This window comes from Cupressus sempervirens, chromosome 3 (genome assembly GCF_028749045.1).
Source record: "Cupressus sempervirens isolate cs-2001-9-10 chromosome 3, ASM2874904v1, whole genome shotgun sequence".
Classification (NCBI taxonomy): Eukaryota; Viridiplantae; Streptophyta; class Pinopsida; order Cupressales; family Cupressaceae; genus Cupressus; species Cupressus sempervirens.
Genome location: NC_143120.1, coordinates 157,116,242 through 157,188,330, shown reverse-complemented (window position 1 = coordinate 157,188,330; position 72,089 = coordinate 157,116,242).

Below are 72,089 nucleotides of genomic sequence, written 5' to 3'. Positions count from 1 at the left end.
AAAAAAGTGTGGGGAATTTTTTTACAATCGATTAAAATTTGAATCTGATAGATATAAAAAAAGTTAATATTATGTGGGTGGTACATAACATATACCATATATAAATAAATCTCCAATTAGTGACTTTAATATAACATTTTACTACTAAGGTTTTTTCTTAATTTTGTTTATTGTATATATATATATATAAGGTCATAGACCAACATTGATTGTAGGGGGTGATCTAACCCATACAAAAAAGTAGGATGCACCTCCAACCACTTCTTCTCATCAAGTAAACCTCATTCTAATTGTACACATTAGATACAAGAAAAATATTATATTATTATGATCTTTTATTTATGGTTTTGGATTAATTATGATAAAGTTACTAATATTCTTGTCATAGGTGGATGAACCTCATTGTAATTTTTATATAATTATGTTCTTTTATTTATGGTTCTGGATTATTATGTTTTTCCTTTATGATTTTGGATTAATTTTGATAATATTACTAATATTCTTGTCATCAATGGATGATTAAGTAAAGAGACTTGCATAACCTGAGAGCCTAAACTTAGTTTTGGACACAATTTTATGTAATGATGGAATTGCATGTTCCTCTAACCCCATTGAAATGATAGACCAACATTAATTTCAAGGGGATGATTTAACCCATACAAAAATGTAGGATGCACCTCCAACCACTTCTTCCCATCAGGTAAACCTCATTCTAATTTTAATTCAATTAGATAGAAAACATATATTATATTATCAAAATCTTTTATATATGGTTTTGGATTAATTATTATAAAGTTACTAATATTCTTGTCATAGGTGGATGAACCTCAAGAAAAATATTCCCATTAGGTAAACCTCATTGTAATTGTTATATTATTATTTTCTTTTATATATGGTTTTGGATTATTATGTTATTTTCTTTATGATTTTGGATTTTTTTTTATGACATTACTAATATTGTTATAATTGGTGGTTGATCAAGGAAAGAGACCTACAGTACCGTAGAGCCTAAAGTTAGCTCTGGACACAATATTATGTGCTGGTGGAATTACATGTTCCTCTAACCACATTTAAATGATAAGGGAAATGATTAAAAGAGTAAATCAAGAAATCATTTCATTGTTATTCATGGAGCCTCAAACTATTGAGATACGAGAGAAAGTGATGCAATTGAGAGATCATAGAACTTGGAAGTTGTCATGAAATATTTAATTATAACATAAGTTCATTCAAGGTTTATACTTTTTTCTATTTTATGTCATTGACTAAAATATGTATGTATTTTTATTACAAAAAAAACTCATCCTCATGATACTATTGGCCATGATCAAAGTGCTCTAGATGATTCACTTGTTGGTCATGTTTTGTTAATCTATTATTGGAAATTTCTCATATATTTAATATATTGCATATGCAATGTATTGTTTAAGGTGCTTTAGGTGATGTCCATGATGTTCCAATGCATACAAAATATCATAAGTCAACCCCATCATTTGCACCTATTTTTTCAAGTCAACTTTCAACAACATGGAACAAATAGGTACCAACTACTATACAGGAAATGTGATTGGGGATGAAGACACCTTTAGAGGTGATGCTTTAGCAAGATTTCCTAGAGCTTCTCATATTAATAGTATAGTAATTTTTCCAATCACATTTGTGGTTATGAATGATTTTATTCCCATCAAGATGGATAAGGTTCTAGGTACTTTAAAATTATTATTATATATAGTGCAATTTTTAATTTACTTATCTATGTATAGAAACCTAAGAATTTCTCATTCTTCTAGGATCCTACTAATCCTATCAACAAATCAACATGTAACAACACATTAGAGGAAGAATAAGATGAAATAACTTAGAATTTGAATGGAGAACATGTCATAATACCACTAATGTAAGTCAAACTTCCAGCATATGTGGGATGCACATGAATGTAGAAGGGAATGATAATGCTAAGTTAATGGAGGCTTATGAGGGATCACATTTGAATGGGTAGCCACGAGATGGTGGGTTTTCCATTGAACTAGGTGGGAAAGAGGTGGAAGCCCTATGCAACAATGTTGAGTAGATCAATATTGTGGAGAAGATGATTTCCATAAAAAGTGGTCCCCACTATTTGGAATTAAAACCTATGTGAAATCTTCCTTCCTTTAGTGACTTGTGATATAGTACAAGGCAAGAGAATCCCCAAAGGAGATGTCCTAGCCCCCAAAAAATAACCATGCAATGGAAGAAAAGTAATAACACAAAGATTTAGATCCAAAACAATGTCAATTCTCATAATATAATCATAAGATTTATATCCAACATACCCGATTGTAAGGCCTTCTGGGTTACAGCCAAATACATAAGAAAATACAACAATCGCTCTACAAGATCTCTTAAGATTCACACCCTTGCTAGCCTAGAACCATAATTTTGTAGAAAACCCCAAGAATAATGTAAATTTGTGCTTGCAAGCTACCAAGAAACCTTCTTATTCTTCCAAGCCATAGCTGCTAGCTCTACTAACAAACTTTTCTCTTCTAGACTACTACTCTCTAGATTACTTCCTCCATGCTAGATCCCATGCCAAATGAATAATGAATCTAGACTCTACAAGACCCTTTACTTATACTAAACCAAGCCACAAGTAAGCTTGGCAACAAAAATTAAATACATGAAATAAGGAACTTTCCACTAACTTCTAAAATGCCACCTTGGTAAATGAAATGCCTTTTTCCCTTTTTTTCTCCATTATTATTTTTCTTATTTTTTTCCTCTAATTTCCATTACTTTCTCTCTGCTCCACATATTTATTTATTTATTTTAAATTTAAATTATGACCCATTGTATTTTGTGATGCAAGATGCTCCTACATCAAACTCCCTAAGTGTTTATAGAAAAGTATGTTCCATACTTTGTGTTGGAAGTATTATGACAAGCTAATTTACTGAGAGGGGATGGGTGAATCAATGAATTCTAAATTTTTTATCCCAAATAGCAATTAATCTTTTATATGAATTTTGATCTAACTTGATGTATGAGAAACTAAAAAATATGAAAGCATACACAATACTTTAACACAAGATTTGGTGATCTAGAAACCTTCCTAATAGAAAGTAAAACTAGGGTGGGGATGATACCCACAAGCTTTAGTACTACAGTATAAATTTGGCCTATTAAGGTTTACAATGATCACTTTTGATGATCTTCCCTTTTAGGAGCAATAAGGACTGCTAGGTCCACCTTGCAAAAGGATTTACAAACATACAATGAAGTATGCACTCGATAAAGAGATTTACATAAGACTGTTAGGTCTACCTTGTTAAAGGATTTGACGGATCCACCTGTTAAGATGAAATCATAGCTAATCTCTAATCTACAACTTGGTTTGTTGAATAAGGTTCCTTTGAGTGCACAAATCACCTTGCTATGATAGATGAATCTTTGTTACTCCTTATATTGTTGTAGCCTTTCCAATTCACTCTTCTACTCTTCTCTGATGACTACATTACTTCCTTGTTTGATTAAATACATTTTTTGGATGTGATACAATACATTACATATATATCAATCCAATTACACAATTACAAAGTCGGCCACAATACAAGTTTACACAAATATTACAAAGTTGTCCAAAGTGTAGAAAACTAGGGATGAAGACTGACATAGTGAGGTTCTAAAACTCGACATCCACTATCAATGCTCGATATCATCATGCACTTGGTAGATATAGAAGCTCAGTCCATACTGATCACTTTCAAGTAGTCTTGAACTCAGTTTGCACTAGTGACTCGGTGAATACTGTGAAACTTGGCATATAAACTAAATCACTTGATTTACACTACATAGCTTAGTAAACACTATCACCTCAAGCTTGGTATAAACTGATTCTCTTGGTTAACACTAAGTAGCTCGATCAACACTAGACTCACATCACATCAACTAAAAACTCAGTAAACACTGCACAACTTGGTTTACACTAGTAAACTTGGCATGCATTGTAGTGCTCAATTTACACTGCTAATCTTTAACTCTATAGTAACTACTCTATTCAAATTGAAATTTGTTTGTAGGACTTGGTAGCAACTGAAGTGCTTGGTTAACACTATTAACTATACAATATGCTCGGAATGAACTCACAATCTAAATAAGTGTATGTCACTAATAACGAACATGACTAGAATGTCAACAATTTCCCCCTTTGGCATTAGTGACAAAAACATTTTATCAGTAAAAACTAAATTATCCATCACCTTATATTTCCAACTTGATAGATTATATTATTTTTTGAGATTTTTCAAAATTTGTTTTGTAAAGGATATATTTCTGTACATGGTAATTCTTCCTTCATAGATAATATACAGTATACTATACATAAAATATACATTTGCTTTATACTTTTCTTACAATCTTCTCCCCCTATCTTTTTACATCTTTCTCCTTATGACTTCTATAGTTTTTCCCATTTATATCATCTTATATTTTATATCTTCTCCCCCTTTTTTGACATTAATGTGAAAGATTTATACTATATGTATTTACATAGAAATGCCAAAATGAGATAAGAAATTTGAATGTATTATTAGTATTAGTGCTAAGGTCTTATCCTAGTTCTCTTGCATGACCTTGCATGTGTGCAAAACCACCTACACTTCTGCTGAAAATTTAATCATATGGTTTGCAATAGAGAAATTATTATCATGGATGAGGGTTTTTGAATATGCAATATGCTTTTGCAATGCATCCATGTTTGGGAGTATCATATTTTGAATATCTACCAATGTAGATCTGATTTTGGCCTTTTCTCCAAGTAATTCTACCTGTATATCTATCAAAAATATGATTCTCTTAAAATAGGAAGAGCTTGAACTTGGGTCAAGCTATAACTACTGAGCACTCGCCTTTATGGTCTTCATGAATCTTAGACAATTTCTCTTTTATTTCTTTTGTAAAACTTGAAATATTACATAATTTACCAAAAAGTAAAGTTACATTAGTACAAGGAGTTTCAAGAGAAATCAAAATAGTAGATAACTCTACTTGGTAAATGGCAATCTTTTGATCAATAAGTTCTAAGACCTTATTCTCAAACTTTTTCTCTATTTTGTGTAGTAACTTATCTTGTCCATCTAGATCTTCACTATACTTGTGGACACTTCTACTAGCTAATACAAAACTAGCTGAGAAGAATCAACCTTTATACATTTAACCTCTACCAAAATATTCTTGGCATGCTTAATGATTTTTAGTTCTTTATCTCTTTCCTCTCTTAGCCTCTGCTACTTGGCTTTCTTATGAAGTAATTCTCCAAAGGTCTACATTTGATCAGGATTGAGTTTTGAAATATCCCAATTAGGAATCAAAATTTCCTCATCAAGATCTACATCCTCCTCCTTTTATTTTGCTTTACCCAAAAATTTTGTGCTTGGTTGAGGCTTGGTCTCAAATTTCCTTGTACTTATTGCTTGTGAACTTGGAATGGAAACGATAGTTCAAATAGTGGGGCTTGCTGCAAAAATTGATACTACACTTATTGTAGAAATACTAGTAAAAGTACTTGTTAAAGCCAAAATTGATGTATCCAAAACTAATATATTCAAAACTATTGAAGAGGGAGGAGTCTGCAGCTTAGTAGATGAAGTACTTGGTACTTTAGTCATTATCAAAATGTGTTACTTCTTCATCATTTTTCTCTTCATCCTTTTCTTGATCATCATCATCATCCTTATCACTTATACTAATTGGAAAATCACTTAATTTGTGAAGAAGATAGATATTTTTCCATGTATTTCTTGCATTCTTCACAACATGTTCTATTTCTTTTAACAAAATTAGACAAGTATTGAATCTTAAAGTCAATTTTTCTTCATTTTTCTTTAAAGATTCGTTCACTTCCTTGTCAGTCAAGTTTGGCATAAGTTGCCTTAGGGTTTGCTCATGAATGTCCTTTGCAGTTTGCATTGCATGTTCCCATCTTGGCTTGATTTTATTTCATTAAAGCATCTAGAATTTGCTAAGTGAGCTACTTAGGAGAGTATTTCCATTTTCTCATTTTAGATATTAGAATATCTTCAATCTAATTTTGCTCATTAGTTGTTCTAGTCTCATATTTTAATGCTTTGAAAATTTTTATTCTAGAACCTAATTCCAATTTCTTCATCCTCTCTTCAAATGTGGGTGGAGACCTTTGAAAATTATGTCTCCCCCTTCTTTGTCTGCCTTCTTCCTAGAGGATCTTCTTGTGAATACTATAGTGGATGTCTTGGCAGGCTTAGTAATGATTACCTTGCCCTTTTTCTTTAGTGGTTCCTCTTCCTCTACTTCTTCTCTTCACCTTTTTCCTTGGTTAATAGGAGATTAGAACTTATTTTCAATTTGGAAATCCTTTTCTTGCCTTTGCTAACTGCCTGAGGAAGCTTGATCTTCAGTTCTATCCAGGCCTTGGCCTCATCACATGTACCAAAATATGCAGCCTTGGGCTCTCTTTTATTTCACCAATGTTTACCTCATATCCTAGAGGTTTCACCCATACAATTCTAGGCTTAATTTCCTAAATGTATACCTTATCACTATCCACCATAAAACATACATCATCCTTATAATTCTCAACTAGTTTCTTGGGGATTCGGTATCTATTATTTATTTTCTCTTTGAATGCATCAAAATAGTTATCCATAATACTAGCATAATTTTCTCCCATCTCAGCAATGTATTCATTTTTATGATATAGTACTGGCACATCTTTCCTCCACACTATAGTACCTTTTGATGGAAAGAATTTCTAAACATAAAAGAATAAACATGTCAAAAGTGAACCAAATATACATGGATTGTTCTTTGATGTCCTGATGATCTCCATGTTCTTTTTGAATTGATTCAACAATAGCTTGGAAAGGTCAAGAGATAGGTTATTCTTGACAACTTTGTATGCCAGGTCAACTACTTTACATGACACACTATTCAACCTGCTTGAACTATAGATCTTGTGTGCAATGACATGAATATTGAACTTCAACTCTATGTCAGTAACATTGCTAATTTTCATTCCCCTACCATCCCACTTGGCTAGGGTTTTCTTCTCTAGTTTGACCTGACCAAGGGTTTTTGTCATTTTAGCTTTAGCTAGTATAGGGAGACTAGTGATCCTATGAATCATCTTCTTTGTAATCAAAATTGGTTGCACCAACCACAACTGCCCATTGTGCACATGGCTAAGAATATACCTAATCCATTTCACTTGAAAATCATGGAGCATGTGAGGAATATAGATTAATCCTTTGGCTTCAAGATGTTGGTGCTCAAGTTTCAAAACACCATCAACACATAATTCCTTTAAACATTCATCCGTTTCAAGTGTACCAATATCTTGAATCACACATTTAAAATGAGAATGAATGTCATTGATTAACAATACCCTAGAAGAGATTTGTGACTATGCTCCACTCAGATCTAAGGTTTCAGCGACTGTAGGAGTGAGCTTAAAATCTTGTGCCCTACATTCTGTTGGCGTTAAAAATTGTATGGTCAATTTTGAGCCCTGTTGAGAAAAATTAGCCCTATAAATGCTTTTAAATGAGATTGTACCCGGCTGTCCTTTTGAGACCCCTAAGGTGTTTAATGCTTCTAGCAGCTTTCATTCAGCATGCCTAAGTGTTTCATGAAGTTAAATTGAGTTTCTGAGTCATTTGGCGAAGTCCTGTTCCAAGCTTTTGTCAAATTTGCAATTCTGCCCTAGTGTCAAACAACGACAGGAGGCTGTGTTTGAACCCGAATATCTTTTGTCCAGAATTGTATCATAACTTGCCACTTTGAGAGTACCTAATATCATATCTAAAAACCTATGTTTCAGATTTTGAGTCATTTTGAGTCCGTTTGACTAGGTTTTGAATCCCTCAAGGTTGGTCAGTTACTGTTTTCATGCTGATGCACTTTACACACATTTTTGGGAAGCCTTGTTTGACAAGCTATAATTTTGACCCAATTGACTAAAATGCTGAAATTCCTTTTGCGTTGCATTATGGATGTTGGAGACTTGTTATGTTTCAATTCTTAAGTCTTGATGAATCCATTTGATCAGTTTTCAAACGTGATTCCAAACGCAATTTATGACTTTTTACTGGTGTCAACACTTGCAAATTTATCAGTACCCCTGTTCGTGGCGTTGTAACTCCTAACCCGTGATTGGTCAAGTCAAATGGTTTGTTCCCCTGTATTGTCCACTGAAAATGTTACAAGTGTGCCAGTTTTTAGAACTTGACGAATCCATTTGCACACTTTTCCAAGGTCATTCCATGTGTAAAAATTGCTTTCTGTCATTGTTCCTAGTTTGCAAAATCCAGGTAGCCTACTTTGACTGTCCGCCATTTGCGCCCAGTTATTCATAATGAGCCCAAATCATAGATCCATAATGTCCTCATGACAGAGAATGACTGTCCCAGTTTTCATTTCCCCTTGTGCTCATTTGCTTAGTCTTCCAGGCCATTTCCAAACGCACTTTCTAGTTTTCTAACATGTTTATCTGCAGGTGAATTTAAGTTGGCAACTTTGGAGGTCAATATCTTTTGACCCTGATGTTGTCATGCAACAAGATCTGGCCGGCCTGTTGAACATGTTAGAGAGAACAGAGATCCTGAGTTTCAGAGCTTGGTTAGTTGTTCGTGTCAGTTTTTAAAGGTAGTCAACAGGCCTCCTGGCATGAAATTGACAAGTTGCAAATTAATGAAATGTCCCTGGGTCCTGAAGGTGCCATGAGTTCTAAAGTGATATTGATTTGTGAAAATGTAACACTGACAAGGAAAGTGGGGATTGGCTACATGAAACTTGTTTTTAATATTTCCTTATTGGAAGTTTTGAATTTCTATGTGGCAAGACAGGGGTAAATTTAAGGAAACTACAGATGCCAAGGTTACGTATAGATATTGTGGGCCTCCTAAAAATGAAGATGTTGAAAAGTATAACATATTGCAGAGGATTTTTCCTACAACGATTGAAAGGAAAAAGTGGTCAAAAAAAAAGAAAAAAGAGAGGGATAACCTTGGAAAAGTTGTGAAATAATAGATGCAGAAGAACCTTATACGACAATCAACAAGACTCTTGAGTTTCGAGTAAAACTTTGAGGATGCCAACCACTTAGATGAGAAGTGTTTAGCTATTTCAAAAATAGAAGTTTCTCTAGAAAATATTAAATCTTTCCTGCCTTATGTTCGTTGGAAATGCTTGGCATCCACATATGTTGCAGGACACATTGGTGCAGATTGTGAAGCAAGTTGAAGACAAAAAGCTTTTGATGATTGTTCAAAACAATCGACTTCCTTACTGGATACATATTTCAAACATGTTGGGCATTAATCGAACACTTTCACAGTGCTTGTCAAGATATCAATGCAGTCTCAATGTTCATATCATGCGGAAAGAATTGGACAGATAAAGAAGGTGACCAACTTCAAGAAGTTGTTGAAATTTTTGGGAGAATGATTGGCAGATTATTGCTGTCAATATGAAAGGATGGACATATTCTCAACGCTTAAACAGATGGTGCAAGTCTATTTTGCCAGATTAGAAAAAAGTGGGAAGATTGAACAAGTGCTCAGCAGAGACCACGCAGTGAAAGGAGGAATCCCCACACATAATGCAAAGCAGGATGTACACATAGTAAAGAAAAACCACGCTTTCAAGGTAGAGCTCACGCATAAAAAAAAAAAACAACGCATCCACATCTTGGAGAAATGAGATCCCAAGCAGCCGCAGGCACACCTAGAACGGTAGGCACTGCAATCTGCAGTCAAGGAATCTGCATGTCGATGAAGAAGAGAAGCTGCTGCCAGTAAGAAGAAATCCGCAAACTAGTAAAGAAAAAAGCAAAACATCACGTGAATGGAGAATAAGCTGCCTGTTAACGAGAAAAGCACATGGAAAAGCATTTAGAGGTCATTATCCCACATCATCCATGGGAGACCTTCTTCATTTGTTTAAATGCAACTTTACATCTATAGTGTGATGTCTAAAAGAAAACGGCCCTTTTGAAGGTAGTGCTTAGGCTTGTGGGGCCCATGGTCGGATTAATGATGTCAAATGTGAAGCCTTAGCCAAATTTTGAACAGATATACAAAGTTGTTGATATGGCGATGAGCACCGGATTTTTGACACGTGTCTTGATCTTGTGGTAGGTGCTATCTCACCATGCGAAGATGCACACCGGTTACCATAGCGAGATAGCAACCTCGCAACGCGTGGCAGTAGGCCTGGGTCGGGTGGTGACATGGTGACTCTGTCAGTGTGCTGAGGTGGCAGTACAAGCCAATCAAATCTGGACACATGGCAGAGAACAGAAGGTCATGCGGTGAGCAGGTCTCATGGTCACGCCAGATCACACCACGTGGCACAGATCTAACGCTAGGCGCTATGTCGCTATCGAAAGTTGCTCACTAGTTACCATAGCGACATAGCATGACTGAATCAAAGGGTGCCACATGGCAGAAGCTGGTTGACCCGGATGGAAGGAGAGGGAAATATGAAGGCAAATAAAAATAATAATTTTTATTTTTTCCCATTTTTTTGAAGTCACGTTCAGGCTTTTGAAACCAAATAAAGGATATATTCTAAAGTTTGGACTTTAGAGTATTTTAATGAGTTGCAGACCTAAGCTTTCTTTCAGTCAGAGGAGTCATTTTCAAAATGATTTTTTTGGGGGTTTCCTAGAGGCAAAATAGGAGATGTTATATATCACTGGAATTGGGAGAAGACAAACTTTCCAAATCTGGAGTCAGTTTTTGCACAGGTATTAGTTAGTTTGAGCTACACGAGGTTTTCTATCAGGTACCTAAAGTGCAACCATATTCATACCAGGAAGTTCAGATTTGTTTTTTGTCAAGATAATGACCTAGATATCAGTAGAAGGCAATGGAAATGCAGTTAGGGTCGAATTTGTTCTGATTTACTCAGTAAAAACTCATTTTCACTGGATTTTTCATGGGGCAATCATATTTTTTGGCAAGTAAAGGGTTTTCATCATTAGGCAAGGATATTTTGCAAGTTTGTTACAGATTAATGATGAAACAAAATCATATCAGAAGGGATGAAAGAAGAAAGAGGCTTTTCAGTTACAGAGGATTGGATTTCAAGTGGACACTTGGCAATTGCATATCAAATCTGGGAATTCATTTCTTGCTATATCTTTCTTTCTTTTTTCATTTGTAAGGGTTCCAGTTTTTGCACCGAGAAACCATTCTTCAGCATTTTCTCTTGTATTGAACAACATTTTAAGTTTTATGCAGATAGTTCTTTTCTATTAGGTGATCTATGAGTTATTTTCTGTACAGTTCATGTATTTGATTTCAAGGAAAACAAATAAAGTGCAGCAAAAGTTTGAAGTTCAGTTTGAATCTTGTCTCCTGATTATGGCTCTGTTATTTCTTCTAATTTGTGATCAAAGAGCATGAATTAGGTTGCATTACATTTTGAAATGTATGTGGTTAAAATGTCTTACTTATGGAACAAAGAACCATGTAATTGCTTGATATTTGTCACAGGGTTTGCAGATTTCATGATAGCATTTTCTGAGTATGAGATTCATTCTGTAGCAGATGTCTATTCACAAGGTGAAAGATAGATCAGGGATCTTAATGTAGAGATACGTTTGAGGTTTCCAGGAGATGTATGGTTATGATTCATTTAATTGCCCAATAGATAAGGCACTGGTCAGAGATAGGATCTTTAAGTTCTATTGCTCATACTTGGGTTTTGCTGATATCAATCTATTAAATCATTTTCATTTTATTGTTGAAAGGTATTCAAAGTATAACCCACACTTAGCTTTCCAGTCTCATGAGTCATGTCCTTAGCTATTTCATGCTTGTGATCTCCTGGTTAAGCATAGAAGGATTAGGGGTTTCATCTGCTTTTATAGATCCTGAATATGGTTATTGCACTGGTCACATAGTCAAATCTAAAGAGGTTCACCCGCCTAGGTTTTGCAGAGCCTGAAGTGCAGAAGGAGTATAGCCTTATAGTTGGACTAGTGTCTAAATGGATGTGTTGATATCGGGAGTTAGCTGCCCCTAGATGCATCTTGTTCTCATCAGGGTAATTGGAAATGGGTAACATTTTCAAACACCAACACATTCTACTCCATGAACTAACATGTCTAACCCTCACTTTTCTTTGCTATTGGTTGCTTCGATCTTCACTCAGTAGGGTTTGAGAGAATTTGAATATTTTGACAGCAATTCACTCAAATCACTTGAATTCTCTTGAAGATTTCTTTACTCAATTTGCTCTCAAAAATTCATGGTAAAAATGACTTAGATTTCATTCCTTTAATCAAATTTTTCCATAAATTCTTGGTATGAAAGTTAGATGAATTTTATAGAATATCATCAAATTTTCTTGCATTGATTACTTGGTAGAGTCTTCCATCATTCGGTAGCCATATAATATTTATTTACTCCTGACCTTGCTCAGTAGAGTCTGTGACCCATCCTCACTCGGTAAGGAAGGTAACTCGGTAGTAACTGGTACCATTTTTTTTACTTGGTGATCCCTTTCACATCTTGAATGCTAATATGGATCTTTTGTCCTAACAACTGAAAATTATTTACATGTCTTCTTTGGTAGCCTAGTTCCAATTCTCCTCTGAGAAATTAAGTGGAAATAGTGGAGTCACCCAATTCTTCAGTGACTTGATCATCATTTATAGGGCTTCCATTCTTGATAGACTTTGGAACCCATTATTGTCTCATCTATTTTATGATGTTGTTAACTTTTGCCTTCTTTTCATCTTCTATTCTTCTAGTATTAATACAGTTCTTGGCAAGGTGACCAAGTTCTATACAGATGAAACATCTTTTAGTAGAATCTCTTTTCCTTGTGACGTTTTACACAATTCATACCAATGTGTCCAAATTCTCCATAGTAATGACATCTGCACTAGGTGTTATAGTCCCAACCAAATATAACTTTCATAATTTGTTCTACTGGATTCAATATCTTGGTTTTTTATTTTAATGACTTATGCCCATGCTTCTTACATTTGTGACATTTGCCTTCAAATTTTGGTTTCTCTTTGCATTCATTTTCTCTATGACCATGTTGATTACAATTGTAGCATTTTCCATTGAATTTTTCTTTCCCTTGCTCCAACATTTGTTTTAAGTATGACCTATCTTACCATAATGACTACAAGAAGGTTTTTGGTTCCTTTGAGCTCCTTGCTTGGATGATTCTCCTTCTATATATCCAATTTTTGCTTTACCTTTTTATTTGAAATGAATTTTCTCATTCAATTGACTCATGTCTTCTTGGGATTTTAACATTCTTTCATTGGTTTTCCTTTCAATGTTTAGATCATTCTACAATCTTTCATTCTCTGATCTCAAGTTCATGATTTCTTCATTTGCATTGGTGAGTCGATCAATGAAGTCTGCTTGCTAAAGGGATAGGTGCTAAATTTCATTGTTCTTTCCTTCTATTTGTTCTCTTATCTTTTTTTTTTGTTCCATGACTTCACATAATCTTACTGATTGAATTTCTTGCTCTCTTCTTATTTTCTTACTTCTTCTTGAAGAGTATTTTTCTTTTCCAATAGTTCTTTGGTTGCTTCATTAGATTCATCTAAATTTCTTGAAATGATGTCTTCAATTCTTTCTTCAATGTAGAGTGAATCATCCATTTGGATTTCAATATCTTTTCTTCTTTTTAGGGATTGAGAGAGTTTCTCTTTTGCTTTCTTGAGTTGTCCAATGGCCAATTCCAAATCTAGCTTCTCATTGTCAATAGCCTTGTCAAGTCTGAATACCTCCATCTGTTAAACTTTTCATTGAGAACCACTAAGCTCTAATACCAATTGTTGGAAGTATTATGACAAGATAAGTCACTGAGAGGGGAGGGTTGAATTAGTAACTTCTAAAAATCTTATCCCAAATAGTAATTAATCTTTTATATGAATCTTGAAATAACTTGATGCATGAGAAACTGAAAAACATGACAGCATACACAACACTTTAATACAAGATCTAGTGACCCAAAAATCTTCCAAATAGAAAGTAAAACTAAGGTGGGGATGATACCCACAAGCTTTAGTACTTTAGTATAAAGTTGGCCTATTAAGGCTTACAGTGATCACTTCTGATGATCTGCCCTGTTAAGAGCAATACAGACTACTAGGTCCACCTTGCAAAAAGATTTACAAACATATAATGAAGTATGCACTCGATAAAGAGATTTACATAAGACTATTAGGTCTACCTCGTTAAAGAATTTTATTGATCCACCTGTTAAGATGAAACAATAGCTAATCTCTGATCTACAACTTGGTTTGCTAAATGAGATTCCTTTGAGTGTACAAATCACTTTGTTGTGATAGATGAATCTTTGTTGCTCCTTATATTGTTGTAACCTTTGCAATTTTCTCTTCTGTTCTTCTTTGATGATTACATTACTCCCTTATTCAATTCCATACATTCTTTGGATGTTTGATACAATACATTACATATATCAATCCAATTACACAAATACAAAGTCGGCCACAATAAAGGCTTATACAAATATTACAAAGTTGGCCAAAGTGTAGAAAACTCGAGCTTTGAAGACTAACTCGGTGAGGTTCATGTTAGAGTAAATAATTAATTATTAATTATTTATTTTATTTACTTAAGCTTACTTAGGTAAATTCATTTTATTAATTAATTGTAGTCTAGGAGTTTGTTATAAGTTGTTGACAATATGAGAGTTTGTTCTCTCCTAAGTCATACTTATCCTCTCACCTTGCTCGAGGACTTTCCACCTAATGTGGATGTATGCTTAGTTGTCACACTTATCTTCTAGCATCTTCTAGCTTATTCTAGGAGATTCCTTGAGCTCTTTATATTCGGGCTCTCTCTTTGTATTTTCATATCAACACATTCTCATTGTAAATACAATCTCATTGTTTTTGCATACTTCTTGTCTCTCATGTCCATTTAGGGTTTTTCCCTTACTCCACGGTCTTCTCTCCTTGGCTTCCCTTTGAAAAGTTTTTGCATGCAGGTGATCTTGGGCATCTTTGGAGTTGGATTTCATCAACTCCAACATGGTATCAGAGCCTCCCTGCTGCTTCATTGAAGGTTTTTTGAAGTAGTGATTTGAAGTCACTAACCCTAGTTTGTCTGTGCATTTTTTTCAAATCAGGGGAACAAAATGTATTTTTTTTTCAAAATCTGCTCTCAAAAAATGTTGATTGAAGGCTCAAAGAATTTTGTCAAACAATTCACATGCAGGGGACGTATGACTGATATAGTTTTTCAGTTGGCTTTAAATGACTTTTTTTTCAATTTGCATCAATGAGATTCTTATGCTAGAAGACTCCAAATGGACTACACAATGGCCTAACATGAGTGTGCTACTAATTTTGACAATATTCAGTGCATATATATGATCTAAGCATGAGAAATGAACACCTACAACCAACTAGCATTTTTACAAATAATTGGTATGCAAACTAACTAGCTGATAAATAATGATATTGTATTGCTTAAATGACACCAGCAACTAATATCTTATTAATTTGCAATGAAATTTCTAATACAATTCTCATGAAATATGGCCAAGACTTTTGGCATTTACATGGGTTTCAAAATGATAATGCTGGTGTAATGCACACTTATAGCTGAAACTTATAACACCCTAAAAAACAATATTAACAAAGGAACCTGGTTGTAGATGGCTGTAATAATTTCCTTCAATGCTACCCCTTCTGCTTTGCTTTTCCGATTTTCTTTTTTGACTACTTTTTTTGGATCTGCTTTTTGAACTACTTTTACGAATTGCTTTTTTCGCCTGCTTTTTCGGTTCTGCTTTTTTGGGCTACTTTTTCATATCTACTTTTTTCAGATTGCTACCATGTTGAATCTCAAGACCATATCTTTCAATGGCATCAAGATTTTTAGCTTGAAGGGATTTCGTCCTCCAAACTATTGAGACATAATCTCCAGAAAATTTCCCAATTTCTTTGATATTTTCAAGCATACTGAAAAGAAGCTCTTCCCTTTCTTTTATAGTGTTCTTACAAGAGTTCATTCCTTCATTTTCTCAATGTGGGATAAAACATCACTCCCTTTATGTAACTTATGTCTCTAATGTGTTATAAAATAAAGGAGACTCTTTTAATTTAAATATTTCCCACAAACTATAGTCTATGCATTAATAAAGTTAAATATTTAAATTTAACTTTATAAAATATCTTTATCGATGCATAACAAATCTTATCAATGATAAACAAGTCTTCTTGTTGAATTTAAACAATTACTATCAACATACCGCTGCCACTGGATGTCTGACCATATCCAAGATGACTTACTATAAATAGTAAGTATGCCCAAAGTTGCCTCAAAACCCCTCATAAAGACCTGCAACTGAAACTATCTAGGCTAAATGGCCTCTAAGTCCCTTTAATGTCCTAGTTAGCCTATGGGACCATGGAAAAATAGGCTAACAACAACATCATGCTATGAATGCTAATAAAAGGAACATTACAGTCTGCCCTTCCCAAAATTGCTTGTCCCCAAGCAATGGTTGAACAACAACTCAATCAATCCACCTGGATCCCAAATGTAGTCATGAACTATACTGCTATCAGTCAGCATAGGCTCTTACAACAACCTCTAAAAATTAACCAAGAGGAATCCATAATCAAATTGGTGAATACAACTCACCCAAACTCCAAAGTCAGGAACTCATGAGAAACAAGCTCTTGAAATATTAGAACCCAAGTAGAGTAGATAACCCAAACTACCAACATAGTAAATACCATCAATACATCCCACTAGCCTATACAAAATGTATAATCCAACTCTGCAGTAATGGTGAATGCTCTCGAATGAAACTATACCAAGTATGGAGAATTCACACACTGTACAACTCCTATAGTCAACACAACTCTGCAGATCACTGACCACTGTCTCATAACCATAACTCCCATGCACTGCTGATGGTGAAAAGACATCACAAGATAAATAGAAAGAAATGGAACCCAAACTAAATTTTCCTGCCATCAACTCCTCAACACAAGGATCAAATTCTAACTAGTGTACATACCCTGTAGTATAATGTTGATAAAAAGAACCAACCTCAGTCAACAGCTCACCATGAACAAGTGATACAACCCATTGTGATTGATCACTAGCTAAGTTAGGACATGTCATATCCAAAGGAGTAGAATCAATAACAACAACCATTGAAGCATCACTCCCAAAATCCTACTCTAAGTCATGTATTATCAAGCTATCAACCGCAAAACCTATCGCCATGTCATGCCCATCACAACTCTCATCTTGTGGTGTCAAACCATCCCATAACTGATGACAAGCACTAGGAATCAAAGTATATCTCTGTATCATCATCTCATCAACATGGTCATCAAAGGTAAATTGATGAGCATACCTCACAGTGTAATGCCGATAGAATGTGCCAATCTTAGTCAGTGGGTTGAAATCTTAGTCAGTGGCTCAGACTGCAACCCAGATGAAACTAACTACAATCGATCACTAACCAAGCTGGGACTGACTACTACCTCTGAAGACATCACCAAGGGAGTAGTATTACTAGCAGAAACCATGCCAACTATCGGCTCACCAATATCACACATGATCTTTGATACAACATCTCTACTCTCCATGCCATTAGTACTAGAGGCCACCACCATGTCAGGCATACCACAACAATTTGTTGTAGCACCCAACTCAACTGAACCTGACTCTAGTGGGAATGAACCCGATATGCAAATGTTAGTATCAAGGATGGATGCATCCCCATCTCCACTATCTTTGACAATCTCTACCATGGACATCCTCGGATCACCAGACACCATAGCTTGTGACTATACAGAATCTGGTAAAGACTGTAGTCGCTCTAACTCCACGATCACCTTAGCCAAATGAAATTGTGACTCCTCAAAACCCAACTGTGTACTCTCAAGAAACTTAGAAGTCACCTCGAGTTGTTGAGTAAGACCACTCACCTCATCTTCCTTGACCAATAATGCGTCATATGTTGTACTACCCCACTCCATAAGATAATCTCTGTCGGCTACCAACTGCATATAATTTTGTCTCAAAATCCGGATAGCCTCCCATAAAGAGTGGATCTCTGTCAAAGAAAGATAACTGCCTCCCTACTCATCACTAATAGGAGAACTCCATCCATAAACTGCTAACAACTGATAAGCAGCATCAAAATGCTCACAAGTGATAGAAATGTCTCACTTGCCAACTCTTAGCTGACTAGACACATGATTGTGCTGACTGATCAAACTCCTATACTCTATCCCTGGTACACTGTCCAAAGGAGTAACCTCAGAATAGCTCTCATCTGTAATACTCAGATCCTGGAACTCTCGTGCAAACTCTACCATCTCTGAGAAATCATCAACATGTGATCTTACTGTAAAAGAAAACTGAGTCCCTGCTATACGTGCTAACTCCTAAACTGAGCTCACCTCAAGACAAAGCTCATCCACATGTCTCTCAGAATCCTAGAGAGCCAACAGAATACACACCAAGGAATTTTGAGTATCCTCTAGCTCATGAGAAAGCCGGTCAACCTCCTCCTCCTTCTTCTTCAATGCATCTAAATAGATGCCTGTAAGATTAAGGAGATGATTGTGATCTGAAAGTAGGTGTATGTAACTTACCTTCATTACCTCCATGCCTTCCTTGATCTACTGTAAGTCATCACAAGAAGAACCTGTTGTGACTCCTTTTTGTCTCTCCTGCAGTTGAATCATCCAAATGTGATTCTCAATCAATCCATGCATCTTGTCATGATGAGATAAAATCGTAACAATATCCTTGTCCCCTATCTTCAGCTGGCTTGCCAAACCAAGTGAAGAGCTACTAGCCTCTATCTCATGTGAAGAAGCATCCAACTATGCTTGATACTCATTTTCTGCAAAGTCTTGAATGCTCACTTTCTCATCAACTGTACTATCCTCAAACATGACAGTATCCTCAACTGTTGTAACTTCATCTAGCCCAACTGTACTGGAATCACTATCTGTGTCAATCACACAATCTGGTGTGCTTGTGATATCACCTTCTAATGCTACTAGCTCAACTTGCACAACATCTGTAACCCCTTCTACCTGTGAAGATGATGCAGATAAACCATTACTCGAAGATGTGCTAATGTCTCCCTGTATCGAATTAGCATGTCTGTTAAACTCCTCATACAATTTTTTGCTTGTCATAGGGAAGGTACGATCCTTAGGCCTATCAAAACATTCAATTAGTCTCTCTGTAAACTCTACATATGAGGTAATGTGTGCATGACCCATAGTGACCATACCATGATGCCACCACTTGTGTGCTAACCTATCCAAGTGAATTGCTACATACTTAATAGCTTCTTCTTTAGGCATAGGGTTCATTTAAAAGTATGCGTCAAGCTTTTGAACCCAAGCTCTTGCTGTAGACTTCCCCGAGTTGTCATAATATGGTAACTGAAGTTTCCCTACTTTCTTTCGTAGCTCATAGCTATGGTTCCTGTCATGACTACGTGGCATATGCTTCATCCGCACATCTATATACTCCCTAAAGGTAACTACAGCAATAAAATCTAGACCTCTGGCTTCCCAATCTCTCCTTAGCTGGTCTTGTATATCAGTGATCTGGGGCTCTAGTATGGGCTGCTCTAGAGCTCTAGGAGGAAATGTGGGAATAATGGGCCTCGAACTCACTATCTTAGTTTGCTAGGGTGCATGATCAAAATTGTTCCCAACTTGTTCGCCTCCATTATGTGTCCCATCCTAATTATTACCACTTTGGTTATTATCATTCTGATTATTTCCTTCACCCACATTAGCATTCAACCCCATTTGATGAGCCATCATCTGCATCATAAGCTCCAATCTTTGACTCTGTTCTTGTGCTCTTTGCTCTGTTGATCACTGTCCCTATGCTAAGGTGTCTAATAACTATAAAAATCTTTCCTTTCCCTGATCTAGACTGGCATTCATTTTGTCAAACATTTTTCTCTCTATCTGGCTATTCCAAATTCCCAATAAGACCTCCATAGGATGGCAGGACTTATAGCTTTGATACCACTGTAATAACCCCAATAGGTTATAATTTCTTCAAACACCAAAAATATTTATACTTCAGTTGTTTGACATTTTGTCAAACACTTTGCAAGCAAGCTCTGATACCACTATAATGACCCTCCTCAAATCTGATCTCAAAAAATGTTGATTGAGGGCTCAAAGAATTTTGTCAAACAATTCACATGCAGGGGACGTATGACTGATATAGTTTTTAGTTGGCTTTAAATGACTTTTTTTTCAATTTGCATCAATGAGATTCTTATGCTAGAAGACTCCAAATGGACTACACAACGGCCTAACATGAGTTTGCTACTAATTTTGACAATATTCAATGCATATATATGATCTAAGCATGAGAAATGAACACCTACAACCAACTGGCATTTTTACAAACAGTTGGTATGCAAACTAACTTGTTGATAAATAATGATATTGTATTGCTTAAATGACACTAGCAACTAATATCTTATTAATTTGCAATGAAATTTCTAATACAATGCTCATGAAATATGGCCAAGACTTTTGACATTTACATGTGTTTCAAAATGATAATGTTGGTGTAATGCACACTTACAGCTGAAACTTATAACACCCTAAAAAACAATATTAACAAAGGAACCTGGTTGTAGATGGCTGTAATAACTTCCTTCAATGCTGCCCCTTCTGCTTTACTTTTTCGATTTTCTTTTTCGACTGCTTTTTTCAGATCCACTTTTTGAACTACTTTTATGGATTGCTTTTTTCGCCTGCTTTTTTGGTTCCACTTTTTCGGGCTGCTTTTTCGTATCTTCTTTTTTCACACTGCTACCATGTTGAATCTCAAGACCATATCTTTCAATGGTGTCAAAATTTCCAGCTTGAAGGGATTTCATCCTCCAAACTATTGAGACATAATCTCCAAAAAAATTCCCAATTTCTTTGATATTTCCAAGCATACTAAAAAGAAGCTATTCCCTTTCTTTTATAGTGTTCTCACAAGAGCTCATTCCTTCGTTTTCTCAATGTGAGATAGAACATCACTCCCTTTATGTAACTTATGTCTCCAATGTGTTATAAAATAAAGGGGACTCTTTTAATTTAAATATTTCCCACAAACTATAGTCTATGCATTAATAAAGTTAAATATTTAAATTTAACTTTATAAGATAGCTTTATTGATGCATAACAAATCTTATCAATGATAAACAAGTCTTCTTGTCAATTTTAAACAATTACCATTGACATACCGCTACCATTGGATGTTCGACCATAAACAAGATGACTTACTATAAATAGTAAGTATGCCCAAAGTTGCCTCAAAACCCCTCAAAAAGACCTGCAACTGAAACTATCTAGGCCAAATGGCCTCTAAGTCCCTTTAATTTCTTGGTTAGCCTACGGGACCGTGGGGAAATAGGCTAATGAAAACATCGTGCTATGAATGCTAAAAAATGGAATATTATAGTCCCTCATGTCCATTTAGGATTTTTCCCTTGCTCCACGCTCTTCTCTCCTTGGATTCCCTTTGATAGGTTTTTTAATGCAGGTGATCTTGGGCATCTTCAGAGTTGGATTTCATCAACAAGATACTTATCCTCTCACCTTGTTCGAGTACTTTCCACCTAAGGTGGATGTATGCTTAGTTGTCAAACTTATCTCCTAGCGTCTTCTAGCTTGTTCTAGGAGATTCCTTGAGCTCTTTATATTTGGGCTCTCTCTTTATATTTTCATATCAACACATTCTCATTGTAAATACAATTTCATTGTTTTTGCATACTTGTTGTCTCTCATGTCTATTTAGGGTTTTTCCCTTGCTCCACGCTCTTCTCTTCTTGGCTTCCCTTTGATAGGTTTTTGCATGCAGCTGATCTTGGGCGTCTTCGAAGTTGGATTTCATCAACTCCAATAGTTCAAATACTTGACATCCACTATCAATTCTTGTCATCATCATGCACTTGGTAGACATAGAAGCTCAGTCCATACTGATCACTTCCAAATAGTCTTGAACTCAGTCTGCACTAGTGACTCAACGAATACTATGGAACTCGACATATAAATAGAATCACTTGATTCACATTGCATAGCTCGGTAAAAACTATCACCTCAAGCTTGGTATAAAATAAATCTCTTGGTTAACACTGAGAAACTCGGTCAATACTAGACTCACATCACATCAAATGTGAACTCGATAAACACTGCACAACTTGGTTTACACTGGTAAACTCATCATACACAATAATGCTCAGTTTACACTACTAATCTTTAACTTTGTAGTAACTACTTAGTTGAAACTAAAATTTGTCCATAGGACTTAGTAGCAACTAAAGTGTTTGGTTAACACTATTAACTATACAATATGCTCAGTATGAACTCACAATCTAAATAAGTGTATGTCACTAATAAAAAACATGCCTAGAATGTCAACAACTTTAATGGCAAAAGAAATATCTACACATAAATTTTTCTTCACCAAAGGTTTCCAATCCATCCAAGACAGAAGAAAAAAGTTGAAAAACAACTTTCTATGCTTCATCCACTCAAACACCAGAATTGAATGAATCTCAGCAACCTAATAAGCAAGATCACTCCTGTTGGGACTGAAAATTGCATGCTTCATTTTTAGTCACATTTTGAAAATTTTGGAAAATCATGTCCTCAAGTGCCTTTTATGCATGTGGTCAGTTGGTAGCTTGAGGCCTAGATGGTGTTTGAGTGGCTTAACACCTTTCATTTGACATATGCGTATGATCCACAATGTTATTTTGCCATCCTGAATCATTCTGTGAAGTCCCATTTTGAGCTAGTGTCAAAATTTGCAATTCTACCAAGTGTCAGACAGCGATAAGAGGCCTTGTTGGTGAGTGAATATCTCGCACCCAAAAATGTGTCATGACTTACCCCTTTGAGAGTGTCTAATATCTATGCCTGAGAATCTATGTTTCAGATTTTGAATCATTTCAAGTCCATTTGAATAGGTTTTGAATCCCTCAAAGTTGGTCAGTTACTGTTTTCATGCTTTTGCACTGTGCACCTAATTCTGGGAAGCCTTGTTTGACATGCAATAAATTTTGACCAGTTGACCCAAATGAGAAAATTCCCTTTGCATTGTATTGTAGACATCAGAGACTTGTTATGTTCCAAGTTTCAGCTTTTGATGAATCCGTTCGGTCAGTTTTCAATCATGATTCCAAATGCAATTTATAAGTTTTGACTGGTGTCAGCATTTGCAGATTGTTTGGTACCCCTGTTCATGGCATCATATCTCCTGGTTCATGATACATGAGATCAAATGGATTGTACCATTGTATTGTCCTCTAAAAGTACTACAAGTGTGCCAGTTTTTAGAACTTGATGAATCCGTCTTCACACTTTACTACGGTCATTCCATTCACAAAAAATGATATGTTACTATTGACCTTTGTCCTGCAAATCCAGATAGCCTACTTTGAACATCCGCCATTTGCGCCCAGTTATTCGTCATGAGCCAAAATTGCATAGTCACACTCACCTCATGACAGAGCTCCAATTTCCCAGTTTTCGTCCTTCCCAATGTCAGTTTGCCCAGATTTTGGGGCCAAATCCGAACCCAGTTTGTTGTTTTCTAACGTGTTTGCTTGCAAGTATTTCTGAGAAGACAATTTTGACAGTCAATATCTTTTGACTGGGAATTCATCATGAGATGATATTTGGCGAGATGCAAGTATGCGGAACAAAGATTCAATGTGCCAATTTTCAGAGCATGATCAATTGTTTGGATCAGTTTTTAAGCCCAGTCCAAACACCTCCTGGCACAAAGTTGATAGTTTGCAGTCAGGTGTAAAAGTAAATTATAAGTTTGTTTCTGTGGTACAAATTGACTTCATTCAATAACTTGAGTGCAGTGGATCAATTTGAAGAATCAGTTGTTTGAAAATGAAAATTTTTTAGCCGGACCCACTTTGGGGACCGACTAATTCTGCCAGGATTGATGGGTTTTGAGGTGAATGGAGGATTTTCTTAAAAGAAAAAAGTTATGCACAATTACAAGAAGAGAAAGGTGCATATAATAAAAGAAGTAGTATTAAACATTCATGCTCCGAATATCATGAAATTATGGGGGCGTAGACTCCGTCATTTGTTTTAAACAAAGGCAAACTGTTACAAAGATCAGTCCATCATGGTTCTCTTTGATCAATGTGCTCTTATCGAGCTTGCTTAAAAAAAAATTTGATGGAGTCAATTCCAGATAGGCATTAATAGAGAAAATTCAGAATTCTGTCCGACTCCAAATCATCAAGACTTCCCAATCATATTTGAGGGAGTTTGTTTCAATATGTGAGAAGCTACAACTTGTTCCCAAAGAAGGACGTGGTGCTCATATTGAGAAGCCTGTTATATGTTGTTATAATGTTAAGTTTCTCAACCATGAAGAAGATGCCTCCATTTTGTAATGAAACACTAACAGCAGGAGAGGATACCGTGAGAAGCTGTGGCAATAGATAAGATCGACCTCCATCTACAATAACCCATGCATAAAATGTAGAAGGATAGCGTTAGATAAGAGACAGAGGATGGCTAAGGAGGCAGGGAGTTCTAAAAGCTCAAGTTGACAATTTGAAGGTATGGAACGATCCTTGCAGGGAGCCAACAAAATTCCTTGGCCGCAGCTTGTAGGGAAGACATTGTTTATAATAGTATAAGGCATGAAAAAAGAATAATCAACGTTTAAAAAGGACCCAGAGCCGCCGACAAGAAAGAAGAGACTTCATGCCAAACTTGGAGCCACAGTCAACGCACTAGACAGAGAAACACCCTGCGTTTTGGAACAGAGGATCACACCAAGAACATGCAGTAAAGTTTTGGCTCTTGTTTTGAAGAAAGAGGGCTCATGCTATTTCCAAAAGAAAGAGACAATACGTTCCAGGGAAGGCAACATGTTCAACCCGCAACGCATTGGAAAGAAGTCACCCACCACTTGAAAATACAAGGTCTTCACGCAGCATGAAAGAGGAGGGAGCCTCATGTTTTAAGTGAGAAAGCACATGGAGAGGGTGCTTCTACATGATCAACGAGGAATCTATTTTAAAAGAGATTCAACGTGGATGAAGCCGCAGTGAGGTAGCCGCAGGGGATAGTTTGAACGCTTAATCCCACATTCATTGTGAGTGGACATTTTAGAGTTTTTAAAAGAAAAAGCACTTGAAATAGAGGTTATCTTAAAGACAGGCGCTTTTTGTAAAGGCTACGGCTTGGGTGTGGGCCTTGGATGACTAACTGGAGGTCGTGACATCATAGTTTTAAACATATATTCTGTCGCACTAATTCGATCCAGGTGACAAGATGATGACATGTGGCGAATCGAGCAGTCCTCATTACCTCGCCATGTGAAGATGCTCGCTAGTTAGCTATAGTGAGATAGCGAGGCTGACGTGGCATGAGTTCTGAGGTGGCAAAGGATGACACGTGTCATTTCGTCGCCATGTCGCCAATGATGTGGAGGTTGTTGAGTCAGATAGCAACATAGCGAGGGAGAATCAGAAAATGACATGTGGCAAGTGGTCCCAGAGCAGTTGGTGACATGGAAGATGATGCCGACCATGTGGGCCAATCAAATGTAGCCATGTGGCATGGGTCAACAGAGCTTTGACCTCGAAATTGAAGAGTTGGACAAAATAAAATAATTTTAAAATTATTTTCAAAATATGGACATTTTAAAAATTATTTTAAAAGAGATCCATTCTAATGTTCAAACATTAGATATTTTAAATTTTGAAATTTAAAAAATTAAATGTGCAGATGTGAGTTTCTAGCCAGAGAGGGCATTTTCAAATGGCAATTTCAGGTGCTTCTGGTAACCAAAATAGGCGATGTTATATATCGCCGAAATCGGGAGAAGATGAACTTTCCAATTCTGGAGTCAATTTTTGCACAGGTATCAATTAGTTTGAGCTACACGAGGTTTTCTATCAGGTACCTAAAGTGCAACCATTTTCATACCAGGAAGTTCAGATTTGTTTTTTGTCAAGATAATGACCTGGATATCAGTAGAAGGCAATGGAAATGCAGTTAGGGTCAATTTTGTTCTGATTTACTCAGTAAAAACTCATTTTCACTGGCTTTTTCATGGGGCAATCAGATATTTTGGCAAGTAAAGGGTTTTCATCATTAGGCAAGGATATTTTGCAAGTTTGTTACAGATTAACGATGAAACAAAATCAGATCAGAAGGGATGAAAGAAGAAAGAGGTTTTTTAGTTACAGAGGATTAGATTTCAAGTGGACACCTGGCAATTGCATATCAGATCTGGGAATTCATTTGTTGCTATATCTTTCTTTCTTTTTTCATTTGTAAGGGTTCTAGTTTTTTTCATTGAGAAACCAGTTGGTTCCAGTTTCTGGGAAGAAAAAAGTTCATTGATGTGATACCATTTGGGATCCCAATTTTTGCACTGTGAGACCATTGGTTCCAGTATTTTGACATGTTTCCATGACTGTGACACCATTTTCTTCAGCAGAACTCTCATGTGAACAACATTGTAGAGATAATATAGATAGTTATGAGATATTAGGTTGTTTCATGTTTTAATCTTATGCATCTGAATGTATAGTTTCAAGGAAATGAATACATATGAGCAAAAATCTCACTAGTTTTGTTCAGGTTCTTGTCTCCTGTCTCAACAATCTGTAAGTCTTATGTGGTTTTGGAACAAAGATTTGAGACCCATTTGCATCCCTTTCAGGTTGTATGTTTAATGTATCTTTCTGTTGGACCAAAGGGCCAAGTAAATGCTCAATATGTTTAAACAAGGTTACTGGTTGTTTGAGAAGGATATTTTGTGAGAATGAGACTTGAATGAACATTGATGTCTGAATCACAAGGTGGTTGGATAGATCTGATGTCTAGGTATATGAGATATGTCCTGATGTCACAGATGTATGTTTTGAATTCATGGAATTGCCCAATGGATTAGGCACTGATCATTTATAGGATCACTGGTTATACTGTTGCATTTTTGAGGTTTTGTTGAATCAACATCTTTAATCAAATGAATTTCCTTTTCATGTTGAAGAGCTATAAACAGAATGCCCTCACTCAACTTATGAATTTCATTGTTTTGCATTTAGCTACTGTAGATATACGTTATTTCATAAGTTATTTGGAGAAATAAGGGTTTCTATCTGCTTTTTATTAGATTCAGTGTATGCTTTGACAACTGGTACCATATAAGGAATCTAGAGGTTCACCCGCCTAGGTTTTGCAGAGCCTGAAGAAGAAGAAGGGTCATGCCTTATAGTTGGCCTGGTGTCTGAATGGATGTGTTGATAATGGGAGTTGGCTGCCCCTAGATGCATTCTTGTTCTCATCAGGGTAATTGGGAATGGGTAACATTTTCAAACACCAACAAAATGGCGACTCTGCTGGGGAGTTGCATATAGAAAGAATAAAAATCTCTGCCATGAAACAAATTGGATATATCATATCAATAGAAAGATGTGTTCCTTTTCCTTGCTGAAGTTTCATGTTCCCCAGTTAAGCTTTATTCATTATCAGCAGTATGTTGAAACTGGATGAAAATTGTGTTCTATGACTGTCATAGGTCTATCTTCAATCAATCTAGTTTGCAAATACTGTTGAGAAAGTTTCAGAGTCAAGAATTCTTTTATAAAGTGTAAATTCTTTTCAAGACAATAATGATCTGCAAGTCTTTCCTACATTGAAAGTCTGGTTCAGATTTGTCAAGTGACAAATTATGTTTTATTTCTCACAAAGCGTGAGTGGCGACTCTCAAATCTCTGTACCAGTTTGTTCCTAGTTGATTTCATTGCAAAATTTTGAAGGACTTCCAGTTGTATGGGCAAATCTGAAGCTTTTGGTAGTTTCTTGAAAAGGAGTTTCAAATTCTTGATAAGTTTTTAAGTGTTGGTTGCAATCTGCTGTTATAAATAATTGAAATATAAAAATAGATCACAAGAGCGGTTATTTCATTCCTCTTGCAAAGAGGTGGCGACTCTACAAAGTTTGATCTGTGGTGTAAAGGATTTTCAGTCTTGCACATGTGCCAAATCAGCAGATCCAAGTTCAGTATCAGCACTGGAGGCATTTTGGTTTTCATGTTTTCTTTTCATGGAAGTCAAGTGTTTAAAGAAGTTGCCTCTATTTAGTGATTTTCAGCGCTAGAAAGAAGAAGTAGAAAGTTTGTTTTATGATGGAGTCAGATCTCAGATCTGAGATTAGGTTGCCAAATTCTGAGAGTCTAGAAACTGTGAATAATAACATTGCTATGTTGAATACAATGGTTTACAAAAGGATTATCAATATTATAAGAACTGAAGTAGGTAGTACTCAAGGTCTAAGTATCAAACAATGTTATTTAAGGCTTAAGTCAATAATCAGTAAGATGCCTTTTCATTGTAGACCTGAAGAGTCTTCACTGCCTAGTGTTTTCCTTGATGTTCTAGTACTCGATTCAGTCAATTGGCCAGCACCTATAAGATTACAAAAGTTTTTACAAATTGAAAGATTCATTCAGGAGATGGAAGATGATGATTACAGATTTCATATTATGTCTCTTGATGATAATGAGTGTGCTGAAAGCCAAGGTAGTAATGAATACAATGAGTCCATAGAGCAAGATAATCTGTCTTCCGATTGTGAAGAGGAGGATTCAAATGTTAATGAATCAGGTAATAGCGATCAGCATGAAGAGGATGGATATAAAAGAGAAGATAAATTAAGTTACAGTACATATGAAGTTGAAGAAATTTGTAACAATAGTAGATCCAATGATTGCCATGATAAGAAAGAATATTGTAATAACTCTGAGTTTCCAGATTGTTACACTAATCATCTGCCTGTTGTAAGTTCTTCATGTTATCCAGATGACAATCACAGCCAGGAGAAGATTTGTGAGGAAATCTTCTTGAGCTCTGATGAAATCTCTATTTTGTTGGCTTGTGAGTTTGAAAAGCACATAAGTATCTCTAAGGATTTTCATATGTTCTATCATAATACTTTCTCATTCAGTGAAATCAATTCCCCAAAGTTTGATGTGGAAAAGGAGGTAGAATCCGAACAATCTTTGTTGGACTTTGGAGGTGTATATAACCGAACCTCAAATGTTTTTGCACATGACGATTTGCTGGATGTAGGGAATGTTAATGAAGGGAAGGTTAATGTTGTTTCAGATTCTTTTAATGTTGATCTTGTTGAACATTGTTTTGATGTTTCATATGGTGAAGTGGAAAACAGTGAGTGTTGTCAATCTGATTATAAATTTTCTTTATATGCCGATAGGTCTTGTAAAGATGAGTTCAAGGTCTATTCCGACATTCAGTCTAATGAAGAAAATGATAATGATCAACATAGTTTGGAACAACACTTTCAGAATAAATTTTCATGTATGGTGACTAATCAATGTTTTGAATGTGAAGAGGTTACAGTGAAAGATGAATCTGATTTAGTAAATGATAAGACTGCGAGTAGGCTACAATCGGATTCCAAATACTCTTCACAGCCAGAGGCACAAGGTGAGTTACCATCTGATTCATGTAACTCATTCAATGAAGTAGAATACCAAGCTTTTGTGTTTCCGATTGAAGAAATCCATGACTCAATCAGTAGTGATCAATTTCACTTTCAGTCTGATGTCAGTTATTATGATCACGTTGATTCATATTTTCATAGTGAGCAAGGTGTAGAAAGTTTGTCTGATTTTTATATGCACTATGAAGATGATGATAGCAGTTTTGTTTTGCCTAACGAAGTAATTGAAAGTGTTGATATGATGGGTGAAACAAATAAGGATGAGAGTTTCAGTTTGCCTCAAGAAAATGTAAATGAAAATAAGGTGTATGACAGAGGTAAAGAGTTTTGAAACTTTTCGGTGGCTTGGGGCCATCTCTTGTACATAGTTAAGAGTAGTTTTCCTGTTTTCAATAAAGCCGTTCGAGAGAGTTTTGTTGTTCAGTTGTGTGGCCTACTTCTCCCAATGATCTAAATCCTTGCCATGCCCGCAAGGGGCATGCATCCCCAGACAGAACCACTGTTGGGACTGAAAATTGCATGCTTCTAGTCACATTTTGAAAATTTTGGAAAATCATGTCCTCAAGTGCCTTTTATGCATGTGGTCAGTTGGTAGCTTGAGGGATAGATGGTGTTTGAGTGGCTTAACACCTTTTATTTGACATATGCGTATGATCCACAATGTTATTTTGCCATCCCGAATCATTCTGTGAAGTCCCATTTTGAGCTAGTGTCAAAATTTGCAATTCTACAAAGTGTCAGACAACGATAAGAGGCCTTGTTGGTGAGTGAATATCTCGCACCCAAAAATGTATCATGACTTACCCCTTTGAGAGTGTCTAATATCCATGCCTGAGAATCTATGTTTCAGATTTTGAATCATTTCAAGTCCATTTGAATAGGTTTTGAATCCCTCAAAGTTGGTCAGTTACTGTTTTCATGCTTTTGCACTGTGCACCTAATTCTGGGAAGCCTTGTTTGACATGCAATAAATTTTGACCAGTTGACCCAAATGAGAAAATTCCTTTTGCATTGTATTGTAGACATCAGAGACTTGTTATGTTCCAAGTTTCAGCTTTTGACGAATCTGTTCGGTCAGTTTTCAAGCATGATTCCAAATGCAATTTATAAGTTTTGACTGGTGTCAACATTTGCAGATTGTTTGGTACCCCTGGTCGTGGCATCATATCTCCTGGTTCATGATACGTGAGATCAAATGGATTGTACCATTGTATTTTCCTCTAAAAGTACTACAAGTGTGCCAGTTTTTAGAACTTGATGAATCTGTCTTCACACTTTACTACGGTCATTCCATTCACAAAAAATGATGTTACTGATGTCCTTTGTCCTGCAAATCCAGATAGCCTACTTTGAACATCCGCCATTTGCGCCCAGTTATTCGTCATGAGCCAAAATTGCATAGTCACACTCACCTCATGATAGAGCTCCAATTTCCCAGTTTTCGTCCTTTCGAATGTCAGTTTGCCCAGTTTTTGGAGCCAAATCCGAACCCAGTTTGTTGTTTTCTGACGTGTTTGCTTGCAGGTATTTCTGAGAAGACAATTTTGACATTCAATATCTTTTGACTGGGAATTCATCATGAGATGAGATTTGGTGGGATTCAAGTATGCGGAACAAAGATTCAATGTGCCAATTTTCAGAGCATGATTAGTTGTTTGGGTCAGTTTTTAAGCCCAGTCCAAACACCTCCTGGCACAAAGTTGATAGTTTGCAGTCAGGTGTAAAAGTAAATTATAAATTTGTTTCTGTGCTACAAATTGACTTCATTCAATAACTTGAGTGTAGTGGATCAATTTGAAGAATCAGTTGTTTGAAAATGAAAATTTTTTAGCCAGACCCACTTTGGGGCCCGACTAATTCTGCCAGGATTGATGGGTTTTGAGGCGAATGGAGGATTTTCTTAAAAGAAAAAAGTTATGCACAAAAACAAGAAGAGAAAGGTGCATATAATAAAAGAAGTAGTATTAAACATTCATGCTCCGAATATCATGAAATTATGGGGGCGTAGACTCCGTCATTTGTTTTAAACAAAGGCAAACTATTACAAAGATTAGTCCATCATGGTTCTCTTTGATCAATGTGCTCTTGTCGAGCTTGCTTAAAAAAAAATTTGATGGAGTCAATTCCAGATAGGCATTAATAGAGAAAATTTAGAATTCTGTCTGACTCCAGATTATCAAGACTTCCCAATCATATTTGAGGGAGTTTGTTTCAATATGCGAGAAGCTACAACTTGTTCCCAAAGAAGGACGTGGTGCTCATATTGAGAAGCCTGTTATATGCTATTATAATGTTAAGTTTCTCAACCATGAAGAAGATGCCTCCATTTTGTAATGAAACGCTAACAGCAGGAGAGGACACCGTGAGAAGCTGTGGCAATAGATAAGATCGACCTCCATCTACAATAACCCATGCATAAAATGTAGAAGGATAGCGTTAGATAAGAGGCAGAGGATGGCTAAGGAGGCAGGGAGTTCTAAAAGCTCAAGTTGACAATTTGAAGGTATGGAACGATCCTTGCAGGGAGCCAACAAAATTCCTTGGCCGCAACTTGTAGGGAAGACATTGTTTATAATAGTATAAGGCATGAAAAAAGAATAATCAACATTTAAAAAGGACCTAGAGCCGCCGACAAGAAAGAAGAGACTTCATGCCAAACTTGGAGCCACAGTCAACGCACTAGACAGAGAAACACCCTGCGTTTTGGAACAGAGGATCACGCCAAGAACATGCAGCAAAGTTTTGGCTCTTGTTTTGAAGAAAGAGGGCTCATGCTATTTCCAAAAGAAAGAGACAATACGTTCTAGGGAAGGCAACATGTTCAACCTGCAGCGCATTGGAAAGAAGCCGCCCACCACTTGCAAATACAAGCTCTTCGCGCAGCATGAAAGAGGAGGGAGCCTCACGTTTTAAGTGAGAAAGCACATGGAGAGGGTGCTACTACATGATCAACGAGGAATCTGATTTAAAAGAGATTCAATGTGGATGAAGCCGCAGTGAGGTAGCCACAGGGGATAGTTTGAACACTTAATCCCACATTCATCGTGAGTGGACATTTTAGAGTTTTTAAAAGAAAAAGCACTCGAAATAGAGGTTGTCGTAAAGACAGGCACTTTTTGGAAAGGCTACGGCTTGGGTGTGGGCCTTGGACGACTAACTAGAGGTCGTGACGTCATAGTTTTAAACAAATATTCTGCCGCACTAATACGATCCAGGTGACAAGATGATGACATGTGGCGAATCGAGCGGCCCTCGTTACCTCGCCATGTGAAGATGCTCGCTAGTTAGCTATAGCGAGATAGCAAGGCTGACGTGGCATGAGTTCTGAGGTGGCAAAGGATGACACATGTCATTTCATCGCCATGTCGCCAATGATGTGGAGGTTGTTGATTCAGATAGCAACATAGCGAGGGAGAATCAGGAAATGACATGTGGCAAGTGGTCCCAGAGCAGTTGGTGACATGGAAGATGATGCCGACCATGTGGGCCAATCAAATGTAGCCATGTGGCATGGATCAACAGAGCTTTGACCTCGAAATTGAAGAGTTGGACAAAATAAAATAATTTTTAAATTTCTTTTTAAAATTATTTTCAAAATATGCACATTTTAAAAATTATTTTAAAAGAGATCCATTCTAATGTTCAAACATTAGATATTTTAAATTTTGAAATTTAAAAAATTAAATGTGCAGATGTGAGTTTCTAGCCAGAGAGGGCATTTTCAAATGGCAATTTCAGGCGCTTCCGGTAACCAAAATAGGCGATGTTATATATCGCTGAAATCGGGAGAAGATGAGCTTTCCAATTCTAGAGTCAATTTTTGCACAGGTATCAGTCAGTTTGAGCTACACGAGGTTTTCTATCAGTTACCTAAAGTGCAACCATTTTCATACCAGGAAGTTCAGATTTGTTTTTTGTCAAGATAATGACTTGGATATCAGTAGAAGGCAATGGAAATGCAGTTAGGGTCGATTTTGTTCTGATTTACTCAGTAAAAACTCATTTTCACTGGCTTTTTCATGGGGCAATCAGATATTTTGGCAAGTAAAGGGTTTTCATCATTAGGAAAGGATATTTTGCAAGTTTGTTACAGATTAACGATGAAACAAAATCAGATCAGAAGGGATGAAAGAAGAAAGAGGTTTTTTAGTTACAAAGGATTAGATTTCAAGTGGACACCTGGCAATTGCATATCAGATTTGGGAATTCATTTCTTGCTATATCTTTCTTTCTTTTTTCATTTGTAAGGGTTCCAGTTTTTGTCACTGAGAAACCAATTGGTTCCAGTTTCTGGGAAGAAAAAAGTTCATTGATGTGATACCGTTTGGGATCCCAGTTTTTGCACTGTGAGACCATTGGTTCCAGTATTTTGACATGTTTCCATGACTGTGACACCATTTTCTTCAGCAGAACTCTCATGTGAACAACATTATAGAGATAATATAGATAGTTCTGAGATATTAGGTTGTTTCATGTTTTAATCTTATGCATCTGAATGTATAGTTTCAAGGAAATGAATACATATGAGCAAAAATCTCACTAGTTTTGTTCTGGTTCTTGTCTCCTGTCTCAACAATCTGTAAGTCTTATGTGGTTTTGGAAAAAAGATTTGAGACCCATTTGCATCCCTTTCAGGTTGTATGTTTAATGTATCTTGCTGTTGGACCAAAGGGCCAAGTAAATGCTCGATATGTTTAAACAAGGTTACTGGTTGTTTGAGAAGGATATTTTGTGAGAATGAGACTTGAATGAACATTGATGTCTGAATCACAAGGTGGTTGGATAGATCTGATGTCTGGGTATATGAGATATGTCCTGATGTCACAGATGTATGTTTTGAATTCATGAAATTGCCCAATGGATTAGGCACTGATCATTTATAGGATCACTGGTTATACTGTTGCATTTTTGAGGTTTTGTTGAATCAACATCTTTAATCAAATGAATTTCCTTTTCATGTTGAAGAGTTATAAACAGAATGCCCTCACTCAGCTTATGAATTTCATTGTTTTTCATTTAGCTACTGTAGATATACGTTATTTCATAAGTTATTTGGAGAAATAAGGGTTTCTATCTGCTTTGTATTAGATTCAGTGTATGCTTTGACAACTGGTACCATATAAGGAATCTAGAGGTTCACCCGCCTAGGTTTTGCAGAGCCTGAAGAAGAAGAAGGGTCATGCCTTATAGTTGGCCTGCTGTCTGAATGGATGTGTTGATAATGGGAGTTGGCTGCCCCTAGATGCATTCTTGTTCTCATCAGGGTAATTGGGAATGGGTAACATTTTCAAACACCAACAACTCCTAGGAACAAATTGAACATAATGCTTCACCAAAAATATCTACAACTAATCACAACCACCAACGACAATATCCTTAAACATGAAATCCATACTAGCAACATAAGGTAAATCCCAAATCAAATCAGCAACATGTAACCTCAAATAAACAATAAGAGCAACTGTAAGTCCTCAACCACATCAGCAACTAGTGAATCTACACTAGCAACACTTAACTCCACATTAGTAGAGACATCCATATGTAAATTCTCACAATCAACTATCTCATCATCCACTATAAGATGCTTTGCAATTTTCATTTCAGATCCATCTAACTAATCATGAAAATAAATATCCTCTTCAACATTATTGAAGTCATCCTTTACCTCTTCGTTAACAACAAAGTTTCTTCTACTCTGCATAATCATCTTAACTGGCCAAACCACTCTCTTTTAGATTGGTAGGCTCAAGCTCTAGAAATCTATGCGAAACTCAATTATCCCTTCCTTAACTCGATCGGTCAAACTATCTTTCGACCATTAAAATATGTATGAAATTTTCTTCGCCACTACATCATGGAGATCTATAGTCATCCCAGGATCCAATCTACTCGAAGGCATCTTCCAAGATCTCCGTAAACCCTCTGTAATAAATCTATACTCTTAATAATCACCAACCAAATCAAATCTTTGATCAATAAGGTTAACATTCCATCTTCACAACCATCTCTTCATATCAAGATCCATCTGCAAGTCCTCTGCAATTTTAATTCATAACTATGATCTTCAATCTCACAACAAACAAATCTAGGACTCCATAACGAACAATCCACCACAAGATCAAGCTTTGCTCTAATACCACTTGATGTAGTGCAAGGTAGGAGAATCCTCAAAGGATATGTCCTAGCTCTCAAAAAATAACCACACAGTGGAAGAATAAAGATAACACAAAGATTTAGATCCAAAATAATGCTAATTCTCATAATATAATCATAAGATTTACATCCAACATGCACACCTGTAAGGTCTTCTGGGTAACGACCAAATACATAAGAAAATAAAACAATTTCTCTACAAGATCTCACAAGATCCAAACCCTAGCTAGCCTAGATACACAATATGGTAGAAAATCCCAAGAAGAATCTAAACTTGTGCTCGCAAGCCATCAGGCAAGCTTCTTATTTTTCCAAGTCGTAGCTACTATATCTACTAACAAACATTGCTCTTCTCAACTACTCCTCTCTAGCTGAATTCCTCCATGTTGGATCTCGTGCTAAATGAATAATGACTCTAGACTCCACAAGACCCTCTACTTATACTAAACCAAGCCACAAGTCAACTTGGTAGCAAACATTAAATACATGAAATAAGGAACTTTCCACTAACTTCTAAAATGCCACCTTGGTAAATGAAATACCCTTTTTTTCCTTTTTTGTCATTATTTTTTTTTTATTGTTTCTCTAATTTTTATAACTTTCTCTCTCCTCCATGATTTTTTTAGTTTTATTTTTAATTTATATTATGCCCCATTTTATTTTGTGATGCAAGATGCTCCTGCATCAACTTGTCAATTGGATTAAAAAAGGGTGAGTTTTAAATCTTTTTTCCTGATTATTTGATAGATCATTCTATCTCTATTATGGGGCTCATGGTAGTTGTAGTTTCTCAAACTAAGATAGAATATAGAAATGGTTAAAGGAAAATAGAAACTCAAAGATCAAGTTGACATTGTTTCTCTCCTCAAGGGCTTCCTGTCATTTTTCTTCTCAAATAAGGAGGATCTTGAATTCATTCTTTGTGGGGGTCCTTGAATGTTTTGAAAGTTGACTCTAGATTTTTAAAAATGGAGGTAAAAAAAGGACTTTACTGATACTTTTTTCATACAAGTCTAGTTTGGGTTCACTTTCCTAGACTATCTTTGGAATTTTGGAATGAGGACATGTTGAAGGGTTTCACCTCTTCTTTTTGAGGTTCAATTTTAGTAGATGCCATGATTTTTTCTATATCTATGTCAATTAATGGGCATGTGTGTGTTAATGTACATTAGCTTACTAATCTACTTGAGAAAATTGATATTATGTCAAAACTTGGGAAATGGAGCCAAGAAGTGGAATTTGAAGACTTGAATTTTGCATGATTTTATTGCAAAAACCATCGATAGTAGGAAATGAATTATCTAAAGAAGGTGAAGTGGGTTACCGAAAAACTTTAGCCAAAGGTGAAGAAGTTGGAGAATAAGATAGATTGGAAACCTAAAACTTTTTCACCAACAATCTTCATAGAATAACCAACAAAAAGTAGGAAGTGAGAAGAAGATGGAAATACAAAATTATGGTGATAAAGGGGAAATATCTTCTTCTTCTAGGAAGAAAACTTTGAAGAAGGAATTTCTACTTCCCTTCCTAAATCTAGTGATAGAGTGAAAGAGGTGAGAACTAAAGGGAATAAGGTGAAGACTCCCACCTCCCAAGGGGAGGGATATATTGAATATGTTACATCTTTCTCTCTACCAAAAAATCATGAAGAAATAGAGTTAGTTATAGGGTAAAACCAAGAGGAACCAAAGGAAATATCTAAAACTGGAAGAGAGGGCCAGCTGAATGGCTACATGAGTGGATATATTGATGAGGTCCAATATCTAGAAAACTTAAATGAGTTGAAAGATTCTATGGAGGAGGGGGGAAAAGAGAATGGCCAATATCAAGATAATATGCTACCCTTTAGAGTGGTGGATTCATTGGGACTTCACAATAATGAAAGAAAGGAAGCATTCAATGAAGCACAACAATGCATCATTTTGGGTCAGTTTCTATTGAGTGATTCTATCAAGCTGAGAGAGATGGATATTATCAAATATTCAATCCTAGTTTATAACTACTCTTCCAAGAATCAAAATAAAATTAACAAAGAAACCAAACAATGGAAATTTATTGTTGAAGATATGGAAGGGTCATCACAAAAAAATGGGGGAAGCAAGAAAGAGGAAAATGAGTTTTCTTCCTCTTCCCAAAGTGGTATGGCTACCAAGGGAAGGGTCAAATACAATCTTGGATGCACAAAGAATCCCCTTGGTAGAAGATCTATAAAAAAAAAATGAGAGAAATGGAAAGTGTGCAACATATAGTTGATGGGAAGCAAGTGACCATTCCTGGTTGTACGCCTAAAAAATGAAGATTGTTTATTGGACTACAAGGGGATTGAATAGTCCCCATAATAGGATATATTGAAAAATATGATTAGAGATCATAAAAATAATGTAGTTTTCATACAAGAAACCAAAATGGATAAGGAAAAGGTAGAAAAAATTAATATCTTCAAAAATTGTAGAGCGATTGGAAGTAGTTTGGATGGTACTCCTATTGATACTATTTTTTTGGAACCAAAATTATATTAGATGTAAAAATTTCATGGTTGAAGGTAATTTTTTGGTTGTTAGACTTCATCATATTAGAGTTGAATTCAACCAAGTGGTCTCTAATACCTATGCTCCTAAAAATAAAGTCAGTAGAAAGACATTTTGGGATAAGATTTCCCTAAGTAAGAATAAGTTTTCTAGTATCAGTTGATTAGTGAGGGTGATTCTAACACTCCTCTAAGAGATTGTGAGAAAGATTGAGGAATTCTTAATGTTTTGTCCCAAATTTTAATTACTATGTTATTACTCATTAGAAAACTTATGATAGGTTTCCCTGACATTTGCCACTTTGGGCCCAAGACCCCTATTATCATCCACTCCCCTAGGAAAACCTCCCATAAGCTCACAAATTTATAATAGATCCCCAAAAAATATACAATGATCAATAATCAAATTTGGCTCCATAATTTCCAATTGGAACTCATAGTTGTCCTCAAACAAAAATATAAAAAATGCTCTCGAAAATAAACATCATAAGCATGAGCTTCAAATTCACAAATGATACAAGTTAACAATAATAGACCAGCATAAAACTATAATTCACAAGCTTTGGTGCACAATCCTAGATGATTGACTAAATTTCCCAAAGTCATACTATGATAACCCATCACACAACATAGACATCGATCAATAACCATAAAATTTCAACAATATAAACAACCCAAATGTTTTCAATAGTCAAGTTTGAGGGATAAGAATGTATCTATTCATAAAATAATAAAATAATATATATATTTATGTATGTTTTATGTTGAATTTGATGAAAGATCAATCTCACAACTCCCCAAAATCACCTGCATGCAAACACTTGTCACAGAAATAGAGAAGCAAAAACTATGGAGGTTGGAATTCCTAGATCCATAGATGAGACATTCTTGATGAGAAAAAAGAGAAATTGCTATAATAAAAAATGAATCAATTTATTACAAAATATCAATCCTTATAAAGGACATCAAAACCCTAACAGATAACTAACCTAGGTTGAATGATAATAATTAATAAAAGAACTAGTTATTATATGCCCAAATTTTGGCTTAAGTAAACTAGAGGTAATAAGTGACTTAATAATTAAATCAATATGATTTAATTATTAAGGCAAAAATTTATTACTTTAACACACCCCCTTAAGATAGACTTGTTGGTCTTAGATTGGTTTTGACAATTGAGTGTCAACACACTTAACCAATTTCAAAGATGATTTTAAGTATAATACAGATGTCAAGCTATAGTATGTGCTGAGCTAGAGAATCAATAGGTGTCGAGCAAGTTTCAGGTGTCGAGCCACTGTAGGTGTCGAGCAGAGTATAGATGTCGAGCAAGATAGAGTTACTATAGGAGCCGAGCGAGATAGAATTCCTATATGTCAATTGAGCTTGCAAGAATTTCCAACATGCAGCTAGACACCCTAAGTCAAATGATGAATGCACATCATGAATTGAATGTCAAGGACATTGAGATCTCCACACTGAAGATGCAAAATGAGCAACTAAAAAAATGACTTGAAAAGAGAGAAGGAGATTGTAGAGAGCTTCAAAAAACCCAATGAGGCCATCAAGTACTTTGAATAGCTATTGAAATCACCAAGAGCCAGTAATGATACTTTAGGACTAGGATACACTAGCACTAAGAAAAGTGAATCATCAAAGACTGCAAAAGAAAAAAGTGACAAAGGTAAGAATACTAAACCTACTTGTCATTTTTGTGGTAAAAAGGGATATACCTCTAATGTGTACAAGAGCAAGAACACTCATCAGCATGACAAACCTAAAAACATGGGTCATTCTCACAAGTGCAACAAGCAAGGACATCAAGCACATGACTGCATAACTAGGATTATTAGGACATCACGATTTTAAGGTCACTGTTACAATTGCAAGAAGTATGGACATAGAGATTTTGAGTGCAGATCAAAGCCTATGTGGACAACTAATCAACCGGTAGGGGTAAACAAAATCACTACAATTGGGACTACAACATCAAACATAGCTATCACTAATATCAAGAATATGGACACATCCCTAAAAATTGCATAAGAACACATTTTAGTGGAAACTACAATAGATGGCTGAGTCAAACCACATGTTTCAATTATTTGAAGACTGGTCATATCAACAAAAATTGCCCAACAAGGTCAAAGGCACCCAACTCAAAGTTCAACAAAGGAAAAGAGAAGGTAGATGTTGAACACATTAGAGGAAAAATGAATGAGATTTGTAAGAAGAAAGATGGAAGTAGCACATCCAATGAAGGGATCACTTCACCTAAAAGGTCAAGTGGTCACACTTCATCCAGCTAAGAAAAATAATGTGTGTGGGACTAATATACAAAGCTTTATTATACATCAGTTCCAAGACAAGAAAGTATTGAAAAGGAGAAATCAGCATGAATAGAGATGCAAAGTTAAAACTTCAAGTTTTCACCAGTACTGTCTAGTAAGAAAAGTTTCTTTCAGATGCTGAGTAAAATCCCAATACATGTCGAGTTGCTTGCTAAAGTCGGTAGAAGCTGAATGATTAGTTGTAGTCGAGTTGATAGTGGATGCTGAGTGAAGGGAAACTCCAGTGGATGCCAAGTGTTTGAAAGACAATGGAAGCTGAGTAATGCAAAAATGTTTAAGGAGTCAAGTGGACAACTATAAATGCACTAAGCATTTAATGCTACAAAGTAAGGGTATACGATTGCATTTTGAACCATTTTTCTTTATCGTGAACAAAGAGCAAAGATGAAGAATAGTGTAGAATGATTTCCAAGTAGAGAATCTAGCATTTGAGCCAATTTCAAATAAGATTCAGCTTAGTTTCATCAATTTCAAGGTATTTACACTAGTGCCAAACAACGTAGTTTCAAATTTCTTTGTGTTTAAAACCCTAGATTGCAAAAATGGCCTCCAGTTCTGGGAAACCTTAGGAGAAAAAGTTGTTTGAGGTCCAACTAGTGTCAAATGAAGTTAAGCAACTAGATTTTTGGCCAATTCCTAAAGTTGCATACAAAAATGACCTAGTCGAAGCCCTATCTATAATTCCTCCTAAAGTTGTTATGGTCCAAGATGTTAGGAGATGTTATAACTGCAAGATTGCTGCTATAGGTGATATGAAGATGAGAGAAGCTGATGATAGGTTGTGTGAAAATGGAGTCTTGAAGGAGGAGTTCCAAATCATTGAAAGGAAGGGTTTAACTCATGCCCTAGAATTCCCCACTATCTTCAAAATTAAATGGATTAGAATTGTTCTCAGTAGGATTCATGATGAAAGTTTATGGTTAGAAGATGGCCCAATTAAAATATCAAAGAGAATTATTCATAGGGTAACAGGGTATCCAACCCTAGATCGGCCTAAGATCCACAAGAGTGACTCAAAAGAAGCCATTCAGAAGAATATAGGAACCAAATGGAACAAGAGAGGAATGATTATAGATACCATTCAAGATCCTCTTGTTGACTTCACTATTAGAGTCATTTCACACAAATTTTATCAATCTAGTAGACTCATCAGTGTTCCATGCATTGCAGTAGATGTTGGCTACAAATTAGTCAAAAAAGATCATACTTATGATCTTGCAGAATTGCAATTGCAACAAATCAATGAGAATTTAGGAGCAATAAGGAGAACTAAGGGAGCACAATGTAAATTTGGTGCAATTCTAATTTGTATATTTTTCTATGTAAAAAATGAATTTCAATCTTTGGTAAAGTTAGCTAGAAAACCAATAGGTCCATTATAGCTCAAGTAACTGAATACATTGAACAAATGGGAGCTAATTTTGAAACTCTTATGACAAGCTATTTTGAAGATTTCAAGAAATCCATGAAATAGAGATCGAGGATACGAAACTAGTTGAGCAACATGTAAATGATATTGATTATACCTACATTCAAGCAGCCATACCAAGAGTAAGATGGCTTAGACCTCTTGGATATGAAATAAACATTGATGAGGCATCTGCAGCCATAACAACTTTACTAGCAGAGGAAGTGGATAAGAGTGCGCCACATTTTGGTATTTATGATGTGGTAAGATCAAAATTAGATATGGAGTTGAAAACCACCTCCACACTAAAGAAAAAGGATAAATTGATGAAAAAGCTAAAAGCTAAATTTGGAGAAGGCACAACAGAGGCAGAAGAGGCAGAAGAAGACGAAGAAGATAATGATGATGAAGAAGATAGCACTGACCAAAGGCATGGGTGAGGATGCAGAGGAGGAAGAATGTACCGAGTAGGAAGTAGAAAAAGTAGAACCTAAGAAGAGGAAGGCACAAAAACAACCTGTAGCACAGTTAAAAGGAAAAAATAAAGTGGCTAAGCCAAGCCTAGCCAAACCTACCACTAGGGAAAATACAAGAGCATCAACTAAGGTGGCAAAGGAACATGAGAAGAAAAAATCCATAGAGCAAGGAGGGCCAACAAAGAAGAAAAGAATAAAATATGTAGGACCCCCAGAGTTAGATGAAGAGAGGATAGAATTTGACAATGGACAATTCAAAGTGGTAAGTCACACCACCAAATCTGACCTTGAAAATGTTTGTGATAATATACAGGATAATGCAGATCTATTAGGATTAAAAGATATTGATTTTAATAAGTTAAGTAGGGAAGACAAGAACATAGTGGAAGAATCTATCTACACTATGATGGCCAAGTTCAAAACTACTCCACTTGAACTTGATAATTATATGCCTAAGGAGCTAAGTTCAATAGTTGAAAATAAATGGAATTATTGCCTAAACATGGAGAAAGAGATAAGGGAGTCAACATTAGCTCATGTACTGCCTGACCTTACAAAATTTCAAATAATAAAGGCTAGCAAGAAACATGGGAGCAAGTTTATATCCAAATACAGAGCCTTCAAAATTTTGCAAAATAAAATTGAAGATGTTGTAAAGAAGTCCACTTTCATGTGGAAAGTTATATATGGTCTCCAAATAGTCAAGGAAGGACAAGAATATCCCTTTGATGGAAGAAATGATGAGGAAGAAGAGGAAAATGAAAAGGAGGAAGGAGAGAAGGAAACAGAAGAAGTAACAGTGAAGAAAGAAACATGGAAAGATGATGAGGTAGCAACTGAGAAGCAGCAATAGTAACAGAGTGTCCAAGACACACAACTTCCACCACCTAGTCCTCCACATGCTACAACTACATCTGTAGAGGAAGTAATTGTGAAAAAATTTCTTAACACTACTAGTCAGAATATCAATCCATTAATTGTAGAGGACCTTAGAAAGATCCTTCACCAAACAACTTTATAATCACAGTTGTGTACAAATCTTATTTTGGTGAGTGTAGAAGAGTTACAGAAAGTTATAGCTGAAATAACCATGGAGAAGGTGAACACACAAGACCCACCTTCACAACCTCCTATAGCTATAAGTGATTAACCAAAAGAGCAATCAACACAAGACACATTTGCAAAGGGTGACACTACAGTCATGGTGATTTTTGAGGAGCAAGCTAAGGAGAAAACATGACAGAAAGATACCTCTGCTCCTATAGCACAAAGCCAAGGTGCACCTCCTCTAATCACTATAATTGATCAAGGAAGAACTAAAGAAGACAAGGAAGAGGAGAAAACCCCTAAAGAGAGAGAGAAAAAGGCAATACAAATGTTAGTTAATTTGTCTACTACAGGGACTCCTACTAAGTAGTCAAGCATTGATGTAGTACTGCTGCAAATATCAGCACCAAGCTCGAGCTCCACCAAGGTAGCAAGGGTACTTCACTATGGAAACCCTACACTTGATGAAGAGATAGTCATACCAAGTTATGACTACAAGAAAATGAACTTAGCATAGATGAATGAAGTGCAAGAGGCACTAGAGAGGAAGAAGAAGCAAGAAATACCCAGGAATTAGTATAGATAGAGTCAAGCATTAATAGAAATCAAAGACATCTTTCTTGATGCATTTAGCCTACCATTACTTGATGAAACAAAGCCCATCATGGAGAAATTGTCCAACATAGTGGACTAGGTACAAAATGAAGACCTAGATACTAATGTTAAATTATTAGAATGGTTTAAGAAGAAGTTTAAAATGAAGGTGAATGAGAAGATATCTAGTGAAATAGCACTATCACAAGTGGAACTGGCTAAGAAGGTTGAGAAGGTTAAAACAGTACTTGAGAATATATTCTCATTGTACTCCAAATTGTGTGATTACTTATTTTTCACACAAGAAACAAGCCACAGGATATTGAGCTTAGAGAGGAACCTCAAGATATCAAGCACATAGCTACCAAAGGATCCAACTCAAAGTGAGAAGCATTTTGACACAATGCTTCACACTCAAAAGGAGTTAGTTGTATTAACAAAAAAAGAGGCTAATATTAAGGCCAAATTGATACAAATATAGTCTGGAATCACCCCACACATGGAAGTATTGCATAAAGAGGTGGCCTATGCAGATAATGTTTTGAAGAAAGATCCAAATATTTCTACATTAGAAGGTTTGGTACACCTTGCAACAGAGACAACTATCTAGCTCAAAGCACTAGAAATAACATTGGACAATTGGGATGCTTCTTTGAAGATTATCATGGAGGTAAATAAAACTTTTTTAGCTAAGTATTCCATTCATTCATAGGACCCTTTGACATAAGTGTCAGAAAGGGGGAGAAATAAAGAATGAGGGAGATATAATAAAGATAGGAGATAATCTATGTAGATATGGGGGAGATATACCCAAAGGGGGAGATATAATAATTTTGAGTTTTGAGGAGAAATAAGGAGATATAGCAAAAAGGATACAAAAACTACAAGGAGATGTGTGAAAGGGGGAGCATAAATAGAGAAGACAGAAATAGAGGCAAGGGAATGATAAGGTAGAGAATGGAAACATCTTGAGACAAATTTAGCTTAAGGAATTTTGGATACAGAAATGGCACATCAGCTCAGGGGGAGTTACAAATTTTTGAGATATATAGTCTTCCACAAAATTTTGAATAAGTTTTTTGAGGTTTTGTACATATTTCGAACAAGATGTGTATTATACTCATAGAGATCAAATTCATAATGTTTAGTTAAGTGTTTTTGACACTCATGTCAAAGGGGGAGATTGTTGATCTCAGATTGGTTTTGACAATTGAGTGTCAATACACTTAACCAATTTCAAAGATGATGCTGAGTATAATATAGATGTCAAGCTACAATATGTGCTAAGCTAAAGATTCAATAGGTATCAAGTAAACTTCAAGTGCTTAGAAAGTTTCAAGTGTTGAGTCACTATAAGTACCGAGTCACTATAGGTGCCAAGTAGAGTATAGATGTCGAGTGAGATAAAGTTACTATAGGAGCTGAGCAAGACATAATTCCTATATGTATCGAGCAACAGTAATTAGTAAGTGTTGAGTAACACAAAATCAACATATGAATTTGTGCCTTCAAAAACTTAGATGTAAATTTTTTTAAAGCCAACTCAAGATGAATCTTGAAGGATCTTAAAGATAAGATCAAATCTTTTACATTCCCTATGTAATTAGCATGCAGCCAATAAGAAAAATGCAGAAAGCATGCAACCAATAGGAAAAGTGTAAAGATTTAAGTGGGAAAAGAAGGATCAATATTGATCATAGATTCATACCTAACCCTAAGCCTTTGAAGCCTTTAAAAGGAGGTCGATACCCCATAATTTATATATGTGTGTGTGAGAATTGTATGGGTGAATGATAGAAAAGTTTAGAAAGGTATAAGGACTTAGAGAAGGAAGAGTAAGATTGCAGAATCTAGTTGGTTAGAATAGAGCATCAGAACTTTGAGCAAAGACATATCAAATCAAGAAGGATCAGATCAGATTGAGCAGGACAAGGATCTGGAATCAGCAATTAAAGATTGTAAGTTATCAGGTCAACACATTCTAATACTCTCTAGCCATTGTATTAGGAATGAAAATCCTATGGAGATAGGTTGGTTTAATAGCCATGTTGTAATCCTTTCATCAAGGTGCTAAATCCTTTAATAGGGTAGCATTCCAAGTGAGTGTTTGTAAATCCTCTAGCTAGGTCACTTTTAACGGGGTGAAAAGCCTTTAATAGGGTAGGTCTTTCACAGGGCAGACCATTGGAAGTGATCAAAGTTTGTAACCTTAAATAGTTACATATTGTTGCAATGATAATTTGTGGGTGTCATCCCCACCCCAGTTTTACCTTCTCATTTTGGAGGGTTTCTGGGTAACCAAATCTTGTGTTATCTATTTTCATACATGTCTTTACTTTTATGTTAATTAGATATGATAGATGCATGTGAATGATCTTAGCTAAAAGTTTTAAAAGGTTAAAGTTAGTTACTTTTGATTGAACCCCCCCCCCCCCCCTCATAAGTAAATCTTCCCATTTGTAAATTCCAAAAAAACTTAGGGAGTAGCTAAAAACCTAGAAACTACAACTGAAAGTAAATTTGGGTCCTCATAACAAGTCGAATGAGGTACATAAGCATAACCAAATCTTTAAAAAGAGGAGAAATAGAGAAAACCACATTGGAAAAATCCTACTCCAAAAAAAGATGGAAATAATGCTAAAAAGAACTAGTGAAAGATTGAAGAAGCCTCCAAATTAGGGAATGCCCTAGAAAATGGGAACAAAAGATGATCATGAAGAATGCCATTGTAGCATGAAATAGCTATAAATATCTATCAAAAGTAACTATTTATTAGAAGAACCTCCATTGAAATAGAACTTGACCAGGTAGAGAAGACTATAATCTACATGAGTGCTCTCAGAAGACAATACTTGAATAAGGATGAACATAAAGGAAAACAACTAAACTCAAAGATACAGATGACATGAAACACCAAAGGCTGAAGAGCTGATCAATTGAACATGGAAGGCTACAACAAAAGTAGGAATGAAAAGAAGAGTGTTTATATGGTAAATGATCTATCTCACTAAAATGCATGGGTATCCAACCACTGCATTTTTCTAGTACATAGGAACAAAAACTAAATACATAGCTCACTCCATCGAACCAAGTAATCATAAGAACCAATAGAAGAACCCCCCTAATTTAAACAAGGGTGAGGTGACAAGTAACTAGAAAAATGTGCCAAAATAACTACATGTCAAGGAACCATGATCAAGATTCACAAAAGAATACATTTGTGTGTATTAAGGTGATCAATCTCAAACACATAATGAGGATAGTTTCATAGAAGGGAAACTCATTGGACAAAGGAAGATGACAAACAAAGGAAAAATATCAACCCTGCATGACACTTTAATAAGAGTAGTGCATGTACAACAAGGAACAAGATATGGTGAATCCCAAGAATAAAATAATCTATACAAGTCTCCTTAGATGACACTACTCAAATCAGAAGAAAAAATAAGGGAAAAATAAATAAATGAAAATACAGATGGAATATAACATTTTATCTTAGTGTGTTTGCAAGAATGCATACAAGCTATGTCTAAATAGACCAGAAGAGACACAGGGATAATACAATAGATAGTACAACCCATGACAAATCATCTAAAGTAATAAAGTCAATCCTTGAACCTAAAATAACCAAGATATCCACTAGAATACAAAAAATCAAAAGAATGAATATAATTCTCCTAGAATAGATTCTAGAAAAATAAGCAGCATCACTGGAAAGATATTAGAAAGAGCTTTCCAATGATATAAAAATTCCCAAATCAAAGATCAGATGCTCAAGATATGTCTCCTAGAGCACAAAATTGCACCCCGGACTTTGAAAATAGAAAAAGCCATTAAAATGGTATCAAAAATGAAAATTACCTATATTAGTGTGATAGGCTTGGAACCAAATTTTTGGCAATATCTCATTTGCAAAAAATGGAGTCTGTATGCCCGAGATATTAGCAAAAATGCGAAGGTAAGTCCAAATAGAGTTTGAAGGGGTGACATGAGTGTTGATGCAATGTTGATGTTAGTAAGTGACAAGCACAAATTTGATGGTCAAATGACCATCAAAGAAAAAAAATGAAATATGATCCCTATGGCAAAAAATATCTAATCGCCGGAAATAACTAAGATGCCAAAAAATGATTATAGTTCTAGAAAACCTCGCCAGTGAAATAGTCATTGCCAAAAAATTTTAGTGGCCAATTAACATGTGCCAAAAATATATGCATGAAAAAACCACAAAATGTTGTGACAAAAGAAACCACCAATTGCAGGAAAAAGTGACATGGCCAAATGTAGACTGTAGTTTTTGGAGGACAAGCCCAAGAATCTGAGAGGGACCAGAAAAAATCAATGCCTCCTAATCAAAATGCTTCCAAAGCCCAAATAAATGTCAACTCATCTCATGAATTTGGATGGACCATTAGATTGGTGCAAAAAACAATGAGAAGATTTGACACGAAACTAAAAACTTGAGGTTGACGTGGGCCACAAAATGCCTCCATCAATAATTTGTTGTACAATGTTGAACTAAGGAAAAAGTTTTTCATTAGGTAGAGGGCCTGTATATAAAGTGCTCCAATTGTGTGGAGCTAAAAAAAACCCAAACAACCAAAAAATATAGTTTATAAACCAAAAAAACCATACATGTGCCTAAGATTGGACAAGGCCTTGCATATAAATCACTTCTTCCCAAAAAATTAGTGGGCAAGATTTTAGGGAAATCAGCCAGAGAGTGGAACTACCTTCATGCAAGCTTTTGAGGTTGAAAAGAGGGTCCCTTTCCCCATATAAACATGTGGAGACCAAGGTTGAAAACAACACCAACAAGAAAATGAACCCTCCAAGAATGTTGAGCTTGGGGGTTTGACTAGTCTGAGAAGCTTGTCAAAGTAAAGTCAAATGCAAACTCACAAAAAAGATGGTGCATCAACATTGAGGTCTAGTGATACATCAGTATTAGTGAGGCCACCATGTCATATGATAAATGACTTTTACTAATTTTCAAACCACCAACAAAATCACCAATGGGAAACTAGACTGTAGTCTCGGCTAGAGCATGGAAAAGGGGAAAACGTGTGGCATGGGTCTCCAAACAATGCCATTAAATGTGGGGTCTCCAAAAATGTTGACATGGATGTTTGAATGATGACCTAGGCATGTCCCCAAACTAAAATCACAGGCAAGAAGAGGACAGTCCAAGGCTTAGGGCCATAAACTGAGGCAAAATCCACCTTTTCCAAGGCATGTTCCAAGGAAAAGGTGCCACAAAGAGTAAGGAATGGGCCTAATTGGATGCCATGGCATCGGGCATGCTGAAAAATCTTACACAATAGCCTTGGAAAGTGAAATTTAAAAAATTGTACTATTGGGGAGATTAAAAAACCACCAAAATAGATGGCCATTTACCAAAAGTGAACTGATTCCACACGATCTACTTTAGCAACACTAAAGACCTTTAGAAAAAATAGTAAAGTGCAAACTAGAAAAATTTGCATCCTTTGGCATGCCTAAATAAGCGGATCTTTGTTGACTTATGCATCCCAACAGTCCCAATGCATGAGATGACCTTGGGTTCATTGTAGCAACCAAAGGTCGTGTGTTGGGAAATAACCACAAAAGGCCAAAAAAAATGATGTGCATGAAGAGGATCACAAGTATAAAGGGCTTGATAGGTCATTAACCAAGGTCCAAAAAAGATCACTAACATGGGCTCCTCCACTAATGCAAGCCTAAAAATATTTTGATAAATAAAATCAAAATATTGATGCCTCAATTTTTGTGCTGAGGTCAAAACAACTTGGGTGAAAAGAAAATTTGCCTCAAATTTCAACAACATTGGAACTAGATGTATTTTATATGTAAATAGGGTTTTTTGAGTGCTCTGAGCTCAACAGTAATGTTTATTTGTGCTCAAATTGCCCCCAAAAAAATGACCCTCCCAGATCCAATACAAAACACCTCTAAAAACTAAAACCCTTTGAAGAAAAAAATGATAGATCTAAAAAACCAAGCCAAACTACTGACAAATAGAATAGGGTCATGAAGATTTGATGCTCTGATACCATGTTGAAGTTGATGAAAGATCAACCCCACAAATTCCTAGAATCACCTACATGAAAACACATGTCACAAAAAGAGAGAAGCAAAAGCTATGGAGGTTGGAATTCTTAGATCCACATATGAGACTTTATCAATAAGAAAAAGGAGAAATTGCTACAAGAAAAAGTGAATCAGTGCATGACAAAGAGATCAATCCTATAAAGGAGATCAAAACCCTAACATGTAACTAACCTAGGTTATATGATAATAATTAATAAAAGAATTAATTATTATATTCCCAAAGTTTAGCTTTAGTAAACTAGAGATAATAAGTGACTTCATAATTAAATCAATATGATATAATTACTACGAATTTTTTTTTATTACTCTAACACCCCCCCTTAAGATAAACTTAGGGAGTAGCTAAAAACCTAAAAACTTCTACTGAAAGTAAATTTTGGTCTTGACAACAAAGTTTGATGAGGTACCCAAGCACAACCAAATCTTTGGAAAGAGGAGAAATAGAGAAAACCACATGGGAAAACCCCTACTCCAAAAATACATGGAAATAATGCTAAAAATAACTAGTGAAGGACTTAAGAAGCCTCCAAACTAGCGAATGTCCTAGAAGATAGAAACAAAAGATGATCATGAAGAACACCACTGAAGCATGTAGTAGCGATAAATCTCTATCAAAAGTAATTGCTTATCTAAAGAACCTTCACTGAAATAGAACCTGACCAGGTAGAGAAGATTATAATCTACATGAGTGCTCTTAGAAGACACTACTTGAATCAAGAGGCACACAAAGGAAAATAATTGAACTTCAAGATACAGATGGCATGAAACACCAAAGCCTAAAGAGTTGATCAATTGAATATGGAAGGTTGCTACCAAAGTAGGAATAAAAAGAAGAGTGTATATATGGTAAATGATCCATCTCACCAAATTCATAAGTACCCAGCCGTTGCATCTGCCTAGTACATAGGAACAAAAATTGAATACATAACTCACTCCATCAAACCAAGGAAACATAATAACCAATAGAAGAATGGTATCGTCAACCTCAATAGCTCTTGAGAATCACCTATATGCAAACACCTATCACTAAAAGAGAGAAGCAAAAGTTATGGAGGCTAGAATTCCCAGATCAATAAATGAGAAATTCTTGATGAGAAAAAATCGATATTGCTATAATCAAAAGTGAATCAGTGTATTACAAAGAGATCAATCCTTATAAAGGAGATGAAAACCCTAATAGGTAACTAACCTAGGTTGTATGATATGAATTAATAAAAGAATTAATTATTATATGCCCAAAGTTTAGCTTAAGTAAACTTGAGATAATAAGTGACTTAATAATTAAATCAATATGATTAAATCAATAAGAAAAAACTTTATAACGTTTTCAAATAAGAAATATTGTCCTTCATGAATTCATATATAATTAGAAATATCCCAAAACAAACAAATAATTATTATTAATTAGTAGTACTAATTCAAAATTAATAATAATAATAAAGTTATTAATTAATAATATTTGTTTTTAATAATTATAAACTAATTTAAATTAATAAATTAAAATACTTTTTCAATATTAAAATTTAATTTTTAAGTAAATTAAAACTTATTAATTTTAAATAAAGTAAATAGTATACTATATTTTTAAAGAATTTTTTTCAATAATAAGCCCCCATTGGGAACTATGACAACCTTGGTTGGTTGTCATTGTCAAGGTAGTCGTGCAGGTTACCTAGCAATGTAGCTAGGGCCATAAATATTGGGTAATACTCCTTCTAATCAAAATTTATTGATTCAATTTTAATTAAATATATATTACAAATTTTCTGCTAAATGTTTGATAGGCAAAAAATTCTAGCAATTGAAATTTAATTTTGTTTGAAAGATCTTCCAAACAATAAATTCATCTAACTTTATGAGATGAAGTATAAATTTTAATTGAAACCTTAGTTGATTTAAAAATCATTTTTTTGTAAATTTTTAATGTTGGATTCTCTACTTTCAAGTAGGGTTTTGAAATGCGTGTTAATTTAATAGTTTCCTAAACTCCTCTATGAAGTTTTCAGATTTGTTGATTTTTTAATTTAAAATTTTACAACGAGGTTTAACTAATTTCTCTCTCAAATTTTTCAAACAATAAGGAACTTAATTCCTCTCTAATTTTTACAAAATCAATCATGTTCCAAAAATCAAATCCACAACATTCAAAAATCAATGTTCAAGGAATCTAGCAATTATGAGGTAGTCAACCCTTTCAATTAAAATTTTGCAATGGTTTCTCAAATTCCACCTCAAAAATCAATAGCTAAATTATGGAACAATTTGGTTAATTCTCAAAATCCAAAATACTCCTAAGCTGTCAAAATATTCTTTAACTTCAATCCACCAATTTCACTCTCCAAAACATGTGTGTGCTCAAATGACCCAAGAAACTCTAATAAAGAAAACCTAACTTCTCTTAGGGTTTTCTAATCTTTTAATTTTATATAAAGGAACTCAACTATAATTAAATATTAAATATTTTAATTTATTAAACTCCTCATGCACATTTTAATCACTTTTAAATTAAATTATTAATTTATTTCTTTTCTCACTTTTTTTTTTTTGGATCGGTAATAGTTTTTTGTAATTAATTAAAAACATATGTACATAACAACATCAAAGGATTAAGTCCAACTATAAACTACTTCCACTACCCTTTAGACTTACATTCCTTCCCTCCCCTCTTCGTTTATTTTCTTCTATAAGCCTTTCCTCTAGTCTAGAAATATATGACCTAAATTCTTACATACTTCGAATTCACCTAGAAATTTTTTTTTAAAGAAATATGAGCTCATACATAATATCAAAATTTGAGCTTTGACTCCTATGTTGCATCGTTGTCTGTCTGCAATTCTGACATTACAAAATTCAAATCTGGTATCCATTCACATTTTGTATGGCTGACTAGGTTGCTCTTTACCCTTTATGCTCTATCCTTCTTGTCAGCTCCAAACATACAAAATGTTCTTCTCATTTCTCACCACTGCATGTCTATCATCCTCAAGACTATGTGTTCTTCTTCCCCCATTCCTTATCTCTTAGTCTTCACCAAATCTTGACCAGGAGTCTCCACTACTTCTTCTATGACAAGGGACATTTCTCCATGGCCTGATGATTATTGCTTTCTTAGACCATTCAACACACCCCAGTTCCCTCACTACTCTCTACTAGGCTTATGCTTCTTTCCTATACATTAAGGGTTTGTCAACTTGATCTTTCCAACATAGAAAGGGCATATAGTCAAAGTGAGCATCATCCTCATTAGCAAAAAACTCACTTATATCTTGCCCAATACTTGAAATTGACCACTCCATAATTGATTCTAGGTCATCAATCGTGTCTTTTGCAAGTAAAGCTCCCACTACAGACTCCACTTCATATGTGCTCTTATTCAATTCCAAAGCCCATGCGATGAAGACTAAAATCACGTCCCTAGGTTTGTGTGCCTTTTATTGCTTGTTCTTGGAACTAGTCACCAATAACCTCCATCACTATCGTGATCATCTCCTCTATTTTTATTTTAAGTAATCCTTTCACTTGCTCTCATCCTATAGGTCCTTTAAAAGTCTTTAGTTGTCTTTCTAAATCTACTGAGAATGTGGCCTCCATCTTCATCCTACTCCTCTTGTTTCAAAAAATCCCTTACTTTATTACCAACTGTATCATAGAAGATGGTAATTATAGTCCTTTTAACTTTCTCTCACTCTTCCCTTCACACACTTTGTCTGTCACCTTTTTTGGGTGTAGCAATATTGTCAAAAATCACCATCTTGTCCTTTTAGGTGGTGTCATTAATAATGTCCCATAATTACTTTATTTCAACACATCTCCCACCATCTTAATAAATATTGTCATTCTCTTACAATAATAGCTCATGTCCAGGAAAATCACTGAAGTTCTCCATCATCATTTCTCCAATATTGGATAAAGTTGTCGCAAAGTTGGCTAATTTATCTACTTCCAAATTCACCTCTCTAAAAGTGTGACTGATTTTAAAATTCATAAACTCATCTAAATATTTAATAATTTCATCTATTTTACCTTGTAAATACTAGGCTTGTGATTATCTCCTTTTCAACATATTAACAATAATCTATGAATCTCCTTCTATATGAAAATTATGAACCCTCAGTTTGGCTCCTAATTAGATAGCTAGGAGAACTACTTGTGCTTCGACAACATTTTTAGTTCCATTTAGTAATCTTACTGTTGCTATGGCCCTTGCTCTCAAAACTCCTAGGTTCCCTTTGGAGGCTCCATCAAAATTAATTTTTATCCAACCTTCATTCAATAGTTTCTAAATCACATTCTCCCTTCCCTTTATTTTGTCCACTTTCCTTTTTCCATAATTAAACCAATTAATTCTTACGTCTGGTTAGTTTCTCTGTATCAAGTGATCCCATGAAGAGAAAATCCTATTAACTTTCCCCCCAAGAATTAATTAATTGCAATGTTTCTCCTATTTCTTTGTAAATTCTATCCCAAATTCTATCCACTGATTCTACAATATCCTAAAAAAATTGTTTGTTTCTCTCCTTCTATGCCTCCCATATAACTATTGAAGGAATGATAATCCATAATTTTGAAAAGGTCAAAATCCTAAAGCCTTTTGGCCAACCTTGAAACAAAGGCCATATCTTATTTGGTAATGGTTTGTACCAATTCATATGATATCTCAAATTTTACCAACATACTTGTGCGAATTCACATTGAACTAATAAATGATCTACATCTTCCACCTCCTTCAAGCAAAAAATACATTAGGTTGGTCCTATAAATCCATATTTCTCCCATCTTTCACAAGTTAAAATTTTTCCTTATATTACTAACCAAGCAAAATCCCCTGCCTTGTATAGGCCATCCTTATCCCAACATAATTTTGAGGGTCAATTCTCTATGCTTTCTACTCTACCTAACAAATGGTACCCCACTTTTCCTGAGTATCTGTCACTTTTCTTCACTGCACACCATATAACCTTATCTTCTTTCTCCATAATAACCACCACACTCCTTTCACTAAATATCTTCTGAATCACTCTTTTCTAATCCTCTCATAATATCAAGGGAGTCCATTCCTTCCACCCTCATTAAGGGCCTAAAGGAGATTCCTTTCTTTCCATGTAGTCTACTACTTTATCCCCCCATTCTCTTACTAAAATTTGTTTAACCTCTTGGATCTCATTTGAATCAGCTAGTACTAGTTCTCCATTCCCTGAGTCTTTCCAAAAGGAGGTCTTTCTGCCATTCCCTATTTGCCAAGATAGGTGTTATGTTATAACCTATCTACAATCAAGAATAAAATTCCAAACAGTCAAACTTTTTGGGGTTTGTACCCATTAGTATTCTAGAGGCCTCCCTAGAATCAAGATATTTAGCTTGAAGGATCTACACCCATAATTAAGAAGGGTTAGCATACATATCCCAAACCAACTTGGCTCCATGTGCTTTTTTTGCCAAGTACCATTTTCTCAAACTCACTCCCCCTTACCTCTTTGATTTACATATCATATGTCATGCAATAAGGGAATCTTCTCCTTCTCTTGCACTCCATTCTAGAAAAATTTCCTCATCCTTTGTTCTATATATCTCAAAACTTTGAGGGGAATCTTAAGGCAGCTCATTGCAAAGACTAAAATAGCTGAGATAATCGATTGTAATAGTAAAATTCTGCCAGAATAAGTCAACCATTTCCCCTTCCAACTATCAAGCCTTTAAATACAAGTGTCTATCAAATATTTCCACTGATTGGCTCTATTTTCCCTGGTGAAAAGAGGGATCCTAAGATACTTATTAGGAAAAGTGCACAAATTCATACCCAAAATTCTACCAATGTGCTTTTGGGTGGGTCGAGGGGTATTAAACAAAAATAAATCAGATTTAGTCTAGTTTATGAACTAACCTAAAGTATTATTATACTTCTCTAGGTATCATCTAAAAATTGCAAATGTGTGACTGAGTCTATTCCCCTGGAAATTGTTAAACCTTTCAAATCCTTGTTCAAATCATCTTTTTAATGGACTACCCCAACACCTCTACCATGATAATAAAAAGAAAAGGGGATAAACGTCCACCTTATCTAATACCTATAGAAGTCTAGAAGAAGTCTTGAGGACTACCATTGATCAAGATGGAGAGCTTGGGTGTTGAAATACAACTACAAATCCAATTGCACCATCCAAGGGAAAAACCAAACCAATCTAGGACTTGAAGAAGGAAGGATTTGTTGAAATTATCATACGGTTTCTTTATATCCAGTTTAGTCATCATTCTCATTTCTCTAGCCAATTTTAAAGAATGAATTTCTTCGTGCACTATAATAACCCCTTCATAGATAGATCTACCTAGAGGAAAACCACTATGTTCCCCTAAAATAATAGTTGGTAGAACTAGTTTCAATCTATTTGTAATAACCTTGGCAATAACTTTGTAAGTAGTATTGCAGAGGGCTATTGGTCAAAAGTCCTTAGATGAGTCCTTGGCACCTTTTTTTGGCATTAATGTTAGGAATGTGTTGTTGAAATATTTAAACACAAAACCCCCTTTTTGAGATTCTTCCACCACTTTTGATAAGTCCTTTCCAACTACATTCCATGCCTTTTGAAAGAATAGTGTCGGAAAACCATTTGACCTTGGGGCTTTATCACTCCCCAAGCTGAATTGAAACATTTTTAACCTCCTCCACTAAAATAGGTTTCATAAGCATCGAATTTTGCTCCTCATCGACTAGGTTTGGGTTCCATCCAAGAGATCATCTATATCATTCCTGTCCCAAATGTTTTTAGCAAAGATATCAAAGTATAAGCTTATAACTTCCTTGTTGATAGAGTTTTCCTCCTCTAAAAGCCTACCTTTTTTGTCTTTGATATTCAATGTCTTATTTACTGTTCTTCTTCCTTTGACTAAGTTGTGAAAAAACTTTGTGTTTCAATCTCCTTCTCTAAGCCAAAGCTCTCATGATTTTTGTCTCCAAAAGGATTCCTTTCTATGTAAAACCTCATTATACTAATTTTTCAAATTCACTTCTTGAATGTATATGGTTTCATCCATACCACCTTTCATAATTGATTCATTTACATCTACAAGTTGTTTTCCAAGTTTAAACTTTTCATCAAAAATATTTTTCAAAACAACTTCGTTCCATATCTTTAATTGACCCTTCACAAAATGTAGTTTCTTCAAGAAAATAAAATCTAGCTTCCCTATTCTTTTTGGAGCTTAGTTCCACTAGTCTCGGACTAAATCTAAAAACTCATCCTCCCTTAGCCACATTTTTTTGAACCAAAAGGGGGCTCTATTTGAGGTTGCATCATCCCAAACCTGTAGACATATAGGAAAGTGATATGATCCACTTAATGGCATCACTTCAGCTTGATTTCAATAATATTTGTAAAATCTTTTCGATAGTTAGTCCATGTAAATTTACCATTATTTAAATCCACATCTTGCAATCCATTAGCTATTATAAAGTCTACAAAATCCACATGGCTTTGGTTGAGGCAAGCTTTGTCCCCTAACTTTTCTATTGGAGATAGTATAGCATTGAAATCTCCTCCTAGCAAAAACAAGTTTTCTTTAACATTATTGCATTTATCCGATAAAGCTTCCCAAAGCTGAGATTTTAAAAATCATTGACATGATCCATATACATTGAAAGAAAAAAAACCAATTCTCAACTGAAAAGAGTGAACTTTTATCAACTGTCAATGTGTATCAGAATCTATCATCTGCACACTTAAGGATACTTCCTTCCAAAGATGCACAAACCTCCTAAAGCTCCATCTGCATCTACAAATAAGCTCCCCCACATCCTAAACTTTTTAGCAAAGGCTTGTAAACTATCCCCACTTAACTTTGTCTCTTATAGAAAAATCAAATTTGGCTAGGTTTGATCAATACCTCATTTGATCAAACACATTTTGTCAGAGGCATTGCAGCCTCTGACATTCCACGAAAGGAGTTTCATTTATGCTAAGAAGAGGTATATCCTCTTCCTAATCATAATAGATTAATTTTTATTTAAATCATAATTAATATTTATAGCACATTAGTTATGTGTCTCTTAATTAATTATTAGTATTAAGTAATTATGCATAAAACATCACTTTATCTTTATTAATTAATTACTTTTAATTTAGCTTTAGAAATTAAATAACCATATTTAATCAATTCCCAATCAAATAAATATTATTATATTTCATTTTTTATTTTTAATTAAACTAATATTTAATAATCAAAATATCATACAATCATTTTAATGCAATAATTAGATCATTTATTAAATAAAGAACACCACAAAATCCACATGATTACAACATAAGAAAAATAGATCAAATCCATAATTAACTAATATGCACAAGCATACACTCATGAGTTTGGATGGATAGTCAGTCAGATACTTGTCATCCATCATAGGTTTAAGAGATAATTAGTATTAGGATGAGATTTGTACCTTAACATTGTCTCCCTCTCTTTCCATTGAGATATTGTGATAGGGCACACTCAACCTAGTACTTTGGGGAGGTTGATGGTTGGTATATCATTTAGATCTTGACTCGTAGGTGACTACAAATTTCTCCCTCAATCACATTAGACACATCAAACATAAATGTAAGATAAACACACACACCATACACATGCAAGTATGGGGTAAGTACAAAGTCTAATCATCCATGAATATGAATAAAATCATTTCCTAACATATGAATTTAACTATCATGAGGATAACTATAATCATGATCTAAAGACACATAATATGACATCATCATGAAGATAATTCTAATCATTAACCAAGAGCATGTTGTTAGAGAGAAAGGTTAATTTCATTTCATTTATTAAATTACCTTTTCTTCCTTCTTAAGATTTAACTTTATGCACTTATGCATTTACACTTAATAATTAATTAGTAATTCTTAAATAGTATTTACCTTTTAGGTTACCCTTTTTCATGTTTTAGTCTCCTTCTATAAGGATATAAGGATTGATATTTTGTAATTATCACTTATCTTTTTCATTTTTGAGAATATAATTTGAATATTTTTCAAAGCAAACCGTTGCCTATTCTTGTCTTTTTCTTCTCTGCGACAGGTTTTTGTTAGAAATTCTTTTAGAATAACTTTGGGGGGGGGGATTAGGAGGGTGGGGGGGTGAATCAGTTATTCAAGGTCCAAATGTCCTATTCAAACTTTTCACTAAGTATAGTGAGCCCATTCAATCATTCATTTATCCAAGCTTTAACTTATCTAACTAGCAAGTTACTGTAAATCAACATGCAAGCATAACACATAAGAAATCAACACATGACATAGTGATTTACGTGGAAAATCAATTTGGGAAAAACCACCAGTAACATGCTACTCAATTTTCACTCTTCTGAAGTGATGCCCTATTAAAGGCTTACAACACATTGTTAAATGTGACCTTGTTAGAGGATTTAACCACCTTGTTAGAAGTGGGCCTAGTTAGAGGACTTTAGAACATTCACTTGGAATGCCACCCTATTAAAGGATTTACAAATGGTTATTAAACCAACTTAAGTCCATCACATTTTTCCATATTTAATGCAATTGCTAGAGAGTATTAGAAAATCTTGACCTGACTACAACATACAACTTATCTTTTAGATCTCAGATCACTTCTCAGCTCATACCCTTGCCTGGCCTTCAATTACTACAACTCGGATAGCTTGCCCTCTTTTCAAGCTTAGTCTCCTTGAGTCTCCATACTCAATGTACCAGTGCAATCATCTCTTCATGAACACTTGTAGAAGTAGAACCTCTATGCTCTTCCTTCTCCTAGATGTCTCCTCCTTGACACCCTTTCAACCACTTCACAGATTTGGCTCTTCAGCAACAACAATATCAGCAGCTCTTTGCTTCTTGGTCTATGAATCCTTAAATAGAAGTGTTGGAGTTCTTTTCCCACTCAATTCTTCCATTATTTAATTTTAATTTGCATGGATTAGGTAGGATTCATTGCATCTAACCCATATTTTGTTTCCTCTAGAAACTTCTTGAATAATTCTTTAGAATTTTCCCAAAAATAGTTTACATAAATTTTTGTGCCACCAGCTCATCATCCTTATCTTCTAACTTGTTCATAAATTTCAAGGCAACCACTTTGTTGACTCAAATTTGGAAAATCTTTGTCATTTGAAATAATGCAATAGCTTGACACTATTGAAATACTAGTTGCTCGACACATATTGTGTTACTCGGCATCAACTATGTTTTTCTTGATGCTCGGCACCTAAAGATCACTTGGCACCAACTAGAATTTTCTATTACTTAGCTCCAACTGAGAATTTTCTCAACTTCAACTAACTTGCTTGGCACCCACTAAAGATCTTAGTTTAAGCTTTGCAGTCAACCTTGTTACAACTTCTTCCTCTAATGTTTCTAAGTGTGACCAACCTCTATATCTTTGAGTATGTTATTAGTACATCATTTGATCATTGTCTTCACTGATCCTTGCACTTCATTACAACATCATAAATCAACCTTTCCCTTAGGTTCTCTTGTTACATCTTGTTGATCAAATCCTTTTTATCAATCAACTAAGTGATGGTACTTGGATCTTATAAGCAAATGTCATTCCTACGAATAGCAAGTTTGACATCAATGAAAAAAAAATGATTGAAAACAACATTCTCCTTTCTTTGCAACAATCTCCCTCTTTGGCATTGATGTCAAATCAAACTAATCAACCATCAGACTACACTATTTAGCCACAAGCTAACTAGGTTAAAACAGTAAGTCAAATGCCAAAAAATAAATTGTAATTTCACATCTCTTTCTACTATTTCGATTGCTTCATTTCTATTTCTCCCTCTTTGGTTTTGTATCCTTGTTCTTTGTCTTTCTCCCTCTATATTGCTCATCTTCTATTGTTCTGATCAACTTTTGATTATTTCAGTTAACTTCTCATGTTGACCATTTTTCTATGATTTCTCCCTCTTTGACAACAATTCCAAAGACATATTAGCATCTTAATATGTAGGTGTAGCTTTGTAGGTTCATTCAATTTCTCCCTATGTCACCTTGCTTGTGATTGATTTGGAACTTCAACACTTCTACTACTTTAAGCATGAATCCTAAAGTAAACAACCTCTGCATCAATATGTAATATCTTTAACATTCAACTTATTTGATGCAGGGCATTCTTTCTTTTGCTTCAAGTAGCCTTGGCTAGGGGTATCACCTCTAACTTATCTGTAAGATACTCAAAAGAATCTTTAGGTAGTGCTTTTGTGAAGATGTTAGCAATCTGTTCCTTTGAGCTAACATATTCCATCTTCTCTTTTTTATCTTCCACTAACTCTCTTATATAGTGATACTTGATTGCAATATGCTTGGTTTTAGCATGCATTACAAGATTCTTTGATATGTTGATAGCACTTATTTTATCACAATAAAGTATCACAGGCTCAGTTACCTCTTCCTTCATACCTTACAAAAAATGTTTGATCCATACAATATTGGTACAATTTATAGTAGCTGCAACATGTTTAGCTTCAGCAGTGGAGTGTGAGGTCCAACTTTGTTTTTTGCTTGTCCATGTAATCAACCTTTTTCCCAAGAAAAGTGGTTTTCCACTGGTACTTTTTCTATCATAAATTTTACCTCTCCAATCTGCATCAGTGTAGGCTCTTAGTTCAATTTTTTCACTCCTCTTATAGTACAAGCCAAAGTCATCAGTTTCTTTTAGGTACCTCAATATTCTCTTTACTGTTATTAAGTAATTTTCTCTTAGATTTGTAAAAAATCTAGCCACTATTCTGATAGCTAATGTAATGTCTGGTCTACTATGTACAACATATTGCATCTTTCCAATCATTGATCTATACAATGTTTGATTCACTTCAACAGACTCATCATTCTTGGATAGCTCATTACCAGTTGCCATTGGTGTGCTGACTGGTTTTGAGTCTTCTAACCCAAATATTTTGAGTATCTCCTTGATGTATTTGGATTGCATCACAAATATGTCATATTTTAATTGATGTACTTGTAATCCAACAAAGAATTTTATTTCTCCAAACATTGATATCTCAAATTCACGCTTCATTTGATCAGCAAAATCTTTACATAGAACATCTTTTCCTCCAAATATTATATCATCCACAAAGATTTTTGATATCAAAATGTCTTTACCTTTTTTAGCTTTGATGTACAAGTTGTTGTTCTCATCTATTCTTTCAAATCCTATCTTCATAAGTTATTTATGCAATCTCTCATACCATGCTCTAGGTGCTTGCTTCAATCCATAAAGTGCTTTGTGCAATTTGCAGACCATGTCCTTATTTTTCTCATCTACAAATCTGTATGGTTGTTCTATGTAAACTTCCTCTTCTAGTATACCATTCAAAAAAGTAGACTTCACATCTATTTGGTAGACTTTGAAACCTTTATATGCAGCATATGCAAGTAATGTTCTTACTCCTTCCATTCTTGCAACAGGGGCAAATGTTTCCCCATAATCAAGTCCTTCTTCTTGTGCATAGCCTTTGCAAACTAACCTGGCTTTGTTTATTGTTATCTCACCATTCTCATCAAGTTTGTTTCGAAACACCCATTTGGTACCAATCACATTCTTATCAGCTGGTCTAGGAACTAGAGACCATGTTTTGTTCTTCTCAATCGGGTCTATCTCCTCTTCCATGGCTTTATACTAGTCATCATCTTGTAGTGCATCTTTCACTATTTTAGGTTGAACCTTGCTCACCAGACATGATTCATTCCTTAGTCTATTCCTTGTCATTGGTTAGGCATCCTTGTCACCAATGATTTGATATGCAGGGTGATGTTCTCTCACATACTTTGCTAACCTTAGTTCTATTCTTCTTTCCATGTTTGATCCTTTAGCTTCAAAGTCATTTTGTTCTTCTTCATTTTGTAATTCATCATTCCTCTCATGTATACTATTTTTAGAATTAGAATGTGTATTCTCTACATTCTGCAACTCAGCTTCTGAATGCAGCTCAACATTCATAGGCTAAGACTTAGTATATACTAAAATTTGTTGCTAATTCCCAACTTTATTTGCAGCATTGTGTTCAATAGTCATTCCTTCATAGAATTATACAAATGATCTATAATCCTCTGATTTCTTGGACTCCACAATCTTGTTAGTGTTAGTATTCAAACACTTATATGCTTTTCTTCTAGTGGAGTATCTAAGGAATATGCCTTCATCACTTTTTGCATCAAACTTGTCATTTCTAGTATATTTTAGAAAATAAAATTTACAACCAAATACTTTGAAATGTTTAACATTGAGTGAATGACCATACCATAATTCAAAAGGTGTTGCATTTGTACCTTTCTTGACTTGAACTCTATTTAATGTGTAGACTATAATACTTACAACTTCTCTCTAGTACTTTAGTGCAACATTTTTCTCCATCGTCAAGGTTCTAGCACAGTCAATCACTGACTTATTCCTTCTTTCAAAAATACCATTATGTGGTGGAGTTCTTGGTACTGATGTTTTCCTTTTGATACCTTTGTCATTGCAAAATATTTCAAACTCTTTTTATGTGAACTCACCTCCTCTATCTGACCTTATGCACTTTAAGTTCTTTCTTGTTTCCTTCTCAACTCTGGCCAAATACCACTTAAACATTTGAAATGCATCAGATTTTTGCTTCAAGAACATAGTAGTCATCATCTTGGAATAGTCATCTACAAATAGCATTATGTATCTATCTCCTAGGTAGCTTTGTACTTCTATTAGACCACATAAGTTTGTATGGACTAACTCTAGTACTTCATTGGAAGTGTATGTTTTTCTTTTGAAACTAGACTTAGTCATCTTCCCTAGTTGACATTGTTTGCACATTGTGTTTTTAGGTTTCTTCAATTTTGGCAACCCTTTGACTTTGTTCTTCTTGTTGATGCTGACTAGATTATCAAAGTTAACATGACACAAACTTTTATACCACAACCACACATCATCAAGTCTAACAAAAAAACATGTTGCATCTTCCATATCTAGGTAAAATAGATTATTCCTAGTTTGTTCACCTTTTCCTATCAAATTTCTATCAGTGTCATAGATCTTGGTAGTTTTATTTCCAAATTCAACTTTGCAAGCCTAACTGTGATACACCCAACAAGTTGTAGTTCAGTACTTCAACATAATATACATTATCACATGAAATTTTCTTTGTGAGTTTAATAGAGCCTTTTCCTTTGATTTAACATAGGGCATCATTACCAAATCTAACACTATTTCCATCATATTGAGTAAAGGTAATGAACTTACTTTTATCTCCTATCATGTGAGGTGAGCATCCACTATCTATGTTCCACTTGTCATTCTTGTTCACACAGGTAACCAATGGTCTTGCTTCATCTTCTTCATTATCTAATTCATCCTTCATGGCCACATAGACTACTTCATCATCATTCTCATCAGAATTTTCTTCAACAATGTAGCATCTCTTGTCTTTCTCCTTATAGTCGTTGCTATCATCTTCTCTCTTGTTCCTGTACTTGTTTCCTTCTTTGTAGTTTTTCTTTTGTGTACATCTTGTAGCAATATGACCTACTTCATTGCAATTGAAACATATGATAGAGAGCTTACCTTTGAATTTACCTTTGCCTCTATGAAATCTCCTAGCCAGTAGTGCTTCTAACTATTCCACATCTTCCTCATCTGCCCTGCTATCATTGGATGCATGTTTTCTTTTTCTTCTCTTCTTGCTTGATGTCTCCTCCTTAGATTCTTTTATTATTATCTTGGCTTTGAAAGTAGATTCAAGGTTCTCAGGTCTATAGTTTTCAAAATTGGATAGCTCAAATGTAGTAAGTCTTCCCACTATTCCTTCAAAGGTTAGTGTGTTTCCTTGTACACATCTCAACTCTTGGATGGATGAAACTCTAATAGCATAGATAGGGAGCAGAGTTCTTAAGTATTTGCTAATAATAGTTTCTTCTTCCAGTTGACCACCTAGACTTCTTATTTTACTTACCACTTCTTTCATTCTTGCAGCATATTTAGTAGTATTTTCACCTTCCTCCATTTTCATGTCATCAAACTTTCCTCTTAGACTTTCTCTCTTTTCTCTCTGAACATTCTGATCTCCTCCATAGATATCTGATAGGGCTTTCCACATCTTGAATGCAGTGTCACAATATTTGATGTCATCATATTTTCCATAGTTAAGTGTAGAGGAAATCTCCAACATTGCTTGATGTGATCCTTCTTTTTGTTCAAATCATCTATAGTAAGAGGTCCTACTTCCAATTGAGGTTTATGCATAGTCACCTATTGATCCAAGGTGCAATTTCATCAAACTCTGCCATATAGAAAAGTTGTCTTTATTGAGCTTGGGAACTTCTCTCTTGGACATCTTGATCTTCCTACTTCTAGTACGTTGAAACTAAATCAGCAGATGGATATGATACCAATTGTTAGAAATTATTTTACAATAACTAAGGGGGGGGGGGGTGAATTAGTTATTCAAGGTCCAAATGTCCTATTCAAACTTTTCACTAAGTATAGTAAGCCCATTCAATCATTTATTCATCCAAGCTTTAACTTATCTAACTAGCAAGTTACCGTAAATCAACATGCAAGCATAACACATAAAAAATCAACACATGACACAGTGATTTACATCGAAACCCAATTTAGAAAAAACCACCAGTAACATGCTACTCAATTCTCATTCTTCTAAAGTAATGCCCTATGAAAGGCCTACCCTGTTAAAGGCTTACAACACACTGTTAAATGTGATCTTGATAGAAGATTTGACCACCTTGTTAGAAGTGGGCCTGGTTAGAGGACTTTAGAACATTCACTTGGAATACCACCTTGTTAAAGGATTTACAAATGGTTATTAAACCAACCTTAGTCCATAGGATTTTTCCATATCTAATACAATTGCTAGAGAGTATTAGAAAATCTTGACCTAACTACAACATACAACTTATCTTGCAGATCTCAGATCACTTCTCAGCTCATACCCTTGCTTGGCCTTCAATTACTGCAACTTTGACAACTTGCCCTCCTTTCAAGCTTAGTCTCCTTGAGTCTCCATGCTCAATGTACCAGTGCAATCATCTCTTCATGACCACTTGTAGAAGTAGAGCCTTTGTGCTCTTCCTTCTCTTAGATGTCTCCTCCTTGACACCCTTTCAACCACTTTGTAGATTTGGCTCTTTAACAACAACAATATTAGTAGCTCTTTGCTTCTTGGTCTATGACTCCTTAAATGGAAGTCTTGGAGTTCTTTTCCCACTCGGTTCTTCCATTATTTAATTTCAATTTGCATGGATTAGGTAGGATTTTTTACATCTAACCCATATTCTTTTTCCTCTAGAAACTTCTTGAATAATCCTTTAGAATTTTCCCAAAAATAGTTTACATAGATTTCTATGCCACCAGGTCATCATCCTTATCTTCCAACTCATTCACAAATTTCAAGGCAACCACTTTGTTGGCTTAGATTTGGTGAATCTTCATCATTTGAAATAATGTAGCAGCTTGGCACTATTGAAATACTAGTGCTTAACACATACTGTGTTACTCGGCATCAACTATATTTTTCTTGATGCTCAGCACCTGAAGATCACTCGGCACCAACTAGAATTTTCTATTACTTGGCTCCAACTAAGAATTTTCTTGCCTTCAACTAACTTTCTCAGCACCCACTAAAGAGCTTAGTTTAAGCTTTGCAGTCAACCTTGTTACAACTTCTTCCTCCAATGTTTCTAAGTGTGACCAACATCTGTATCTTTGAGTATGTTATCGGTACATCATTTAATCATTGTCTTAACTGATCCATGCACTTTATTACAACATCATAACTCAACCTTTCCCTTAGGTTCTCTTGTAACATCTTGTTGATCAAATCCTTTTCATCAATCAACTAAGTGATAGTACTTGGATCTTATAAGAAAATGTCATTCTTACAAATCACAAGTTTGACATCAATGAGAAAACAATGATTGAAAACATTCTCCTTTACAATCTCCCTCTTTGATCTTCAACAATGAGCTTTTCAATCAGATTTCCAACAGTTTTTACATGCAGGTATTCTTCAAGCTTTGTGGATTTGTATTTCTCAAATCTTGGATGGTATCAAAATCAGATCTATTGTAGCTTGTTTCGGTATTTGGAGAAAAAGAAGAATAAGGGTTTGATAGAATAGATTTGGTATTTTTTGAGTTTTTTTTGAGAAAAAGAGGTTCTCTAATTTTCAAAGCACTTTGAGGCCAAACAAACATTACGGTTGGATTCAGAAGGTGTCAAAACCCCTATTTTCATATAAAATTTTAGATGTCAATTTTGGACAACATTGACTTAGGAGGCAAAAAAAATTCCACAACAAGGTTATCTGCATGCAAATTGAGATGCTTTTTTAAAGAAAAAATAAAAAAATAAAAAGGGCGAAAATAATTTTAATAACCATTGTGATTTAACAAAAACCATGTGGTGTTTTCAAAGACATTGCTACGGTTTAATCAAATCGGCAGTCTTTTAAAAAAATTGGCGTGTTCACCTTACCAGCTACCATCAGCAAAGGTTTCGACACCATTTTCTTCCCATCATCGCTACCCTGCTAGCCACTACCCATCCTCCACCTGCTGGCCACCACCACTAGCGGCTCCATCCGCCTACTATCACCACCTATGGACTACCAACCATAGCTCCACCACCACTTCGCCGATGTTTTATGTGGATTTTATTTTTTATTTTTTATGTGCTTCTAGGGGCCCAATTACTTTTTTTGAGATATCTTGAGCATACATGTGTATTTTTTCAATCCAAACAAAGTGCTAGAAAGCTAGTTTTGAGATGGAGACAATGAAGTAGGTATTTTGGGATTTTTTTTTCCAGTTTGGCACCTTTTTTTGTGCTTGAAGTCTATTGATAACTTTTATTTTTTGAGGGGTGTAACTTCTTTGATATAGCTCCATTTTTCGATCCAAAAAAAGTGTTAGAAAAATCTTATCAAGAACTATTCAAATTCTCTTCTATTTTTCATCAATATTACTCAAAGGTACATGTGCTTCTAAACTAAATTATTTTTTCTCTCTTCTTATTTCTATTATTTCTATTATTATTTACATCTCTCCTTCAGAAGAGCAACATTGATATTCCTTCTACTTCTCAAAAATCTTCTTCTCCATCATCATCATTTCAATCAGATGGTTTAGATATAGGAAAGTGTCATGCACTATGTGAGACTACTATTCTTCATTCTTCTAGATGGTTACTAGATTCTAGTGCTTCACACCATATGGCATCTTCTCAATATTTGTTCTCTTCTTTGATGATTCTCCTACTCCACACATTTTGATGGGGAACAACACTATTATGACTATATGTGGGAAAGGTTCTATTGACATTGATGATGGAACATTTCATGATCTACTTTATGTTCCATATTTTTCCTCTAACCTTCTCTATATTTCTCAAATTACACACAATGAGACAAGGAAGACAATTGAGTTTGCACAAGATTCAGTGCACATCAAAGATAGTGAGACAGTCAATATTATTGATACAAGGATTGTTGATCATGCTTCCCACCTATATTCCATCTCCACTATTGAAGACTCACTTTCATTTTTCATGAGAGTCCACTAAGGTAAAGTTAGGTCACTTGAACTTATATGTTGTTCCTAAGACTAGTGTTGTGACTTCTACACCTCCACCTCCTATTCAAATTACATCTATTGCATAGGATTACTCTTCAACATTACCTACTATTGAAACTCCAGTCATTGGGCCACCTACTACATTTGTTGAGGATATATCAAAGGACACACATATCCTCTTAGATGATAGATTCAACAAACCTATTATCACACCTCTATTAGAGATTCCATTTCAAGATTCTCATACTTTCTCCTTTGAGCATAAGCTAGGACTTCCAATTGCACCTTACATACATTTATTTTATCATCCTTTTCCACTTCCTTTTTCTTCTTTAGATTGGAGCCACATTGGTATTTTCATTGACATAGGAGTTCGACTATTCTAGGGGGGCTATGGAGTCTCAAGCTTCTATCGTGGGGTCTTTCATTGTACTTACGATCTTGAGAGATTCTCTTAAGATGTTTCATGTGTGCATCCTTTTGTACCTCTTTTTGGAGTAGGGTTTTTCCCACTTGGTTTTCTCTATTTCTCCATTTCATAAAAATTTGATTGTGAATGTATACCTCATCAGGCCATGTTGTCGAGACCCAAGTTTTCTTTCAACATTATAGTTTCCTTGCATTGTTGCTCATCTTAAAGGGGGGTGTTAGAGAAAAATGTTAATTTAACTTCATTTATTAAATTACCTTTTCTCCCTTCTTAAGATTTATCTTTATGCACTTATGCATTCACATTTAATAATTAATTAGTAATTATTAAATAGCATTTACCTTTTGGGTTAATCTATTTCAAGTTTTGATCTCCTTCTATAAGGATTGATCTTTTGTAATTATGTCTTATCTTTTTCATTTCTAAGAATACAATTTGCATATTTTTCAGAGCAAACCCTTGCCTCTTCTTGTCCTTTTCTTCTCTATGACAGGTTTTTACATGCAGGTATTCTTCAGGCTTTGTGGATTTTTATTGCTCAAATCTTGCGCATGTAAAATATCATCATTGTAATTAAGTAATCATCACTATCTAATTAAATCAACTACTATATATATATATATATATCAAGTATTACATTTCAAATATCACTAAGAGTTAACATTGTTGACCCTAACAGTCGCATTGGCATTATGAAGGGTGGTTCATGTTGTAAATACTTTACACACCTAAGTTTTGTAATTAATTGGCAACTAGTCAAGAAGAGTATACCATCTCATGTATTGGTAGAAATCTACACCGGTCTATAGAGGTGATGAAGACAAGATGAGGATTGTTACAGTCAACATGAAGAGTCATCATTGTGACATGGAAGATGTAGGCGTGTCAAACATTCAAATGGATTAGTATTTTGATAAAATGATGGAAAATATAAAGCAAAAAGGAGCTAAAGATAGAGATAGATCAAACTAGAAAATATACCAGACTAGACCCTATGATGTAGGTCTCACAGTTTGTTCATGAACCACTAAGTGGTGGAATCCAAATTTTGAATTCACTAGTTTGAGTGGGATAATTTTCTAGGGTTTTGACACCTAGAATTAGAAGACTTCATATATCTGAAAATTGTGTGGGTGCAAGAGCTAGTGTGTATGCAATTTTGTAATTGCATGGAGATGCATGAGAATTTGTGAAGAGAAACTTGAAATGTTAGATGATGCACTAAACTAGTTTGAAACAAGAAGAGAATGAAGAACATGAGTTATTGAACAAAGGACTGAGATGAAAGGCTATATCACCCAAAAGTAGTGTTGTACACGATAGATAGGGGTAAGCTAATACAAAGTAGAAAAGTGATACAAAGACTATTACAACATTCTCCCAAGCAGCCAGAGGAGATAAAGTTATCTTCTAAAGGTATACACTAAAAATCTATTAGGAAAGATGTGCTACACTTTCTAGATCAGATTTGATTTCTCTCTAACCATTGTAATCATTTTGTAAGCTCTTGATTGAGCATGCTTTATTATCAAGCATATGATAAATCATCTAACAAGGTGCCTCTCATAAGGAGTGCTAAAATCCTTTAACAAGGTAGCCTTGATAGGCTTATTGTAATCCTAATAAGTTGTAGCCATTCTTAACTAGATGTGTTCCTAGAAGGAACAAGTTGTAGCTCTTAACTAGGAAACTTTTTATCTTCAGTAAAAATCTAGTGGTTATATTATCCCCATTGTGGTTTTCATCCTCTCATCGAGTGTCTCTACATATAAATATGTGCATCCATTGATGAATTTTTTTATGTGTGATTCTACATGCTTCTACTTTACTTCATTTATAGGTGTGTTGGTGTTTAAGTGGTTGTTGTTTAGTGTGTTTGAAATGGTTAAGAGAATAACCATTTTTTTAGATGATATTGATTCACCCCCCCTCCCCTCTTAATACTAGTAAGGACCAACAAACATGTTCGAAAAAGGGTCTAGTAGGGTCATATATATATATAACATGATGGAAAAAAGGATGGGTATTATAGTAAATATGCCCCAAATATACTTATTGAAATATTGTACACTATTTTTGGGTGATGCAAGATGGATCTTACACCTTGGATGCTCCTACAATAGTATCTTTTAAAATGATAACATAAATTAGTATGATATGCCTGAGTGTCCTCATACGTTATGGTGGATTAAAGAGAAGATGAGATATATAGTGTAGCATGTGATTCACTAATATAAATTTAGTATGCATAAGATCTACTTGATGGATTATAATTTATACATTGCATAGTTGGATATTGATTTTTGTACTATCAATTGTTTTCTCTATATACATGTGATGTATGTGTAGATTTTTTCATATTAAGTATATGTGATATATACTTAATTTAGTTTCTATTATATTTGTAATGCATATAAGCTAGCCATTTTTGTGAATTTTTAATGTGTTTATGAGTGAATTGTTGTTGTATCTATGATGTAGTCCTAGTGCACTTATGATGTGTGCGTGAACTAGTTATTGTATCCATGAGTGGTATATATTTAAGTTAATTATTTTGTGAACTTGATTTTTTGAATGATATGATTCTTATTCAAATTTGTGTGATTGTACACTAGTAATTCTCACCAATTGGCATGGATGCAATAGTTGATGATAATTTTTTATTATTCTATTGTAAATGAAATAAATTTAAATATTACATTCAATTAATACTCACAAGATATTTTAGATATTTCATATTGTAATGTCCTTTTTCAATTAAAAGTAAAATCTAAAAATTCTTTAAAACTTTATTTTTTTTTGAAATTTGTACACAACATAAATCAAGTCCAAAATAAGCCAAACT